This window comes from Dromaius novaehollandiae, chromosome 1 (genome assembly GCF_036370855.1).
Source record: "Dromaius novaehollandiae isolate bDroNov1 chromosome 1, bDroNov1.hap1, whole genome shotgun sequence".
Lineage (NCBI taxonomy): Eukaryota > Metazoa > Chordata > Aves > Casuariiformes > Dromaiidae > Dromaius > Dromaius novaehollandiae.
Window position 1 is genome coordinate 112,861,095 of NC_088098.1, and position 72,089 is coordinate 112,933,183.

Below are 72,089 nucleotides of genomic sequence, written 5' to 3' on the forward strand. Positions count from 1 at the left end.
GTAAGGAGATAAAAGATGTGACATTATAGTGGGCGCACACAGATTGTTAAAAGAGATCAGATAGCCCAGAGGACTGAGCTGTTGACACAGAGATTTTCATCGCTGTTTCTTAGTTCAGGGTCTCACACACCTTTGCATCATTTTTATCCGGCGGCGCTTTTACGGTATGGTGCAGAAAGCAAAAATACGAAGCGACTTGGACAACAGAGCAGAGAGCAATGCCCCACAGATGGCCCTGCGAGGAAAAGGCCCTTGACCCCTCTGCATGCAGACAGTGCAATGCTTTTGGGGAGAGGAGGGCGACACAGAGGTCTGGCTTCAGGGCAGTCTGGGTTCAGCACAGTAGGAAAAGGTTTCAGATGTCCGTTGTTCACCGATTCTGCCGAGATTTCAATCAGCTCCCACTCTCCCAGAGACCCCTGCCCTCAGCACGGCTTATCGGCAGGGCACAGAAACAGCAGCTCCCACCGGAGCACTGTAGTCCGAAAATGAAGCTCTTCTGCTTGATGATCAACGGGGAGCGGAGCAGAAATGAAGTGGTGCAGCCTGGGTTTTGGGCAGCACACCCGCGTCCCCCCACTGCTTCGCGGGCCGGTCCTGGCTGAAGGATGTCTGGAGCAGCAGCTACCTCAGTACTGCCCCTCTGGGTACTTCTCTCCCTGCTAGGCCAGCTCTGTGGCCTCCCCGCGGCAGCGCAGGCCCCTGCGCACGTCCGTGACCCCCCCTATGCACCCCCCCTTCCAGAAAGTTCTTCCTCCGTCTCCAATCATTCCCTCATGCTCTGAGATCATCTTCACAGAAAAGCTACCTACCCAACAACTTAAAAAATAACTAAAAGACTGTAAACTGAAGGTAGGAAGCATTAATTTCCATAACCAAATACACAGATACATGAAATTATACAATAGGCAGTAAAAATAATGGGGAAATCAACTGGGGAAAATATTATAACCTATGGAAACCATGAAACATCAAGAATAACCTGTTCCGATATTATCGAAACAATTCTATGCAAACAGCATTTGCTGCAAAATGCTTAACATCGTTTTTTAAAGTTAATTTTGGATGAGCAGCTTTCCGAGATAGATGAGTCTGTATTCTTAAACCGTGAAATCACCTGTACCTTCTGTGGAGTACTTATGTCTGAGGCAGGTAGGGTTAGGGAAGTGTCTTCTCCTATTAGCTGTAAAATTACTCTTCCATCCACTAGATTTGGGTGGCTCAATTCTAATTCCTTTTCAATGCATGTCTGAATTATCCTTTGTTCTTACTCATAAATCATCACTGTTTATTTTATATCTCCTGTACAGTTCTCCCTCAGGCCAATCACCTGTCCCAACTCGCAGGGACTTTCATCAGCTTCTAGAATATTTAGCTCTTCACAGAGCTAAAAATCACATGTACAAAACCTTTTGCTGAAGAAATCGAACAAAAGAACCCAGAACTGGTGAAATGGTGAAATTCATGGGTGTAAGTAGCACTATAACATTTTTAATATGAACTTTGCTTGGTGTCTGCACGCTAAACTCTCAGTTAACTTGTATATTTTGTAATTAACCAAAATGCTCTCGTTCAAGGACTTTGCTTCATCTTTTATAGCTCTGCTGCTACAATATGCATGGGTTAATGAAAAGGAGGTAGCATTCTCCTTACCACTGATTATGGATGATTATTGGGAGTAAAATGCTAACAATTTAACTATCTATAAAAAAGAGAATCAATTAAATTTTCCAGAAGAAAAGTGATATGTTCTATGTTTCTCTCTTTTTCTATGTATATATGGATATATATGGATATAAATATATATCTGTATGATTTATGTATGTATGTAATTTATGTATATGGTCAATTCATTCAGTTTTAAAGTTGTCCTCAAAAGCATGTGGCAACCATTTTATTAAGGAACAGACCTAACAGTCGCCACTATCCATCCAATAGCTATTTCACCGGTAATTTGCCTGAAGAGAAACGAAGGGCACATTTATTAATTAATTAAATAAATAAAACACCAGCAAACCTCCTAAAGAGTATTCAAGGTCCCCACTTACGAGCTTTAAAACTTTTACCTTGCAAAATCAAGGAGGTCACCTGTTGTGGATTAATCCTCATGGAAATGGCTGACAAGCCAGAGGCCTGATTTTAGTACATAAACTACATGAACATGACAGCTTAAATATAGTGTTAGAACATCATATATTTAAATTTGTAGTAAGTACATTTAACTGCCAAGCTTCAGCTAAATGTTTTCAGTAATTTCTATGTTCCAAGAAATATTTGCATATGCTTTTGAAAGCAGCTATACCAAAGGAAATGTAGACTTCGTACTTTCAAGGCATTTTTTCCGGATTCATCAGCTTTTATACATTTCTTTCATCAGGGAATTTCCTGGGCCCGTTAGACAACAGCTAATGACAATTTGTGTTTTGAGGTCATCATAGCAGATGGTAAAGGGTGTCACTTCTAGCCCTCATTGTGAGCTGCACTGATGAAATTTATAGAAATGATGAAGAGGAGCAAAATCATAAGAAATGCTGTACTAGCTCAAACACTGGTCTTTCTAGCCCATACTCTGTCTCCAGATGTCACAACATTCCCACTGTACAGGGGATAGCTATTTATGGAGGGCATGTCAGCCTTACTACTTTAAGTAGTTCATGCCCACATACTCTCCAGAACCCACAACTGCTAGTAATGGCCAGCAGGGAGAGGAGTGGTTCACCACTTTCTCTGAGTCTTATGCAGTCCTCACTAAGCACAGTAGCAGCAGTAGCTGCAGCTCCTGCAGAGGCTGTTCCCCTGTACCACCTTTCCCAGGGCCAAAACGAAGAATCAAACACCTCTGCTGGAACCTTCCTCCGTCAAGACTACAGCCACCATTATTATTTCTATAGTTACCTCCACAGCCTTGAACACTTGGACTGAACCATAGTACCTTCAGCAGTATCCAAAGACTCCAGGGTCTGCAGCTGCAACTTACATCGCTTCAATGCACATGACCCACACTTTGCTGAGAGATAGCACCTGACTCTCCCCTACATGCTTTTCACAGAAGGACTTTGGGAGGAGGGGCAGTGTAACACCCCAAACCTTGATATGAGCAAAGAGGAACACATCATTTATATAGAGCCAAGAATTTATAGACAGTCCAAATAATGTTTTAGCATTCTAATAGTCCAAATTATCAAATACAGAAAAGCTTCAATAATAATAATGCAGGTAAAATTGTTACTTAAAAAACCTGCCTAATATCTACCCCGTTTCTCTGGTGTTATGCTTACCCCTCCAGTGTCCCTCAGGGTCCTATACGTGACAGTTTCAGCCTTCCTCAAGAAGAATGGGGCACCATTGCAATGAGTTATCAGCAACCTGAGGTCTTCATTAGGAAGACTATGAGACTCATGGCAGGTGTCTCTTCTTCATCAGTTTTGGCATCTGCCTGGGGCTGTTTTTATGTATCTTTATCCCAGCCTACTTCCTTCTCACTGTTCCCAGCTAAGGCATGAAAACTGCCTCATGGCATCCCACAGCAGCCCCCCTCTGTGTCCCTGAGGGGGTGTTTGCAGGGCCAGGGCTGCCTGGGGCTGTCACTTGGAGGCACTCACCAAGCTGCAGCTCAGACAGGCTGGGCAATGGGCACTCGACCACAAGGCACCTGGTCAGCCCAGCTCAGCCCAGCTCAGGACATGGCAAGCCCAGCCACTGCCAGAGACCATGTGCAGGCAGGGCACATTGATGGCAAAAATCATTTTTTATGGACAGCAGAAGACTAACACACTACCCCTCCAACCCGCTGCTGTACAACCCCAAAAACTGCCACTGTATTCTCCCCTGCCTCAACCTTTTCCTCTCCTCCTGCTTGCTTACATAAGAAAAAAGGGACAAAGAAAGTTCCCTCCCCTTTTGGGGAATGTTTTCCTTTCACCCACCTTTGTACAAATCCCCTTCCAGTCTCTTCGTCATCCTCCCTCTATCTGTGTGCACCAGTTCTCTTTTCCTCTCTCTTTTTCTTCATTTGGTCCTGCTCTGCTGCTCAGTGCAGTACTTTCTTTCTCAGTCAGGTTGCTAACTTCCTCACCTCTGCTTGAATTTGTACCCACCTCCCCTACTGGCATACTTCCTCTGGGAGACTGCAGACTATCCATCCCTGAAAGACTTGTTGTATGTTACCTCCTTGGACAGCATTTCCTTCACATGTGTCTGGGTGGAAGAGCTCAGGCTGAGCCACTCCCAGTTGGATCACATCTACTTAATGGGACAGTCACATCTTGCAGACCCACTTCTTCAACATTGGGCTGACCCCTGCATAAACATCATTTGGTGTTCATGATGGTAGCTGTCAGTTCTCAACGGTTGGGGCTGGACTGGGCACTTCAATAACAGCCTGTTGGAAGATGTGGAATTTTTAGTGGCCTTGGGGAAGTTTGGGCTCATCTGGCAGGAGGAGAGGTATGTCTTTCCCTTGGCTGAAAAGTGATGAAACACAGGGAAAGGGCCAATGAGCTGCTTCTGCCACAACTACACAAGAGGCCATCTGGCAGAAAGATGCATCAATACAGCAGCTGAAACAGGAGGTCTGAGATCTCGAGAGACACTTGGTTGCCCGTCCTAGCAAATCATCCCTCTGCAGTCAATGGGAGAACTAGGAGGAGCGCCAGATCTGGTCACTCATCTACAACGTTCAGGAGAAGGAACACTGCATGCACTGCCACACCTGGAAAGGAAGAGAGATGCTGGGAAACACATCACCTGTCACTTGGCAGAGGATTGCACTGCTCTTATGGAATCTGTCAGAAGTGAGAAAATGCAAGAGCTTTCTATGTAGACCTCTTCTTTATGGGTGCCACTGATCCCAGTGTTTGCCAAGCCCCATGGAAGAGCCTCCCATCAGTCAGGGTAGACAACTGGGATGAGCTGGAGTTCCCTCTCTGATTGAAATCTCCTTATGCCACATACCCACTAATAAGTCTCTGAGATTGATAAACTGACTGAGGATTTTTAGGACGTGCCTGGGAAGCTGGTTTTTAGATTAATCTTCTTTCTCTGAAAGCTCCAAAGTGTTGTGGGATTTGGTGAATAACCTTTCTTCATTCACTTTATCACGATTCTATAAACCTGAGACATAGCCCCTCCCAGCCTTCTCTGCAAACTGAGACCTTTTTAGCCTCTCTTTGTAAGGTAGCTGCTCCATCCCATTGATCACAGTAATGCTCTTTTTATACTTTCCCGTACCTTCTCCGTACTTCCATAATATCATCTGTGAAACACAGAGACCAGAAATGCAAGCAGTTCTCAAGATGTGGGTCACTGTATAATCTGTTCTATCTGAGGTATCTAACATGTTCTTTGAACGATAAAACCAGTTTCTTCTCTTCTCCCCTATTTTTCCATCTTATGTAATAGTGAGCAAAAGATAGCAAACCTCTGTTTAATATTTCTTACCTTGATCCTCTCTTTTCCCTCCTTTCATATAGACTTGATTACTCTGCAACAGATATTAAGCTTCATCCTCTTCTCACAATAAAGCTGCAGGATTATTACTCCTGTTACAGGGAGAATCCTTAACTCATCTAAAGTAGCCTAAATATGTTGTCTTTGAGAAAGGAATTGTTGTGTTTTGTTTACAGTTATAACTCTGTAATCATCATGGTATTTTTTAGGCTTTAATCCTGCTGGGAAAACAGGCAAGCAAACAAAATGGTAACCTATTTTGGAAAGAATGAATGCCAACAAAAAGAGGCAGGTACTCTTTTTAGGAGCCCACTATTCCATTTTATTCCTGTGATTTCTGAAAAGCTTTTAATGGTTATTTTTGGTCTTCCCCACAGTTTTGAGACTCCTGTGAGACTGTTACCCCCTGCTATTCATGCAATAGCTACTTGCTGAAAAAAACAAATACCAGGACAAAAGTCTTGGTCAGTGCTTCTTTGAGTGCTCAGTGCATAAAACCACACAGCTGAATTCAGGGAAAACTTCACTTTTTTTTTCTTTTTTCTTTTCTCTTTTTTCTTTTTTTCTTTTTTCTTTCTTCTTTTTTTCTTTCTTTTTTCTTTATGCAAGCTATGAGCAAACAAACACTCCTGTGGCTAATTCAATTTGGAGCCAACCAAATATAGCACAAATCAGTGGGAAAAAAAGGCTCTAAATTACTCTGACCTAAGTCCAATTTGAAAAGTAGCTCCAAAGCAAGCATTCAACTGATACAGCTATAAACTTGTGTCAAGGTATGTGGATTCCCAGCAGAGTGGAATGACCCCATAAACACTGTGGTGACATATGGATAACTGGACAATACTGGCAACTGTAACCATACCCACATGTTTTCCTGGGCAGACAGATGGACGATCTGGGCTCTTGGGAAAGTGGTTTAACTACTTCCCAATTCAACTGGCATTTTCACAAATACCTGAACAACAGTCTCATTATGTAGAAAACTGGATACCCTTAGGGAAACATCTAGATTTATCACCACCTGTACACACTTCTAACTTGCAGAAGTGGTGCTCCTGCTCGATTTCACCCATAAGGAAGAACAGAATATTTGTCTTGCAAAATCTGTCCATACCGAAAACACAGCCAACCAACCAAGATCTCTGTCACAGAAATGAATTTCTCAGCCAGTGGTGTAAGCTCTGTACATGCTGTCATACTGCAGCTTCTACAGTAGCTTCTAAGCTGTTTCTGTTGAAGATTCACAGATGACCAGGAAACGCAAATGATGAGGCTTCTGTCTGTTTTTTGGGATAATTCCTCGAACTGTGAGGCTCTTCAGTTCCAGCTTGTGTTTCTTCCTTATCTAACTCTCTGCTCTCTTTCAGTGTAGCCTCCTCTGAATTTTCTGAAGAGTGCTTGCTGTCTTTGGAAAGTTTGTGTAACAACCCAAAGAGAATCATTCCATATAGACTTTTAAAAATGAAAGTCAATAACTAGTAAATCTCTTCTCAGTTTCACATATATTAAACTCACTAGCTGGCCAGCACAATCTTCTAGATCCACCCCCTTATTCCTCAAATACCCTAAGACTTCTTTTTCCTCACTGACATCTCCAATATTATTTACGTCCACAAAGGTAGCATTAAGACCAGGATCATAGCAGTCAAGTTCATTTTCAAAAATTGTTCATCTTCTTGTTTCTTTAAGCTCTCCTTCCCTATGGTTCTATAAATGGCTCATTCTCTTTCATGTGACTCTGAATTTAAATGCTTGCTTCAAGAATGCTTCTTTCAATAAATTGGCAAGTTTTCAGTGAGACCTCTGAAAGTATGGTGCAAGAACACAGCAAAAGAAACACATCTAATAAAACTAGGGATGTTCTTGCTTTCCTGGGTCTGAAAAGTCATTGTAAAACACCTGTTACAAGATAAGAAATAACTACAATAATCCTAGAATTGATATTTCTTTACTAGTTTCTTTCTTGGGATAGCACTTCAGCATCCTTGTAACTATATCAGCACTTGATTAGTTTCAAGTCTGTTTGTCATGAAGCAGTTGATGTTTGACAGCATAACTGGGTATTTATAGCTTTCTGATGTTTCAGTAATCTATTTTGCCATTAGATCACATTTTGCCTTTGGCAACATTCAATGAGAAAAATCTTTGAAGAATCTGTTGAATACACTTACTGAAAAATTTGCCTTTTTTATAGTTGCTATGTTATATAGACAGGAATATTGTGCTACTTTTGAATAACTGTTAAAATGTGACTAACTATTCTGTGAGCAATAAAAAATAAATCTATCTAAATAAATGCAAGTCTATGAGAGAGAGAAATACTCCTAAAGAGTTTTGCTCTAATGTACTCTCTTACATATTATTTCTCCTAGCTAATGGTTATATTGGTCAGAAGGAGAAGAATGGGCAGGCAAATAGAACAGGCTTAAATGGTGAAAGAGTTTACACAGACACTGAACAATACCAGGATCCTTATTTTCTTAGCTTGTATCAGATATCTTAGCAAGCTATTTCAAAATGGAATTGCAGCAGTTCTTCAGAAAAGGAAGAACATGATGAAATGTTTTCCTCCACACTGAGATGCATGCAATGGAACAGCATTTCTCCAAAGCAAACTAGCAAGTTATTCTCTGTTTAATTGCATCTTTTTCTTCATCTTGTGACAAAAACAGTTGATGATGAAATGAAAATGAGTTCCAAACATACCTCCAGTTCTTTGGCAGAATTACTATCACATTATTAAAGACTTTTAAAACTTTCAGACACTGTTCAGTGAAAGCTAAAGGTTCTAATACTCTCATAATAGGGCTGAGGAACCGGGACCCTGAAAGCTGGGGGTTCGTTGGACAGCTGGTAAATGGTTGGAGATAAATTGTTATTGAAATTTTTAATAAATTAATTGTCTCTCTCACAATGATTAGTTCTCAGAATCATCTCCACCCCAGTCCTTGAAAAGTTTTTTAGTTTTTTTTTCTTTCAATCTCTGTCCTTGCATAGATGTTACTTGACTTAACATCTGGAAACTTTCTTTGATAAAGCAGTCATTTGTGTTCCACAGATCTCTTCCCTTGTAAGTATTTGTATGATCAGTGATAAAGGTCCTCATTTGGTTTGATGCTGAACAAACACCAAGCAAAACAATCAACAATACAGAACAGAATAGTCCCTGAAAGAGTTAGAGTCTTAATCATTAGTTAAGGTGTAGCAGATGGATCCACCATACCAGTGAAGGATACAAGCAGACAGTAAAACAATAATCCTCCATCACTTTCATGGATTTGACCTTTTATTTCCCCTCCTGGTCTGCCAACACAGTGGCTACTCTTACAGATAATATCATGAGGTTTGACAGAGCACCCCTCCAAGAGTTTGTCAAGAAGCTTCTGCAATGTGACTCATCTATTTTTCAGCCCTTTCTCTTCTCTCCTCATCAAGCATTCATTTTTCACAGTAGTGATGACATGTAAAGAGGGAGAATGTATGGGGAATGTCATGTTGCTGTCACTAAGGATGGATATCATGTCATGCCTGAGAGAAGTATGTGATGCTACGTAGTGAGTAAAAGGCTCATGCTGTTTTTGAGTAGTTGTAAGTTTGTTTTTTTAAATAAAAATCATCAATTTATCTAAAATTTAAAGGAAATTATCGAATAGAAGCTATAAAACAAACACAAGCAGTTATTTTTCATGCAACATACTCCTAAACTGTGGAATTTGTTGCTGCAGACTTTTGCGAATGTGGTCAAAAAGCACTTTGCAAAAGTAAAAAGTAAATTAATGGAAGAAAAATCTATCAAATGCTTATTTCTACACACTTTTAACTTACCCAGGAGATAGCTAAGGAAAAAAATTAGATGAAGAGTGACAGAGGGACTGGCTTTCATTACTAATTTAGAATGCTGTCTCCTGCTTTTCTCAGTCTAATAGCTAGGAGAACAACAATGAAGTGTTAAGGATTTTAAAGAGGTGATTAACTTAGATTCACTGATGTGCTTACTGTAAATATTATTACAAGCATATCAAACAGCATATTGCAACCACACAAATACATTTCCAGTAGTTTGGATTTTTTTTGTTTGTTAATAAGATTAGTCATTATCATCTCAATTTCAAACAAAACATAACAAGAACTTTAATGTGGTTGCATATTATGTTGTGTTGCCACAATAATAAAGCAGTATACAGCTAAGAATAAGGCTAAAGTATTTTGTCAAATTATTCTACAGATAACACAAGCGCTGAGAAAAACTCGGAACACCAAAACAGTAGCTGTTCTTTTACTTTCTTCCTTGTCTTCTTGCCCCACGAAAGCATGTCTTGCCAGCCTTGGATGGGAGCTAGCTACTATTGCTTGCCTGGACATCCATGGGTTGCAGACGCTCTGGCTTACTTCTTCTCTCACATAGCAGGTGTGTGGTGAGAATTTATGTAGGAGCTGCATTTACAATTTGGAGAGCTGTATAAAGCTTGGGAGTAGTCAGCTCACTGTATACAGTATAAATACTAGTTAAAGCTTTGTAAGTTAGTATATAGATTGTGGCTTTTCAACTTTTGTCTATGATTAGGTTTAAGAAGATGCAAGCATCTTTTTACTTTTCTTTATTATTAGAAGAACAGAGGAAAACATTCTGAATGTTGTTTTAGTTGTAACATGAGGTTACATTATAGAGAAAACACAAAACAACCGAGAACAACTACCTCATAAGGACATCAGTCAGATTTTCAGCTCCTCCCGTGGAAGTTGTCAGAAATCATTATATGATTGCAACTTTCATATCTATTTAATGAAGATAAAATCTGATGTGCTAGCTCGAAATTCCTACCTTTCTGCTTGTCCATTGATCCATTCCTGAACAGCAAAAGAGGGTTGTACAAATGTTATATGTTATTCTGTGTACTGTTTTCTTCTTTCATTTTGGCAACATAGCTCCTGCTAACCTAAAATTGACTATGGTGATTATCAGTGGGCTACTGAATAATAATTACAATATCTTGATCTTCTTTGCCTCACTCTCTAACCCTTCTTTTATCTGTATGGTAATTTCAGGATAAAACTTTCCTAATGCCTCAATATAAAATGCAAATGAGGGCCAATCTACAATTAATTCTAGCATTTAGGAAGAGTTTTCACCACAGGTATGCAGCAAAGGGAAGATATTTCTACTTCTCTCGACTTTCCAAAGTAGTTGATAAGAACACTGTAACATCACCCAGTATACAAGACTTGTTAATTATATTCTTCAAAGAATACCTTTTTAATTGGCAAAGAGAAAATATATCTCACAGTTTACCCTGATAGTACTTTATGTTTTGAATTTAATTTTGGCCACTGGTAAAAGGAAGAGAAAAGCAAAATAATAAAGAAATATTAATTAGCAGTACTATACTGGAAAACCATTAGCTGTCTGTACATATGATCTGATTTCAGTCCAGTACTTTTACACCCATTTGCATTATTCTTTGGAAGAAAGCCAGTGACTATACATGTGAAAAACATGAACACTTGTTTGTAAGATTAAGGCCCATGAGTAAATATTTATTAAAACAGATATTTCATGATACAAACTTACTTCAGGCAGCAGTCAGTAGCTCTGTCATAAAAGAATCCTTCCCATTTCTTGTATTCCTATTCTCCACCATTGAAATACTGTTGCCTTGCATTACTGTAACTTAAAGGTAATAGATAACACAGTTCTCCTTTCCGTGTTCCCCACCTATACCTGACTGACTACGAACAGTAAGTACCTGTGTTTTTCTGTGGGTATGACACTATCCACAAAAGTCACACATGAAGACAGAAGCAGCTGCCAGTATTCTGCTCGTATCTTCTATACTGCTTGATGTGGAAAGCTGAGTGGAATTGGCCTTTGTTATATTGCTAGAGGTAGATGTTCCAGTTGTGTATTTGAATATGTGCCTTTTTCTTTATAGTTCTTAGATAAACTTGTCATAGAAATGTGCCATTTTCAAAGTGCACTAAGTAGATTGTCATCTTCCCAAATAATCATTTACATATTTCATTTCCTAAGACGGCTTCCGGAGGCAATAAAGGCAAGCATGATTTACTTTCAACACACCATACACAGATGTTGTATACCCAACATATACAATATTTTAGGTACTACCAAGCAATTTATCAGCAACATAATATTTCAATATTACTTTCCCTGGATTTCTTTAGTTCAATAATATTCTGTTACGTCATTTTGAAAAGCTAATTTAAAAGAAAATATATAATGGTGACAGGTATACTTGACATATCATACATTCTTTATAAAGCATCCACAGCAATTGCACAGTAACTGCATTATTTTGTCATGTCATTGTTTTATGCTTACAAAATACTGTTGCATTAGCAAAGAATTTAGAAGTATTCTTCCTGTTCAAAATATGTACCCCTAAGAATAAGATCTATGGAAGATGTTACTTACTCATTTATAACTTTCAGCTAATAGCTAGTTAGAAAGAATACTTTCACATTTATTTCTGCATGCTTACAGGTAATGACTTCTGAAACCTGAATTACTAATGCAAATTTTAAAATAGATGTTCTGCCCGTAAATTAAGGAACACCAGGAGAGTTTGTATTTAAATAAGTAGGTTTTTTAATATTTCTGTTTTCTGTACTTTCTATTCAAAATGCATGTAAAATACTGACTTGAAACTCAGCTCTAGCTGTCAAGTCAACAGGTAGTTGCAGGTCAGGAGAAATGCATGGATTTGTTGTGCATCTGTGATTATATACACTTGCATATACAAGTGGCTTTAACTAGTTTTGCTTTCATCTTCTCTTTAGCTAGTATACATTAGCCTGATCTCCTGACACAGCAAAGCAGCCTGAGAACAGAATTTAATTTTGTTCATTATCAGCTTGGGCTGACGACTAGTAAATTATGGTATACTGAGTTTAGATCCTTTAATCTATATCTCTCTCCTTCTTCACATAAACAAGTGCCACAGGAGTTGCCTCGGCAACTGTTTGCCACTAAGACATGCTGGCTGTGTTACTTTCAGGATAACTTTTGTTTTATGAATCACCCCACAAACATACATACACTATATTTTAAGAATCCATGGGGGGAAAAGTCTCAGAACTCGTTATCATGAAGTAAAAGCCAACAGAAGAAAGACTTTTGAAAAACTGTTTGTGAGGTGCCGCCCATTTTGATCGTTTAGTCTTTACTCCTTCACCCCTTAAAACTGAATGTAGCAGAGAGTCCTCCAGCAGCAGTGGCTCTCCTGCTGCTCTGCTCTTAGCACAGCACCAAATGACAGAGTCAGGAGACACACTGTTCATACTGGCCCCTAGGCAGATCATAGTTGTCATACTTCCTTTGAGAAAACCTTGTTCCTCTTACCTTCATCGGATGCTTTTTAATGGTCTAATGACACCCTGCTTTAAAGTATCTTTCATTCCAAATACCATCCACTAGTTCTCCAAATCTTAGCTTAACTTCTGTGGGCATTTTCGACTGAAACAAAATGTTGAAATATAGATGGCTGCAGCCACAGACTTTTAAATGTGCAAACACAGAAATGTCCTGTGATACACAGATTTTTATTTTCATTAACAGATCAGCTAAATGGGAGCCATTAATTACTTGTGTAGCCCTGTTTGCTTGCATTCTCTACTGCAGCACAGTGTGATCACTGATCATAGATGTTTTTTTTAATGTGTCATTTCTTTCTTACAGCACATATTCCTAGATTATTCAGAGGAAAAGGGAGAAGACGAACCAGTAAAGGATGGGATGGTAAGAGTTCAGTCCTCTGGACTGCAACTTTTGATTCTGAATATGATAAAGATAGCATTAAAAAGACAAATGTATGAGCTGTAGCAGCACCCTGGAAGAGGGACTGATAAGAACCTGACCCCTTTCTCTCCCAGATAATTTAAGGGAATAAAACCCCTTTAATTCTATAGCTATCTGAAAACTGATTCTAGTCAGTAGTAGGAAAAGAGCCTGAGAACAGACAAGAACAAATTTAAACATTTAGATTGAGTATACTACTATCGCACTAATTAAGAAGGGAGGTAACCAGTATGTAAGGAAATGGATAAGAAAAAGATGCCACTGCAAGTGACTAGAAAAACAGAGAAAGAAGAATTTTGAATTCTTCCTGACATGGTTTATTTCATATGCCATGTTGTTCTATAATGTAGAAAAGGTCATGTTATCAATAAATTAGAATGTAAATAATTAATCTGAATGCAGCTATAATCTATGTTCCCTAATTACTGAACAGAAGTAAAAGTTCTTGCTATGGGAAAAATATTACATTAACACCTATGATTCCACTTGAAAAAGAGATAGAGCACAGCTGTGCAGCTGGAGCAGAGGTGAAAAGAGAGAGCTATTCTGGAAGGTATTCCTGGATCCACATTCTGCATGTTACTTCTCATTTGCTCAAGTGGAGAAGCAGTATGTGCCAATTTGGCACATGCTTCTTCCTCTCTTCTTCTGGCTCTAGTGTTTTGGCTAGTCCAGTGGATTGACAGAGCCAAGATATCTACTCTCCATCTCTGCTGGTAATATTGTTCCTTTCAAATAGAATATTTATGCCTATATTTTGCTGGTTTATTATTGTTTTGAATAATTAATATATTAATTTAAATACATATATAATCATTTAAACAATAGATAAATAAATGTATTTATTTTCAATAAAATAATATATAATATAAACTTATTCTAATATTTAATAAATGTAAGTAAATAGATAATGAAAGTAAGAAATATATATAATAGGGTAAAAATAATAAAAGAACTTTAATAACATTATAACACAGATATCTTTTATTGTTGTTTTGGATTATTTACCCAAGTACACCTTTATACCTACACACACAGAAAGAACATCAGATAGGACTTTATTTTTTGGAAACAAAAGGAAATAAAATATTTCCACAAAGGTGACTAAATTCATAACTTCTGTTTAGAGAAACAAAAGGAAAATAAAAGGAAGGAAGGTTTTTCATATATTGTGTCACAGGCCAATTTTATTTGGTCATGAGATACCAGGCCATAGCATTATGGTTGAGATAGGCTACTAATGATACATTTCCTGGCATTTATAGGCTTCAAATAAAATTTTAACTCTTTTGTTGGTGTTGGTAGTGGTATTTAGTAAGCTATTTGATAAATACGATAAGATAAATAAATGTAATTTAGCACAATCAGGAAGCAAATTAAAAACATAGATGCCATATTAGACTGAAAATGAAATGTCATTGTCCAAGATATTGTAATTCTTATTGACAAATGTCATCAAAATCTGTAGTAACAATAGAATTGTAAAAGCCATATATCAGTAACCTAGTCATATATCTGACACAATGTACTTCGCACAATTAATTAGTGTGTCACTCAGGTTATTTTTCCCATTTAACTATTTGAATCATTTTTCTTGATTCTAATCATTCTTTAGACTTAGTTTTAGACTTCACTGTGAATTTATTTAAACTTTAGGTCAAGCTAAGGTCACCAGTGACTGCAAGCTAAAGTTAAAAGTGCATGAATTAGACAAACCCCAGGTTCAACTTACGATAATGGACAACAGTAAGTTAATGAATCTGGGATCCTGGAGGTCATTGCTATAGGAGCCGGAAAAAGCAACACATAATTAGCATGAGTTTTTATGAATGATTTCCTCAGATATCTTTTGCTTTATTTCCCATTTTGTCCTTCACCATTTAGATCAGAGATTTTTAAATTGTTTATATTCTGATAGGACTGTCATCTATATTTGCTTTCTCCAATATCTGAAATATATGCAATTGTTGTTTTTCTCCTTGTCCCATACTTTTATATTAAAAAAACATTTGAAGCAGGCATTCAGTAGTAATTCATGCAATCTGAAGAAAAAGAGATCAATGGAAGTATCATACAGACCTGCCTACAAATTGCTACTATAATTAAGCATTTATAGCAAACACTTGCTATTTGGCTGGAAAGCTAATGCTCTATCTCGTTGTGAATGAGTGAAAGGTAGAAAGTATCTATCACTGGAGCCAGTAATTCTTCTCCCTTTCACACAGTAAAAACCCTAATGCATAGATTTATGACTTCAAGGTAGAATAACTAATGGCTTTCAAAATGTTTACCTTCTCATACCAGTCAAAAGTGATACCTGTGTTACTTGCCTACGATATACACCTCCATACTAAAACATTTACTATATATTATTACTAGCTGTTGTTAACTTCTGTACCACTGGAAAATTGTAATAGAGCAATAAGAAATGAAAAAGTAGACTGTTTGCTTGTGAGCAGAAAGGAGCAATATTTTCCGAATGAAGATCCTGTCAAACTACATGCTTGTTCAGTGCAGTCTTTGAAGGATCTGGCCCATTAAGCTTAAAAAAATGACGCTTGGTGTAGATTTCATAACTGAATTACACAGGTTTAAAGATTGCCAGTCACTTCAAAACACTTGTCTGAAAAAAAAAGAGCTCTTTCTTGGTAACATTCAGGAAGACAGCACTGTATCACTCATATTGGAAATATCTTTGGAAGAATAACTGCATACATAAAGATTAGAATCATTTTTATCATAAAAGCTAAAAGCTATAACTAATTCATGGCAAAATGGCAGTGATTTAGCAAGGGGCAACAGCCACATATTGTGACTTGGTAGGTTCAGAGCGGACATCAGAAAAACATTTTTACTAGCAGTGTAGTGCAGCAGTAGAACAAGTTATGCAGAAGGGGTGAGGGATCTCCATCCTTGGAGGTTTTCAAGGCGCACTAGAAAAGGATATAGCTGATCTGATCTAATCTTGGCAATGGGCCTGATCTGAGCAGGATATTTGACTAAGTGACCTCAATAGATAGCTTCCAATCAAAATTTCTATGAACCTATGATTATTAAAATTATGATAATTTTAGGTACATCCTTCGCAACCATATACTTCTGAATAAGTCACTGTAGGATGCTTTTATAGTCAATGGGAAGAAGTGGCTCTTCAAGATACAGTCCATCAAACTTCTTTTAGATACCTACTTTAAGAAGGGATGAATTGTGGCCTAGACTATGTTGAGTATACATACAGCTTTGGCTGAGTACTTGAGATGTAGCTTTCTACTTTTAGTCAAATGAACCCCATCTCTCTGATTAGAAAGAAGACATAGTGCTGAGCGAGTTAGGAGCCGGTGGAGTGTTTATGAACTTATTCAGTGATTGTTTCAGGTAAACTTCATACAGCATGTGGAAGGGGATGTAGCTTTAAGAACATACAAAGTGTTGCTAATGAAACTCACTCTGATATTGTTTAATATGGATTTGACTAATAGTAATGGCAATTTTGATAATACAGGTCTCAAGAAGAAAATGAGAATCAGAACTCTTTTGGTCTTTTACAGCAGCCATATTTCCTGCAGATTTTCTGAGAAATTTCAGACTAAGAGATGAACTAAGAAATATCTCTTTATCGCATTCATCATTGGTTTTGGTTTTGGTAACCTTACCTATATGCATATCTCAGTTTACACCTGACCTCTGTCTTTGCTGACTCAAGCCTCTAACCCTCCAAATAATCAGATATTGAAAATTAAGAAATCAAAGTCGAGACTCAAACCCTGTAATTTGGATTCTATTCCATTCTCAAAGGTGAGAGAACACTGAATTTGTCCTCAGCAAGGATACTAAAAAAGCATTGATGACTGTTATTTTAAACATGTGAAAATATTAACAGAACTCAAGAAAGAACTTGTAAAATAAAAATCCACTCTAACTAAAATAGGCTTGCATGTTTCTTTTCCTGATAGACTGAAAATTGATTTTGAAAAAAACAAGTGTATGGTTTTCTCCCAAGAGGATGTTGTCAAATCTCATTGACCAGATGACTTCTGAAGCCCAAATGAAATAAGAAAAAGATAGATAAGGTATTTCAATGCTTTTCATGGGATTGAGCTTGCTTCTTGGAATTATTCTTCACTGCTTGAATTTGTAAGATTTTTTTCGCCCTCTCTCTGATAGTCATTTAATTTAGCTTTTCTCCAACGTACTTATTTTAGACTAGGTTGACTTAAATTGGATCGTTTTATGGCTTGATTTTCAGAAGTCTGCCACTTACACAGAAGCTTTAAAAGCATGATCATGACAATGGGCTGCAAGTTAGGCATATGAATGAGTTAACAACTCACATCACAGGTAGATTTTCCAGAATGCGCATATACAGCCATGGAACCAAAAGAAATGATTGCAAGTACAGCTGGTCACAAGGACACATATTGGGCTATTTACAGCTGCAAATAAATAGAGTACTCAAATATATAAATACTACCAAAAATGAACAAAAATCAGAATGGTTTGGATAAGTTCAGTGGAACAATGCTGTTGAAGGGAACGGATCCTGAACCGATGCAGCTTTCTTGTTTCCTTCAAAAAGTGTTTATCATCATTATCATTGTTATTATTAATATTACCAAAGGTGTGCTGGGTTCCTTTTGTCCATATCAGCAGTCTATGACTTAGTCACCTGGAACTATCGTCCCATTAGATGACATTAAAATACTTTTCAATTTTATTCATATCAGTGCAGTTTACTGAGCAAGCTGTGCTGGATTGTTTAAGCGGTAGTCACTTTAGGTACAGTGATACCTTCTGGTTATTGCTAATACTTAGGTTATTTTGTTTGGAATATCATACTCCTGGAATGGAGTGCTTCTGTTTCTCTATGTTCACATTCTTGTGTCCTCCTTTGTATGAATAATAACTAAATAATTACAGAAACCACATTAATTTATTTGTGAAAGATAATGTCTCTATTGCCTTCTCATCTGGATTTTAGACAGAGTTAATGAGACGTGCACTTCAGACTTGTTTTTCTCTTGTGTATCTAAATGGTAACCATTATAGATCTGTTTATTTCCTTTGTTTTTTAGCAATGGCTCACCTTTGACATATCTTTGAAGTTACTCCACTTCTCTTTAGAATCCTTCATATTGCTGTTCATTTGGAAACCTCGTTTATTTTTAGATCAGTAGTTTGACAGGTTTCTTGCTTTGAAAAGAATTACCTGTATGGGAAATTGATCCAACTATCACTCATTCTTGCACTCACTGAAACACTTTTGTGATTAACAGGTTACATTGCATAGCTGTGTTTTCTACTTGTTTTATGTTTCCTTTAGCTACATAAAGCCATTCCTCCTTCAGTCTAGAATAGCAAGTGCTTTGGTGGTTGTATTACTTACCTATGATGTGAGAGACTTTGGTTCAAGTTCTTGTTGTAACTGATCAGGTCGAAAACTCAAACTGGTATCTCATACAGGACAGAGAAATTCTTTGGCTGTAAATAACCAGTTTGGGTTGCAAAGTGTTTACTTTCTTTCCCAATGAATCTCCATTTCCTACCAAAATTCTGTTAACCGAAGAATGAGAAAATAAAAATATATAACACAGGCAAAAATATCTTGGAATGATTCATGCAAAAATCTTTCAAGATATAAGTACATATAGCTGTAGGAGGTGTTCTCAAGATGTCTTTCACAACTACCAGAATGCAAGATTTTAAAAGATTTCTTTGTCACTTAGTACTGCTCAGTTAAAGCTGTGTTCCTTTGAGAAAAATCTAACTATCCAGTTCCTGATTTTATCAGATTTCAGTACACATAATTATGATAATGATAATGTTTTCAGGTGGAAAAAAAAAGAAAAGAGAGATGAAGTGAAGAGTTACCCAGCTAACAGTGCTGCCGACTGAAATTGAACCTTATTTACATTAAAAAATGTCCTGGGATTGTTTTGTTTTGTTTGTTTTTACTATCCTTCAGCTTTGTGCACCTTTTCTATTCCTGATTTCTGGTGGGACCAGAAGTAGAATTGAAGCCTAGATTGTGCATACAAATTCAGTCATCTGAAATTAATTAACAATTCTCACAAGGAAATTAATCTCCCTATTCCACTACAAAGCTGAACTCCCATAAATACCTATATCTTTGACTCAAAAGTCAGTACTTACGTGAGTTTTGTTTAACTGTCTAGTAAGTACTGTCACAATCATGGCCCAGACATAAATGACTCAAACAGCTTATCAAGAGAGTTAGATTTTAGGTACTTCTTTAAATAGTTTTTATCATTTCCTCTGAGACCTTAAAATTTAGCAGTCTCTATTTTGAAGAAAGCTCATGTGTTTAGGTTGACAGTCTGTTAAACAGAACATATTGACAATCGGCAGCTGTAGAGATATACTGTGACACACACACAACAGAAAAATTTGTCCTTTTTTTCCCCCTTGTACTTTATACAGAGCCTGTATGGCTAATGTTACTAAGACCACCCAGAGTTATGCTAAGCAAGGGGGGAAAAAAACCCACAAAAAACAGCTCTTCTTTCTTCCACTGGCAGAATTGATTTCCCATTTATATTTTGGAAAACTGATTTTCTCCCACAAAGTGCCTTTCAGTGACTAGCTTGGCCCACTAGGATTTCTTCTATGGCCTGCTATTATATATTTCTTATTCTGTTCCCTGTGTTGTCAGTTTGGGATTTCTGGCATACTTCACAAGCACCAGTGGATCAGGGTTTCATAAATACGGAAAGCAAATACTTTGTGCAAGCACAGATATGTGGCTTATATACACTGACATATTCTTACAGTTCTGTCTTGTCATTTGGAAATCTTTGTCCTCTGCTCAGCTTCTGAGGAATACAGAAACTGGCAGCTAATTTGGGAATGTGTACTTGTGATGTTGTTAAAACAGCTTTCAGGAGGGCATTAGGGGCTGAAGTGCCAGTATCTGTTTCACCATAAAACTACAACACTTCACAGATGAAAGAGATTGTTCTAATACAGAATTAAAGACAGACAGGACCACTGTGAGTGTCTAACCTTGCTTTCTGGATTTCATCCAGTTATCTGGTGCACTGAGCTCGGTATATTTGTCTAAAAATTTTTTATTAGGTTAAAGCATTCTTGTAGGAAGGTATCGCATCTTGATCTGAGTATATGAAAAATGCACCATCTTTCTTCCTAGATTTTCCAATAGTTAATTTCTCCATTCCTTTTGATTTTAAAATTGCTACCTTTTTTCCATTTGAATGTATCTATCTGGAACTTCAGTGTTTGTTCTAATTACTCAGTTTGTTTCTCTTTGAAGATATTTTGGTACTCAAACCAAATCACTTCTCGATCTTCTTTTAGCTATTCTAAGCTAATTGAAAGATCTCTAGACATTTTTTTCCAGTCTTCAAATAAGTTTTGTGGTTCTTCTAGCAACCACCGTGATGTCCAGAACGTTCTCTAACATGCAGACACCAAACCTTCACATGTTATTCCAGTATCACCCATAAACTATTCTGAAGTAAACTGATTGGTATTGTCTAGTTTATTCTTCTTTTCTTTGCATAGTCCAGTCTCATACACAACCTTTCTTTAAAACAGCACCAGCAACTTATATTCAATAGTTGTTCACGGTACTCAGAAATCATTTCCAGAAGTGCTGATTTCTGAGGTGTGCTTCCATGGTTTGTATGTGTAGGCCTCATTTCTTGCTCACAGGTATGTAACTTTTTGTTTTATCTCTTGAAATATATTTTGTTTGAACTGAAACAGATTGCTGAGCAATCTAGATTGTCATAGTCCCCAACGACCCTGCAAATAACCATTGATCTGTACACAAGTGTTATCAGTGTATACTTGCTTTTAGATCATTGATAGAACAGTAATGAAATAATGTCAAGTCTATTGTGAATTTTGTAAAATCGTATGTCAGAAACTCTCATTTTTGGTTATGTTTCCACATGGAAAATTGCTTCATGAGATCTGTCAATTATTAGTACTTGATTTAGTAAATTTGGGCTCTACTGACATTCTTTTGTTTTTAAATCTGTATGTGGGATGCAATACAAATGCTCTATAGAAATCTATTACATCGGCTCAGGAACTTTCATCAGTCAGAGAATTAATTTGTTTGACAAAACCTAGTTTCCAGCTAGCCAAATACATTCCTTTTCTTTACTTCATTACAAACTGATTTCTACAACATAAGAAAAATAGTCATAAACAGGTCAACTCTTTGCTTGGACAGCCCTTTAGGACGCAACACAACGAAGTATTTGAGTTTCCTGATCTAAAAAAAAATGCTCCTACTTCAAGATGAGCCATGTTTTTAAAGGTTTTCAGGTTCTTACAGGTGAAATCAAGAATTTGGTTTTCCAGAGTTCTTTGATATCTTTGGTTCCTCTTCTTTTAATTCCTTACAAATCTAGATATTCTAAAAAAAACCCTGCATTTAAATGTTTTTATGTGTTTACATGGTTTGGAAAGTAGCTAATCTTCATTTGGCTGTGAGTCTAACTGGCTATCTTCCTGAATAGTTAGCAAATAATAGTTTACATGATTTGTCTATGAGTAGATCAGTTTTATACTTTGAACCCTAGACTCTGCATTCAGTAAAGGGAGGGCTCTTTTTGGAGAGCTAGAAAATATGGAGGAGCTCCTGAGTGGTCTAATTCACATTAGGCACTGAGCTATTCTCTGTAATATCCCAGAATTAGGGAAGCACAAAGATGAAATGCTTTTGCAGCTCAGTTGCTCATGCTGTCTCCTTGAGAGAAGCAGCTAAAAATCTTGCTCAAGAGTATGGGTGTTTCCTGAACAGAATAGAAAGTGCTATGGATAAAAAATGCTTGTGATAGAGATGGATTGAGTGTCTACCAGCATAAAAAGAACATTTGATCCATACATTTCATAAGGCAAAAACAGGGGTTGAAATCCTACCCTATTGAAATCAATGGCAAAACTCTCATTTTATTTTAATAGCCAGGTTTTAACCCGAAAGACATGGAATGAGAGAATGATGTGCTTAGATTCTTTTTTGGACACTGTAAACACACAGCCAGTGCTTTCCCAGGAACTTTTTTCATGTGAATCCTTGTTTCAGGGCTAGTATTTGTCTGAGTTTGAAAAGATAGTAGTTTGTTCAGCTTGCAGTTGAATGGGAGGTGCATAGACTCGTAGGTTTTAAAGACAGAAAGTGATCAGGCCCATTTTCTGGGGAATTCTAGGGAACTTCACCCACTTATTTGTGCATTAATCACCAGCTCTCTGAGGTAAAAAACCCTGTTTCTGACACATCTACCTACATCCCTAATCAAACAGTCTTTCTCTATTCTCACTTTAGATAAAGACTCTCTTGGTGCTCCATGCCTAAGAGCTCCATCTTTATCCACATGGTGGAAGCTGATGAGCATCTCTCTGTTCTGAGACCAAGAAAGATGTAAAAACACATCTTGAAGTCTTTTGCTTTCCTCGGCTGCTGTAGCCCTACGTTGTATGTTATCCATGAAGTTCTGTCATAGCTGCACAAATATGACTGATTCCAGGATGCTAGACCCTCCAAAAACACTAGCTAGGGAAGGCATAAGGCTGATCAGATGCTTCAGAACCATTGTATAATTCAAATAGCAGCTATAAAAATACTGAACCTGAATGACAAGCTGCTGGGAAAAGGGCATCTGTGAAAAAAATCTATTTGTTCAAAAAAGTTCTTTCAGCTTTGCAGCCACATTAGGACATTAAGCCATTTCCTCTAATCACTTTTCTATTCCTGGTGCACAGTCTGCAGAATAAAGCCAGGCCAGTTATCAGCATATTGTTATTTGGTATCCTGTTTTCTTAAAATCAGCTATCTAAATCATAGTATTGTAAGAAATAGACTAATTTAACTGGTCTGGAATTCTATCTCAGAATGGAAAGACTAGGCAGACACTGTTAAAAGGGAACATCTTCACTCAGTGAGGGTGTATGGGCACACACCGAGGGGGCTAAATGGGAACCGGCATCCTCTGTGTAAAATATTTTTCCTCTTCTGTTTCATAAGAGTTTCCTCCAAGCCTGCAACATACACAGAGACTCTTTTCAACCACTTTATTGTTTGTCCTTATTGCTCATCTTCACATTTCATGTTCTATACTTGATGTTTTATCTTTCTAATACTTTTCATTGAATGACATGGTAGTCTGATATCTTTTTTATTAGACTTATCTTTATCTGCTTCACTGAACTTTGCTATCTATTTACTGGCCATTTGACAGGCGCCATACAGGCAAGCATGGGACTCAGGACAGTGCAGCCCATAGAAGAGGGGTTTGCTCAGCGGTGCTCCCCAAGAGTTTAGCAACCCCAGGTGCATCACAGCTGGAGTCATCACACTGTGGGGTTGCTGTAGCCCTGCAATGACCTGACAAGTGCTGAGCAAACCTAGTCAGCAAACTTACACCATAAGCATCCCGGTACTGTGAAATTTTGCACTGGGTTATCTGTTGAACATCTGCACTGTTGTCTGTTGAACATCTGTACTATTTTCCGTTGGCATGCATACTGTTGTAGACTGAAGCCATCCATTCTATTCTGTAACTGTGGTCCGGCATTGTTCAACTTCTCATCCCGAGAAGGATAAAAGAAAGTAAACCACATACCTCTGTGTGGCCTCGGACTCACCATCAGCTGGCCTGTGAACCCGACAACCCTCTCGTCAGTGGGGACACCCGTGATGCCAGCTGCCAGGGAGAACCTGAATCATCTTGGCACAGCTCGAGCGTGGTGAGAACAGTCTGGGGAAAACTATACCAGAGGGGTGGCCCATAAGGACAAGGAAAGGGCAAGAACGGTCATTGTACCATACATACGAGAATGGTCATTGTACTGTTCACCTGTGGCTTAACTGTAGAGCTTTAATATATGAATATATGTATATTTTAGTTCTGTTATACTTCTAGCTTTACTATACTTTTTAGCTTTGTTTTATTTATAGGTTGTCTGGTGTTAATTGTTTAGTGTTGTCCAGCATCCATCATATGTGTAGAACGGCTTAGCTCTACTTGACAAATGATGATCTCTTGAGTTCAGTGCAACTAACCCCAGAATCTGAAAAAATCCTGGACACCCCTCTATTGGCATGTCACACCATTAGAAGATTTATATATTTGTTCATTTAATGAACAGAAATGACAAACAAAATTTTAAATTGCTGTGTTATTCATTGCATTTGAGAAGCAAAAATTAAGATTTTAACAAAAGAATAGCTTGACAATGGAATAAACAATTTATATTTTTGCCATTTCTGCTGTAACAATTTAAGTTAATTCACTTGCTCTTTTAATTGGATTAACTCAGGGTCCTTTTTTTTTTGTTTATGGAGAACAAAGCACATTTGTTGAGTGGTTATTTATTAATGCAATACACCATAAATGCACACATACTAAAAGGGAAAAAATCGCATTGAACTAGTATTATGTACTTCTTTATTAGTGAAATCCATCTGGATTAGATACATTTGAAAGTTCTGTTGTTAATACTTGTATATCATCATCTCTGCAGAAGTAATTGAGAAGTTAAAATAAAAATGTTCCAAGTTACTGAGATGCACTGTACAAAAAAACAAAACTAAGTAAAAAAGAGACCTAAAACCTATAGTATACTGGCATTTTTGTGAAATCAATAAGCTATTCTGATTACGCTCTTTTCTAGAGCATTGATATATGTTGTTATTGTACTTTCTAAATTTTCTCCATATTAAAAAAACTGCAGAAACATAACGAGAAATAGGACTGTGCTTCAACAGGTTGGTGTGACACCTTGAAGCCTAAAGCTAAGGCTAAATGGAATAATGTTTGCATTTAATCTTCAGAAATATTGTGACACCTTGTTTTCATGTGCAAAGCTGATTTTTGGTGGCATTCTGCAGTATACATCTTCACTGGACAATAAGTGGAAGGCTAGCTTTTATAGAAGAAGGAAAAAACCTGCCATTTTTGGTTTTTTACTTCTACTGGCAAAATTGGCAAAATGCACAGCTGAAAAACTGCTTTTTACTTGCAGATGAAAAATAAGAGAGATAAGGAAATATTTACATGAAGTATAGATGTACCCCACAGCGTATTAGTGGCACTGCTCTCAATCTCTTCCAAGTCTCCTTCTTGCCCATGGAAAGCAAAGGAATGGAGGTGATTGAGAACAATGTCATATGCAGCCAGCTGATATCCCATGGTCATTGGAGACTTGTAAAGGCTCCCAGGCCCCCTTCTCCCTCCTGGGCAAGGACAGGTTGACATAAATGAATGAATTTTGCATCAGGCCCAACCTCAGGAACAGATACCCAGACAAAGAAAACTTTATCTATAGAGAGCACATCAGGGAACTTGGACTACACACCCAGTTATTTGTAGTCGTGGACACCTCAGCTAAGACTTCAATGCCTCAACTAATTTACCTACAGAAGGAAAAAATCTTTCATATTTTCAGATTAATACATGGTGTTCATGTGACATGAGTACTGGAGTGCAACCATTCTCACATTTGAAGCATTGCCACTCAGGTAGGGCAATTTCTTTTAGTTTAACTCTGCACAACTGGAATATAGCTAATGGTGCTCAATATAATTAACCTTCCCTTCCTTGGATATTGTTGTTGGTCTTGTGGGGAAAAGGATTCTTAAAAGCTGAACTCCAAGGACTGCCATTCTGTTTTTCATTGCCTTTTTAATTAACCATTATTTCAGTTTCTAAATATTTTATTAGGGAAAAATGAAAAGAAAAGAGCCAAGCTTTATTTTCTAAACTACTTGCTAGAGATTAAAAACAAGATCACAGCTGACTATTAAGGTATGAGGTTATCTCCAGGCTATCAATATGAAAAAACATTTTTCAGTGATTTAAGTCCAGACTCATCTCCCCTGAATTAGTCAGCCAAAAGGCAGTTAGACGGTTCCCCAAATTAGCCAGCTGCCTTTCAGTTGCAAAGAAACTCCCTAAGGCCGCATAAATCATTTCGTCTTTATGTCCCATAGGCAGTACTTTGGATGGTAGGCGCTCATACTGAATGATCCATCTCCTTTTTATCTTGACCTGGGCAGCTGGATGGCCTGAAGCCTGCAAGATGCTCTTATGCCAGGCCCACAAGATGTCCTCTCCCTCTGCCCTCTATGATTCTGCACAGCACTTCAAACATTTATCACAACTATGACAGCTCCCTTTTGCAAAGAGATTGCTTGGTTGTTCTCTAGTACGAGGAACAGAAAACAATCGGTCATTTAAATAGAAATAGTACAGAAAAAAACACTGATAGGCTATTTCCCAGACTTAGGAGACCATGTTCCTAAACACCCTTCTTTCCTGATTACCCTTACCACTCCTGACTCTGCATCAAGAGGTCACAGTCCCACATGGGACAGTAGGAATATTACACAAGGTGGGTACCATACTGTTGTGTTTTCACCACCTGAGAAGCTAAATGAAGGGAGAGTTCTCCACAAAGAACAAAGCTGTAGAGGGCTAAGGATCAGAAGGACCCCCACATCTCCATGGGTCTTGAGGCAGCAGCCACATGCTGTTCTCCAAAATCTCAAGGTCTACAGCTTATCCCTGAGCCAGCAAAGAGCATAAGTCTTGGGAACTGCCTCAGCAGCATCCCAGTCAATATCATGCAATACACAGCAAAAGTACTCAAATCCATACTGGTCTGAAACTTCATTAGGTAGGATAACAAATACTTTCCTAACTTTGGGGAAAGCCATTTGTCCCTCATCCCTTCCAGCAAATGCCAACAGAGTGTGCCTGACAGAATAACATGGATGAGATCTTCAAGAATCCCAGCAGTCTGTATGGCCAAGTGCACCTACTGATTCACTTCACTTTGGGATGGACAAAGAACAGCTCTTCAATACTGATTAGTGTTTTCTCTCCTCCTCACACTTGCTTGCCTAGCCTCTCTGCAGCTGTGCTTCTTCCAATGAGGTGAAAATGAAAGAGGTTTGAGCATTTCTACCCCACCTTGTTATTCTTTCCATATCATCACCCACTTGCTGAACCAAAAAGAGATTCCTCTATAAATTTAGTAAAGGTAACTCCTCCAGTTATCTTTTCCACTTCCCTACACAGCATTTTTGAAAGTTTGTCTAAACCATATCAACTCCTGAAATCATCAATGGGACTCAGTTGAAACATCTGTATTACTGCTTGAAGCAGTCTTTGAAAGAAGTCCCCCCATTCTTTCCTTTAGCCCACTTGGTCTCTTTCTGTTCTACCACTCCTCATTTTAAATCTCTATGCTCTAAATCCATATGCTCTGAGAGACTTGCTAGTCAGTTAGCAAAGTAGAAAAGTTATGGAAATTCAGATTTGGAAGGCTTCTGTACATCTATGAAAAGACCAACATACACAAAGGTTCTTCCAGTGGTTACAGAGTCATGTTATATAATGTGGGAGTTCTAAGAGTGGAATGCTTAGAGTATTTATTTTTTCAAAGTTGTATTGAAAATTTTGGGTATACTGAAAGAAAACAAGAATCATGCAAGAGAGAAATACCAAGCTGAAAAATATCAAATGCAAGTAATATGTGACTAGCTTTTAAAAAGTCTGCTAGGATTGTAAGATAAGGCCATTGAAATACTAGTTGACCTTAAGAATGAATGCATAATGGCTTGACTATTGAGAAAATGTTTCAGGGAAACCTCCAACTTCAAAAAAAAACATGTTATGACATGAAACGATTGTACTTCATGGTGAATATTTACACATGCACTTCCTATAATGGTGGACATTCTCTCACTGCTGCCATGTTGCTCATTGTAAACAATATGGATTCTTCATTAGCTTTCATGTAAACAGAGTTGTGTAGGTTTAAAAAGATTTTCTGAATGGCCAAAAACCCTTTTAAATCTCAGTATGTACCTAGGAATATAAGGAGGCAATCAAAAAGAAATGTGCTCAGGAAGAGGTTAATGAGCTGCAGCAAGTGTAGTGCTTTCTTTGAACATTGCTCAAAGTTTAACTAGGAATGATGATGATGAAGAAGAACATGAACATGAAGAACATGAACATGAAGAACAATAACAAGTAATACAATCATTAGCTTAAAGTGAAGCCTCATGAGCCTTCAGATATGAAAAGAGATGTATATCTCTGTCGCAGTAAAAGTGAAAAGCAGTAAAATAGACATCCTGTTTTCCTAAAGAAGCACATAAATTATCTTGAGAGCCTTATTTCAGTCTTCTTTTACATATGATTCATGAAGAATAGGTTAAGCCTGTTTTTACAAGTTTCCATCGTGTTGCTGGGAAGAAGCGCTGCCAGATGGCTCTTGAGGAGAGAACACTCAATGCTCTTGAAAAGAAAGGGTGTGAAAAGAAGGACCTGCCTAAGCACATTTCAGAAAATTCAAAAGGTCAGGAGGTGACAAAAAAGCACGTGTTATTTCTCCAGATAATCTGAAATTTAGGGCCTGCCAACCCTGTCCACTCACTAGCTTTAATATACCTATTCAAAACCACATGGCATAATCATGATTGCCAGGGACAGGCATGATTGCTATTTCTGTGCTATCATATCCAGAAATCACTTTTGAGAGCAGAACTGTCAGTAACAAAGGACACCTGCTGCCTGAAAAAGATAGGGATTGATTTCTTTCATGAGTCATTGGCCACAGAAATATGAGCTTGCCCACCTTCTCCTATTTTTTACTGTGATTGAATGTTGCAGCAGGACTGTCATCCTGTTGAAGGTTAAAATGGGATTAAGACACTATTGTTCTCCACTCAGATAAAGGAGTTGAGAATACAGTGAATGTTAGATGAGCACTACTTATAGTTAATGCCTGCACCACACACCTGGAGATCAGCTAAGTGGAAAAAGTTGAAACTGAACTTCAGAAAAAAAGATATTGCTTACTTATGATGAGACTGATGAAAGTGACAAATGGACAGAAAAGAATACCGGTAAAAAAATCACAAATCTTGCATCACAGGTCACAATACTGTCACCAAAATTATATTTTTTTCATAGTGCTGAAGTCTGAACAGCAAAACACACCATGACACAGCACAATTTTGGAGACTATATAAAGGTTAAATAAAATTTGAGGCTAAACTAACTAACTAAATAAAATAAAATTGATTTTCCTCTTTTGCAGCTGAAAGCAATAAAAGCAGCTTAGGTGATATTTTTGAAAAATAATACAATTAGGTATCATACTTTCAAATGATTGAAAGCAGAAAGAACTACTGGAACTATTTATAATCTTAATTTTATAAAAAACAAAGTTTGTTATTAATTATTGTGTTCTGTTTATGTATGGTAGATTTTAAAACTGCATTTTCAGTGTGTCTGTGTTCCTTATGCAGAAAAAAAAATCATCATTACAATGACTTCTCTAGGTAACATGCTCAGAATAGAGCATATGTTAATAACCATATACTTGTTGGACCTGAGTCCAATTACCTCAGTCCTGAAGCCACCCTCTACTGAGGAACTGTTCTTTAGGAAATGACTGGAAGCGGAATCTGTAAAAGCAGCCCCTCAAGTAGATTTTAAAAACTGTTATTAACCCATTATATTTTTAAAGAGTCCTGTTTCTGTTTTTCTTGTAGGTATACACGGCAGTATTTGTGGAGAGCTGAATGCTGCAGGACAAACTGCTTTCCAGTTTTATGGCGCGTTGGTCCCCTTCTGATTTTCTGCCAACAGTGTTTCCCATTAAAATGCTCTGTCTCCAGTGGAAAATTTAGAAGGCAAATGCCCATTCCAATTTTGCTGCCTGCTGTATCAAGCAGAGTAATTTAACTGCATTAAGTAACTATTTAACAGATGCACCAGAATAATGCAGCTACAGTATATCTTTCATACACAAATTCACTTTATACAAATGTGCCTATTATATTATCATACATCCATATGTAAAAGACTGGCTATATATTTCAGAATTCTTGTATGTGTATAATATTCAATATTAAATCAAGAATTTCTACATAATAAACAAGTAGGCTAATATTTCCTCACTTTTAACTTGTAATTCACATGTATTGTATATCTTATGTTAACAGTCATTTAATTTGACACTGACAGCTATCACTATAGCATGAGGGGCTATACTCCATTTATGTTCTATATAGAACCATATTAATTGCCTGAGGTCAAAAAGGCAGTGTGTTTTGTCATGCTTACATCTTTCCAGTAATGAAGATGTAGCTGAGTCTGATTCTTGTGAACAGTTAGTGCCTGAATTCCACCTTAACTGGTAGTGCAAGAGCTGAGCTATGTGCCTACAGGAAATAAGAAGCATATGGCTCAAAATCTTCCACATAAAATAGATGGCAATTATAAAGTTCTAGTCAGTGGATATTAGTATCATTACAATGGTTAAAATACCACTTCTTTACAAGATAGTTTTCAAAATATGCACTTCTTGTTGGTAGTTATGATCTAATCTGAGTAGTGTTTGTATCAACATAATGAGTCCTAGAAAACATTCTTTATTTAAAAATGCAGAAATGAGGAAGATATACAGAGTAAAATCTCCCCAATGCAAAAATTCAGTGGAAGTCAATGCACCTACAACAATTTTTATCAATGGAAATTTGACCCTATGTTACCATTAAGGTACTATTATTTATCCAGTGCTTAGTAGGACTCTGCCTTTCACACCTCCAAACAGAAATATCTATTCAGCTTGTATCACCATATGAATGGAGCTGTGAAAAGATTGCCACATAATTAAAATGATGATTTTAGCCTTCTGACAGCTTTCTAGGAAGCCAAACAAAGTAATGTAGGCCAGTGCAATTTTGTTCATTTTCAAAACAAAGCCATTGTTTATGTAACAAAGCAAAGTTTGTGTGCATGACAGCATTGGAGAGGAGCAATTGCCAAAGGGTACATTTTCCCATGACAAAATATTTCCTAGGCGATCTACAGTGCTTTACTTAAAAACAAACAAACAAAAAAATGCCAAAGGATTGATTAGAGATTTCCAAAGCAAGCCTCTGGAAAATAGCTAAAATCAGATTTCATAATAAAATTACAGGGATACATTAAAAAAATCGGAAGCAAGGGCCACAGTAGCAATTCCAAACTTCACTTTCTTTTCCAGTGTTAGATTTGAGAGCAGGAAGAAGAACGGTAGTTATCGCTATCCCCAGCTACAGCAATCATGGTCTAAAATATTCAGCTCTCATAGAAATACTTAGCTTCTACTCACTCCACATCGGGAAGCATCTGTTATTCATGATTTAGTCTCTAGAAGTCAAACAGTTAGCGGATGATTTTTCTTATCTAGAGCCACTTGTACCTGGCTGACTAACTCCTAAAATCACTCCTTTTGAAATTATACATCTTTATTTTGAAACCATACCTGTTGTCAGTCACTGATGATCACAGTCTTCTTTTCTTCAGAAAGTCTGAGTGACATGCAAAATCCACTTTTGCAGAAGACGGTATATTAGTTAAAACAGTATAAGATTTATTTTTTTCTGAACAAAGCAAACTTTGAATAGTTCGAAATACATATAGTTCAGCATTGCCAGGGCTATGGATACACCATCAGGCTCTGACTGCTCTCATCAACCTGTAGCCATCTTCCTCTGCAAACCTCCTGTGCAACCTCTCCCCACCTCTCTCTCATCCTCAGGCTGCCCTGGCTGCAGGAGCGCAACCTGGTCTTTAAGTGGCAGCGGGAAACTTCATGTTTCCTTACGGGAAGGGGGGACCCAAAGCCTGAGGGCATGGACTTGCTCTGGGATTTCTCTGGGATGCTTCTTCCACCACAGCCATCTAGCTGCTTTGGCACCAATATTCCTGCACAACACAGGAGACGCTGCCTGGCCACAGGACTGCCGTGGCCTTGTTTGCTGCAGAGAGCCCTGCAGGGCCCTAAGGCCTATGACCGAGGATAATAATCCTACCATGGCTGCACCAAGCCTGATGTCCCCAAACTATGGCCCTATCCTCACTGCAGCAACTCGGCGCTAAGCTCTCTGCTCCCCCCATGGCTCAGCCCTCTCCTGCAGCCCTGGAGCATGCCTCTGCCCTGGCCACTCCACCCCCGCCAGCAGCATCCCCAGTTGAATACAGTGACTTTTCCAACACCTTTGAGAAGAAAGGGTGGGAAATATCCCCACCCATAGGACCACCCTATCGACTTGCTCTCAGGAAAAGAGGTGCCCTTCGGCAGTATCAATGCTTTGTCACGCTCTGAATTAGCGGTGTACCTCAGGGAGCACCCGGCACATGGGTTCATCTACCCGACTACTGTCCCTGCAAATATTTTTTGGATATTTTTAGGGGTATTTTTTGTTAAAAAGAAGGATAAGAGGTTGCGGAAGAATATTACACAGAAAGACAGTTTGGTCAGAGCAATTAGAGCCTGTTAGTGCACACAGGGCCTTGACAAGAACATCTGTATAAAACAACGCTTAATAATTCAGCACTAACATCTTTTAGTAGAGTGGTTGCGCATGCCTGTTTTTCTCCATGGAAATCCATGTTGCATGCCAGGTACAGAGTTTGTACTTTTTTATTGTGCAACTATAGATTTTTTCTCTAGTATTTTGCCTGAAGAGAGATGGAAAGCTAAGATTATTTTATTATATGCAAAAGTATTGTAGCTGATATTTACTTTCACTCTGCTTATGTTTCTCCCTTTTGCTGACTTTTGCAGTTAGAATGCAAATCCTCCAGCTGAAGGATCATCTTTTCTTCTTCCTTGTTTGTACGTTGTCTACAGAGCTATGCTTTGATAGCAGAGGCTCTGTTGTATTTTTCTGAAAGAAATATCCCAGAAAGGATGAAAGATGAGAGCTCAAAATTATTGTGTGATGCACTAATGAAAGATACCACCTCCATTTTATGCTAAGCAGAGAAATGAAGTCAGAATCAGGCTTTTTAGGAAGGGCAGGCCAGGAAGGAGAAGAAGGGAAGTTACCCTTCATGTGAGAGAGCATTGGGAGAGTATGAAACTGCACTTAGAGGTGAACGGTGGGCTGGCTGAGCACTTATGGGTGAGCATTAAGGTGCAGACTAACATGGGTGGCCCTGTGGTGAGTGTTTGCTACAGGCCACCTGGAATAGGAAGAAGAAGTAGATGAGGCCTTCTAGAGATAGCTGGAGGTAGCCTTACATTCACCAGCCCTGGTCCTCATGAGGGACTTGAACTACCCTAATACCTGATGAGGGAGGGACAACACAGCAGGGAACAAGCAATGCAGGAGGTGCTTAGAGAGCATTGATGACACCTTCCTGACACAGATGGTGGAGTAGCCAATGAGGAGAGGTGCTCTGATGGACCTGGTACTTACAAACAAGGAAGGGCTGGTGGGAGATGTGAAGGTTGGGGGCAACCTTGGCTGCAGTGACCATGAGATGGTAGAGCTCAGGATCCTGTAAGGAGGGAGCAGGGCAAAGAGCAGGATCACAACCCTGGACTTCAGGTGAACGAACTTTGGCCTCTTCAGGGACCTGCTTGGAAGAGTCCCATGGGATAGGATCCTAAAGAAGGAAGAAGAGTCCAAGAAAGGTGGTTGATTTTCCAGGATCACCTCCTCCAAGATCAGGAATGCTGTATCCCCATGTGCAGAAAGCCAAGAAAAGGCAGCAAGAGGCCTGCATGGATGAAAAAGCAGCTCCTGACAAAACTCAAACATCAAAAGGAGCTGTACAAGAGGCAGAAGCAGGGACAGGTGACCAAGGAGGAATATAGAGAAGCTGTCCAAGGATGCATGGATCTGGTGAGGGCAACAAGAAGGGCTTTTACAGAACCATCAGCAGCAAAAGGAAGACTAGGGAAGATGTGGCCCTACTGCTGAATGGGGTGGGTGACCTGGTGGTGAAGGATACAGAAAAGGCAGAGATACTGAATGCCTTCTTTGCCTCAGTCTTCACTGGTAATACTGGCACTCAGGAATCCCAGGTGCTGGACACCACGGAAGAAGCTGGGAGAAAGGAAGAATTTCCCTTGCTGGAGGAGTATTGGGTTAGGGATCACTTAAGCAAACTGTATGTACACAAGTCCATGGACCCTGATGGGATGCACCCACGAGTGCTGAGGGAGCTGGCTGATGTCACTGAAAGGCCACTCTCCATCATCTTTGAAAGGTCATGGTGATCAGGAGAGGTTCCTAAGGACTGAAAGAAAACAAATGTCATTTCCATCTTCAAAAAGGGCAAGAAGGAGGACCCAGGGAACTACAGACCAGTCAGCCTCCCCTCAGTTCCTGGAAAGGTGATGGAACAGCTCATCCTGGATACCATTTCCATACACATGAAGGATGAGAAGATGATGGGGAGTAATCAGCCTGGATGCACAAAGAAGAAATCATGCTTAACCAACCTGATAGCCTTCTACAATGGGATGACTTGCTGGGTAGATGAGGGGAGAGCAGTGGATGTTGTCTGCCTTGACTTCAGTAAACCTTTGAACACTTTGCTGTGTCCTGTTCTGGGCTCCCCCATATATGAGAGATATGGAGCTACTGGAGTGAGTCCAGCAAAGGGCTGCTAAGACAATTAAGGGACTAGAACACATCTCATATGAGGAAAGGAAGAGAGAGCTGGGACTGCTTAGCCTGGAGAAGAGAAGACTGAGGGGACTTCTTATCAGTGTGTATAAATACCTGAAGGAAGGGTATGAAAAGGATGGAGCCAAACTTTTCTCAGTTGTGCTCAGCAATAGGACAAGAAGCAACAGGCACAAACTGAAACAGAGGAAGCTCCATCCGAACATAAGGAAAAACTTATTTACTGTGAGGGTGACCAAGCAATGGAAGAGGTTGCCCAGAAAGGTTGTGGAGTCTCCATCCTTGGTGATACTCAAAAGCCATCTGGACAGGGTCCTGGGCAATGTGTTCTAGGTGACCCTGCTTGAGCAAGGGGGCTGAACTAGATGATCTCCAGAGGTCCTTTCCCATCTCAGCCATTCTGTGATTGTCTTTGAAGCTATGTACTGAAGCAGTGGAATATGGCTACAAGTTTATTCTAAGAGACAGACTGTCATGAATTATTGTACAAGTAAGCCATCATGAAGTTAACTTCAGGTACTAAAAACTCAAATACATTTTTGCTGGTTTATGCAATAAACCAAATGTATTTGGACTACTTGAATAAAAACAGCAGCACAAGGAACCTAAGCTGTCTCACTGCTCTAGTTCACCAAACTCATATTTTATCCACTCAGTCCAAAGTACTCAAGATGCACTTCCACTGTGACTGCAATGTGACAACCATATGGGCTGCCACGGAAAGAGCGACTGCCGCTCTCCTGCTTCTTCACCTTTCCTGCATCAGCAGGGACTCTTGTGTGGCTATGTAGTGAGCTGAGCTGGGATGGATGCTGCTGAAAACTGTCCCTCAAAACAAACAAACAAGCAAATCTACATGGTCACAAGAATGCTAGCACTAGAACAGGAGAGGCACTAGGAGTAAGCAATGGAGGGTGAGACCTCCCCTTTTGGTGGAAGTTTGCTCTTGCTTCAGATCCATACTCTCACTGTGACAAGAGGGAAAACAAGAGAACAAGTTGTTGTGGTGAGGAAAGATCTTAATTATATATAAATAGGAGTGAGCCTCTCCAGTGATTTGTACCAAAAGGAGGACCAGATGCTCAAGTGATGTAAATCAACGTAGCTCTTTCTGCAAATGAGTGAAGTGCTTTATACTAATTAGAGGCTGAGGTTAAATTCTCACTGCTCAGATCCACTAGTCTAATCCAGATTAGGGGTAAATTTCAGAAGTGGTTATTAGTAAATTGAAATAAATCACTGGTTATCAATGCATGTGTAGTTAGCAAATGGCTGTATAACATAAGTGTCAGTGTATCTAAATTTCTTTAGTATGAAGATAATGATTGCTTTGTCTGCTAAAATAAAGTATTTAGAGCAAGGATTTTCTTATAATCTGAATATGCAGAGAGCTACACATAGTTTGGTATTCAAAGCATTTTTAAATCAGCAGCTCTGATATTGAAAATAGAAGTGCATTAGAATATATCAAAAGAGGCTCTGCCTTCTTCTGCATGCAATCTCAGTGTAAACAACCTCTTCTGAATACTTAGTGTCTCCCAACTGTATATAACATTGCTGGGTTCAGACTCCGCAAGACTGAGAGAGTTATATAGGACGTCAAATGTTGTTGTTTTCTAAGTCCTGTAATTCAACAATACCTTGTCCTCAAAGGAACTGATCAAAATAGAAAATTACCAAATCAGAGATAATGGCCTTCTGACAATATGAGATGAAGTAATAATGTAAATGTTGTATCAAATGTCTGTGAGATGGTCTGATTTTATACCAACACCTCTTAAGACTGCTTTGAATAAGTAAACACTAGAGAAGATTAATATACAAGATAAAATAAAAATATTAATTAAAAACATATGATAAAACATTATTTATTAACTTTCCTAAACTTAAATTAACATTAATTATGAGCATCCAACATAAAGTATGCATGCCACATCATACAGGAAAGTCAGTCTGAAACTGTAATAAGTAAAAGTGCATCTAGAAATAACTTGAAAGAGTCTCTCTGAGGGAACAAACTGTGTACATCAGCATGTCTTCTGGTAAGGAGCCAAAAATCATATGTTGGAAGAATAATTCAAGTTCAATGTCTAAGAACTGGTGCTACTTAGTCAAGTTTTTGTGATTAGGTAAAAGAGAAGGCCTGACAGATTATAACCTTTAGATTCAGTAATAATGAATATAAATTGAATCTCTGCTAAGCGTTTAGTTTAGTAGCTAAAATAGAAGAGTGGAATAGAGGAACCTTCTGGAGTAGGGAAACTGGGAGATAAAAACAATTAGGTTTATTTTTGTTTGTTTTTTTCTTTTGTTCACACTTATCATTAAGGAAAGAGAATTCAATAGAATTAAAGTTCAGAAAATTTGTGGAAGAGAATACTTTTCCATAAGCAGAATAAGCTGCACAACTGAACACCACGAGATATTATGGAAGACAAGAGCTCAGTAGCATTCAGAAAAGGCTGCAACAATGAGAACAGGATATTCTCATTGCTCTCTAGTGCAATGAGTACTAGATATCCTCAAAGACTGATCTTATAAGGCTAACTCCCACAATCTGCCTGTGCTGCAGAAAATCCCTGAAGAATTAGAGAGAGGTTGATAGTCTCTCAACTGAATTTCCATGATGACAATAGAATTTGAATTCATTCTTAAAAAAGAGAATTCAGTTAAGTGCTATGCAGAAATGGATTGAAATATGTACTTATGAATTTGCTTTGAATGATGACCATGCAATGAGTTATACACAAGAGAAAGCTTCTTAATATTCTCTCTGAATCATACAGAACAACTTTTATTTTTAGTCACAGCTAAGTGGATAGTGTTTTGAGATGCCTTTTTGACCTTTCATTATGAAGTACAATAAGCTTTCTGGACAGAAAAGAAATACAAAACTCATTGAACATTAAACACCAAATATCATATAAATCTTGGGGGAAAAAAAGGACATATATATGTTAATTCAGGGCAGAGTAGCATTGTAATTCAAGGGACAATAGCAGAGCTTTGGAGAGAGCTACACAAATGTTACAGGAAGACAGAATCTATGAAAAGAGAGATGTGTAAACAGTGAATTAAATTAAAGCATGTTTATGGAAAATGAAACGTGATGTGAAACAGAAAATCAATCAAAATATGACAAACCGATGAGGAAGATAAAGATGGATAAAGAATAATGAGGAAAACAATCTGAAAAGAAATACTTAGAAAATATGGAAGTGCTAAAAGGTAAAAGATTTGAAAAATGAAATATTCCTATAAACTGTAGTATGTCTGTACAGTGTGACGCGGAAAAAGGATTTACCTTTCTTTTCCCTAATGCAGGGCAAAAAAATTAGAATTAAGTTAGTACGTAAAGGACAGATATTGAACCAGGGAAAATACTGCAGTTTGAAACTTCTGTGAACATGGGAGTTATGAAGATTCTTTGAAAGATATTCCTAGAAGTCAAAGTTCCGCCTGATGAAAGAGCAGCCCAGCATGTCTATCACCTATCTGAATTGTAGGTGGCAGTGCTAAAAGAAAACGGACTTCACAAGACTTCATGGAAGGCAAGGAGCAGAGCAAGATAAGACCTTTACAAAGACAGTTTCTATATCTCGTCAATGACCAAGTGGCATTCCTCTCGTGAGTGTACTCTAATTCCTGAGATTGTACTGGGGAAATCACTATCTTTTCCACCACATTTCCATAATTATCTTTAATTAAGATTTTTTTTTCGGTGATATACTTGCCCCTCTGTGTCTGTTGCTTATCGCAGACCACAGAAATTAGACAGTATGTTTTATCTTGTTCACCTGATAGCTTTTTAAACAAGACACAGGAGGCCAAGAGTGATGTTGAGTAAGGCCACACAGCTTTGCAAGTTTGGACATGTTAGGTTAGAAGGCAGTATTTCATGCCCACACGCAGACAAAAGTTGGCTCATGCAGTAGTCACAAGTAGCTAGCTACTTAGGAACCACCTTTGTCTCAAAACATGTTCCCTCAATAGGAAATTAAAAATCATGGAAATAAAAATGCTATTTATGAGAAATTTCTCAAACATAACTTCAATATATGCTTAATCAAACGTCATCTTTATTTTCAGGTATCTGAGATATTGAAGTTAGGTATTTTAATAGTTGCAAAAATGCATTTATCATTCTCTTTGGGATCACATAATCATTGTACAGTTATTCATTAAGTCAACCATTCACCTTACATGCACCATATCTATATATATGTATATTTTTAAATTTCTTTACAGAAGAAAGGATTGAAGCTTCAGCAAGACAACCCTTGCTGTAAATGGTTAAATATACATAAATCTTATTAGCTGAGAGCACAGTATAACTTGATTGGTTGTGGCAAACATGAATTACTGCTACTCTTGGTGCCCCGTCCCCATCCCCCTGACAAATTTCTAGTGTATAGTTAATCTATTTAAAAATTGTTGAATGATGCAATGGAAAAATTAATAGGTTTGTAAGTAGTCAAAATAATTATAAATTCAGCTCCTGCAAGTCATAGAGATCCCAAAACACATGCTACAAATAGTATTTGTGATTCAATTCACACTGCTTTTCACTGAAGTATGAATACTCTGATAGTTAAGGTCTGTTCATAAGTGAACACCATGTCCCAGACACTCAACATACATCTGTGTATTCTGCATGTGTATACTGTGCACACCAACTCATTCTTTTTCCTAATTAATTTCACGGAGATGTGTAACATAAAGAAAAATTAAAAGGACAGTTCTAGCCCCTTTCCTATTCTGCTTCATAAGGGTTGTGATTATTCTGAGATTCCCTTGTAACTGTCTGCAAGGAAAAAAGGCAAATATATCCACTGGACTGTACATATGTTAACTAGGAAAACACAAAGGGATACACTTTATCTGCCCACTGAAGGAAGAGTCTGAGGCAACTCTAAGTAGGAAGTAAATAACAACCGCCATTATTACTGTGAAACACTAACAGCTTCCTCCAAATAAACAGTTGTTTGAAAAAAGGTGACTGCTACAGGAAAAAACATAAATACTTGAAAAGGCAGGCTGCTGATGACAGTGACCACATTATTCAACTTTACGCAATGCCGAAGCAAGCTTAAGCTATTCACAGCTGATGAATGGGATCTATTTTTTAACATTTAGGTGAAATAGTAATCACACATAAAATTAATACCTAATGGGAAACCTCTTTTTCAAGACTGGTAGAATATAATGTTAGCATTCCTATTTCAGTACATGAAAAGGTCATTTATTTTCATGTATTTAATCTGGAATGCTTTGAAAATGACAATGAATGAGATGAGAGAAAAACCACTCCCAGCTGAGGGTTACAAACATAGCCAGTTTTGAATAGAACTCATTTGTTTACTTACTAGTATAAAACACTGGGTAAAGAGCGCTCAGAGGTTGCTTGTTTTCCAAGACATTGGCTAAAAGATCTCAAAGTCCTGCAGTGACTAAGGGTTGTGCTCAATAAAGGTCATAAGTGCATAAAACAGGGAGAAATCCAAACTGAGGAGCCTAAATTCAAAATATAAATCCTCAAACTCCTTGCTTGTCTGTTTTCTAAATCTGCAGAAGCCTAAACTAATTCAATTCAAATAGGTCACTGAGGAACGTTCCCCAGATACCTGTATTTCAGTCCCTCTGTTTGCCCTGCTTGAGCACCCCACCTGTCACTGGTCTAAGCCTGGTTAGGCATCTAGGAAGTAGATGTGAGGTGAACAATCCAGAAAGTATATTTTTGTGTTGCCTATGTTATACTCAAAATCTTGTTATGGGCAAAAAGACTATATGTGGAGCCAAGTATTTTTGCTAGCATAATTAAAATCTCAATAATCTAATCAAAACACAACACTTTCTATTAGTCCAATTATGACAATACTAACACTCATATATCAAGTTAATAGAGAAAAGCCTCATTAATAATATCCTTAAAATAATTACAGAAGAAAAAATAGAAGCACCAACTCCTTTCCTCTGGTGTGACCCTTGCCCTCCCAAAGTCCCTTGGGGTCTGATTGTCGGTAGTTTCACCCTTCCCCAAGCAGATGGGGAGCACCGAGGCCATGCCTCAGCATCCCCAGGTCTCCATATGAGGACTGTGATTCTTGTGGTGGGGGCCCTCACCTTCAGTCCTGGGGTCCACTTGGCTTTTCCTTGATAAACTGCATTTTGGAAAGCAGCCTAGGAGGCCTAAGAAGCCCGGAGGACAGAGTAAGCACCCCAATAACGGCGCCGGGAAGGAGTGGATGCACCGGCCTGTGAGGTGCTCAGGCTCTTTCACAAGGTTTCCCAGGTGGTGCTGGAGAAATCTCAGAGTGTTCCTGCCTGACTTAGGGGATCAAAACCAGAAAGCTGGTTCAGTTTGCATCTACTCAGGCCTACAGTCACACCTCTCATTTCAGCACAGCTCTAGCTTATATTTCACTAAAAGTTTGCATGACTCAAGATCCTATATACCTGCAGCACTTTATATGGGATTGCAGCTGCTAAGTCACTTCGAACTTTGGAAATCCTTCCCTATCCCTTTCTAAAGGATAGGTGGAGTACAATCAACAGTATTTGCAATAACAAATCACTCAAACAGCATATCATTGTGTTTTACTGTAATTCCCAGCTTCAGCCTCATTCTTTGTGAGACTGAGTGGTCATACAGCTTTTCTGTTATCTCAGAAGCGAACCTTTTCTCACCAACGTGATAGATTTCATAACTCATTTTCTACCCCAGTGGTAGTGTTCACTGGGTGCTAAGATAAGAAATATGTTCAAATTCAATTATTTGATTGTGATCTAATTACACAGAAATCAAAATACAAACAAGATCTAAATATAATTTTGCAAAACAATCATAATACAATTGGATTGTTTCCATTTGCATCAACTAAATAAAAATAAAAGCAGCTAAATCTGCAGCATTTTTGCTGTTTATTTTTTAAAGGCTTTTGAATTATACAAAGTCAATGAACCCACCTCCTCTAAATTCTTCACTGATTAAGGTAAATATCAGGTAAATACCAGGACTCGCTCCTAAAATTTGCTGAATACATGCAACTATATTAGTTGATTCTGCAAGAACACAGAACCTATGAACTGTTGTGAACCCCAGGAACTGTACCAAAATACAAGTTCGAACATCGTGTGAAGCTGATTATTCATCTCAAAGAGAACAGGAACAAATCCAGCTTGCTAATGAAATATTAAAAAGCTCTGACTCATCATACTAACAGAGAACATCTGATTTTGTCCCTTACAGGCCATATCATAAAAGCTCATTGCTAAAAATTGCCAGGTTAACTTTGATTATGTACCTGCTCTCTCCACTTCTACTTCATATCTGTGTAAAGCACAAACTAGAGGAGAAGAGATATGTGATGTGCTCCCTGAAGCATAACTTTAATCTAAGCAGAAATGTCTATACAAAGCCAAACAATCTTATATGTATAGCTTTTGTTCTCCAAAACAACACTCTCGCCCAAGATCACAGCTCCCCAAATTCAGCAAGAGAAATTAAACATCCTAGAAAAACTAAAATGTCATCACTATGGAAAGTACAAGTTGTCTATCAAGTTTTGTTTTCGCATGCTTGTAATTGTGTTCCTAGGAAGTGTTCTTTAGTAGATCTAGTTCTGTGCATTTTGCAGAGAGTTCCTAAAAATGTATCTTGTGATTAGATCATCATTTTTGGCAAATGAATACAAATTCAGCATTGAAATATGTCTGAACCTCTCAATACTTTAGTAGCTGCACATTCTTCTCATACGGTGTGATAGGATGCTCAAGTGGCTTATCATCCCATATTATTTCATACAGGTGCTTGATTTATTAAAAACAAGGATTCTTCTCAGCTAGGTATAAGAGACTGTATTCAATAAATCCATTTACTACTGGAAGGCAAAGTCTTGGATCCTGAGCAGTCACTTTAAATATGTGTGAGTAGGATCAAGTGAATGTTTTGGGAATGATATCTTTTTTTCTATTATGTCAATGGAAATTCTACTGCTAAGATATACGAGGAGCTCCTTTTTTCCCCCTCAGATTAGTTTTGTATAAGTTAATGGAAGAATGTTCACATCAGCCTATATAGCTGTAAGAATCACTACTTTGAAGAGAAATAGCCTAGGCTTGTAATGGTAGATGCAGGAGGGGGCTACAAGTCCGTCTACTCCAGCTGGAAAGTTGGAGTCCGCTTCGCAGGTGGCTTATATATGGAGCGCCTGTGATTTGTAGCTAAAACAGTGGCTGTTTCTAGGCTATGGTCACACTGAAGGGAAATATTTCACAGTGACCTCAGGCTGGATGAGTGTCCTCTGTGAGGATTAAACCTATTACTGCTTCTAGAGTACTGAATCACTGAACTGGCCTAAAGCTATGAAGTTTGTCCCTGAAATAGAGTCAGCATAAGTCCTCTATAAAGGTCATCAGTGTTCATAAAAGTGCCATTTGAATCTACCAGCAGCATCTGAAACGAAATGCCTCTTCCTGCTTTCCTTGTCAGAGCAATCAGCCTTTGCATTGACAGTGCCAGTTCGAGTGGGACCAGAGCTTGGGTCCACTCTTGTGTTGCCTGGGAACTATAGCCACAGGGGTCAAAGTTCCTGAAATACAAAGCAACAGATGCTTAAACCTTCTACTCTTTTGGTTTTGGAGACATTACCTACTACAGTGTGATATCAGCATTCAAGTTCATTTATTTTTAAAAAAAATGGTTTCATAAAGATTTTGCTACATCCCAAGTTCAAAAAGCATGCCATAATTTAAGAAGTACCTCAACCTTTAAAGAGATGATAGTCAGAGTTACCATTGGAAGACATGAAACTGAATCGAAAGTTAGCACTGTTTTAAAACCACTTAGTCAAATTAAGATTAGAGAGGGAGGTATAAAATAAAAATGGATAGAGTTGGCTAAGGAATAAAGTGTACTGAGGTGTAATAATAGTAACATTTTAGTTAAACAAAACAATTGGAAGTCTCTGAACTTGCTTACTTCCTTAAAATACATTCATTTTAAAGTTCTCTAGACTGTCTCTTTGTCACTTTGATCTCAAAATGGATGACACGCACCCTGTGCTAGGAACACTGCCTAGTACTGAATAGGCTACTCTCACCAGTGAGGTGTAAAGCAAAACAGTTTCTTCCTTTAGTCTCTTGATGTGGGATAAATCCAAATACTTTCTAGCTTTAACTGCGTGAAACCCACCTGAAATGAACCTCCTATACTGGCATGATGTTCCAATAAGCCGATTATATCATACACACATAGCTCAGTAATATTCTAATCCAGCTTCAGTTTTTACCTTGATTTGGCCATCATATTGTTTTATTCTACATATTCCTGTGATGATACAGTAGTTTTAACTTCAGCAGCATATTCCTTTTATCTGATTTTATTTTTACTTATTCTTCTTTAAATAAAGCACATAAACCAATCAAAATTTCTGATTTCCAAAGTGGGACCACAGTTCTGAGGCATAAGGTGAGCTCTCTGATTGCTACTTTGCCTTCTTCCTAAATTAAAACTACTATCCCTCGCAGCTGAGTTTTAGGTGATTACATATTCAGACTGTTACCCAGCTGAGCTCTAAACATTGCAATGTGATGAATGCCCTCAGTTTCCACCTCCCACTTCTTCTGCTGCAAAATGCTGGCTAGAAAGCATCAACTCTGTTTTCCAGAAAAGAAAATTGAGGAAGATTTGTTTATATTTGGAAAGGAGTGGGAGGAGAAGGAGGTGAGAGTCTCATTCCAGCCTAATTGGTATCACAGTGAAGGGCACTCTCACAGTGTGCTGAAGACCAAGCCTCAAGACCCTTATCCACCTTAAGCAGAGCTATAGCCTCCCTCAGACTCTCACTTACAATGCATATATTAAATATCTCAAGTAGGCCAGACTAAGGGGAAGGGGGGAGAGAGACAAACAGGCAGATGGATGGATTAAGAGGGCACACAATAGTTTTCGATCAATTCCATTGCAAAGACTCCTGATTTCAAGAACACTTTCGTGCTTCAGTGAAGGGACAGTGCCAGCTGCCAGTGTCCCACATTTGGGTGGCTGAAGAGGCACGAGGTATGCTATCAGACCTGAAGAGCCTGGCTTTTCTACATGGACTATTACCCTTGTGGCAGTGTTAGACTATTAACTTTATGCAGCGTTACTGATTTTAAGTGTTTGTTGCGTGTCTGATGTATGGGTCACGGCACAGCCTGAAAAGGAGATAGGTCAGATTGTAGCTACCTGCACCCCAGTGCTGCACGTAATGCCCAGTAGAGCCTGGTCCCTGCTCCCATGTGTGCAGCCCACAGAGGGGGACAACAGGAGGCACATGCAGGCTCTGGGGCAGAGAGGTGGGGCAGTATAGCTCCTTCTCATATTATCTCATAATATCTTTAAGAGGGGAAGAGTTAGGCAATGAGTGCAGAAGGCCTGTAGCTACACTAGCAAGATAACAACATGAGGAATTACAAGGCATTACAGAGAGCAAAGGGAGCAATGCGTGTGCAGCAGCTGGCCAGCCTTTACCAGTGACTGCACTAGCAAGGCAGTAGCACGAGAAATGGTAGAAATGGGAAATATTATAGATAATGAAGTGGGGTGGTAGATTCACAGAATTGCTGACCCAAGGTAGTAATTATTGGGGCAACCATGTCAAAAAAACTGAATAACAGTGTAAAAACAGAGTAAACAGGGGTGAGCTGTTTATTTGAGGGCGGATGACGATGCTAAAGAGGAACAAATGGGAAGAGAAAAAGGGGAAAAGGGAGTACAAGGGGTAGCAAATCATGCTATTTAGGTTGTTCAGGGGCTGTCAGGCAGTCTGGTGCCTAGTCAGCACAGTGAAATAGGAGAATAAACCCCTTGCTCTGACCATAGGAGTGTTTGATGTACACCCACGGGTGGTGGAGGGGGTTGTCATCCAAGGGAATGCATGGAGGGGATGGACCGGACTCCTTAACCTCCTTCTCCTTGAGTGATGACAGCTAACAGTGCAGGGGAAATAATTTTCACATCCACTAAACTTTTACTGGTGAGTTAAGGAAATAAAATCCAAATGTGAAGAAAAGAGAAAGTGGGGTTGTGGAAGACAGAGGGTTTTAAGACTTATACACATCTCTCCAAAAGGGTATTGATCTAGGCATAATCCTCAGTTATAACTACAGAAACTTAAGGGAAGAAAGCTAAGAGAGTTTATGTTAACAAATAAATAACAAAGATTAATTCTTAACAGGATCCCAATATTTCCCATTCTTCACAGTCATCTCTGAAATCCCAGGATGATTCAAAAATCACTACAGAAGATTAATATAGAATTGTATAATCAATCATACGCTGTCCATAATTGTCACTGAACTGCCTTAAGCTTCTAAAATGTAGTGTTAGCTCCAGGAATGACAATCTTTCTTGAAGAATCAGTGGTAGAAGACAGCCTCTCTCTAAGCTAAAAAGCAGTTGTCTGTCTTTCCCATTGTCTATGCATTAGTTTTTGAGTGGACACATTCTAAGGGCAGTCCTCATGAATGGCTAAGCAACAAAGAAGGAAATATATTTGAGTTGCCTATTTACTTTCTGATCTTTGGTTAAAAAAGACACAGTCAAAATATCTAGATAAAAAACAAGGAAAGAGATATATGAGGGCAGGCCAACAACAATAACAACAGCAAAAAACAGTTTTTAATTTAAAAATAATCCCAAGCACCAAGGAATTGCATTTTTACCAAGCTGTTCTGTAAAATAGAGCATTACTTTTTAATTTTATCTATTAAAATCTGAAAGGCATGTTAGACTGAAGTCTGAGGATTTTAGGCATTTGCTAGGATTTCCAAAATTCTATTATATCTTTAGTTTACATTATTTAACTTTCCTTGCAAACAGATATTCGTGATGCTTTAGGAACACAGTTCTAGCTCTAAAGACTTCACTTTCCTTTGGCAAAATGGAGTCTGCACAGAGTAGTTGCAGATTAAAACCTAGTGCATATTGAACTAAAAGTAATTTCCAAAGGCAAGTGTTAAAAGAAAGGAAGGACTGAAGTACTCACAATGTAAATTTGCGTTATTACCTGATGTGCTACATATGACGCAGTTTAAAAAAATACGATGAACTTAATCTTTAGTGCCTCAAGAACATACCTTACCCAGAAAGGAAGACAAAAAATGGAAGGGAAGATGATAAAAGAGCTGGTGGAGCCTGTGGGAGGGAACCGGTGAAACGTCTGGCTGAAGTAATAGGTAAGGGTTAGGGAAGGAGCTGGAAGACAAAGTCAGGCTGCCTGGTAAGACAAGGTTAAATCGACTGGCAGCAGTGAGTAAATCAAAAGACAAAAGTTAAATTAAATGGCAGAGTGAGTTAATGAAATGGCAGCGATGAATTAAAAACAGGCCAAAACCCAAAAGGCGGCAATGGAAAAGTTAAACAAATGGCAACAGTGAGGTGAAAAGTGGCAGAGTTAATTAATGGCAGCACAACTCAGACAGATAGTCAAATGGCAGGAAAAGATTAAAAACTGGCAATGTTTATCAGCAGCAGATGACATGTAGGCTGTGCGGAGGATCCAGGAGATGGCAGCTGTGCAAGTGCCGCGATATCCGGTTGCAGGAGGCTGGAAAGGGTCTTTCTTCCCTGGAGCTTAGCACAGTCTGGAGCTGGTGGAGCCAGCCACAGCAACAGCCCTGCACCGACCATGGGAGCACATCACAGTCTGGTCAGGAAACACTTCAGAGGCAGAGCTGTGCCATGGGGACTTGCGATTTGTTTCACCTGAGGACAGGAGGGGTAACATGGGGAACTCGCTCTCCTGGAAGCCATCTGAGATGGGACCACAGCACTGAGGCATGACCCATCTAGGCTTCACCTCACCAAGCTGGGCTGGAGCTGCGACTACTTCACTCTATTATATTTGCCTTAGCTTGATTTGTATCGGTGGCAAACCACACAAACTGCTGTTATTATATACACATAGCAACAAAGGGAAGCTTATTTAATTATTTATTCAGTCATTCATTCTGCAGCCTACATAGGACTAAACAGCACCTCAGGGTGGCCCCTTCCACATTTTAGCTGCAGTCAGCTGTGTTCACAAAATATCCAAGCAACTCAATAGGGAGGAAATAGAAAGCACACAAATAGCATTTCTGATTTGGAAGCAATTTCTGTGAAAAACAATCATGTATTTCTACTTTTTTTCCCCTCTACTTTTTTGTACTGTTTAGTAATTTATAGCCATCCCATTTAGCTTGTGAGAACTTAATTTCTATACGAGCCATAGCTGAAAATTTTTGAAAGCTTTTTGAAAGGCCAAGTACACTAAAGCTACTGGATCATCCCTATCGGCATGCTTTTGACTGCAATAAAAACCATTAAGTGACTGGTGAGGAAAGACTTACTTTACAAATAGCACATTTGTTGTTCCCAGTCCATTGCATTATTTATATTTCTATTCATTGTTTTTTCATTTTTTCATCGTTTCCACCAACCTTCTTGAAGCCATGACAGTTGCAAAGCAAAGCCAACAAAGCTACAGTGCACTAGTGGTGGGTTGCAGTCAAGGAAGACATTATTACTCACATCACGTGCTCCAACCTTTGTACCAAAAAGTGAGATAAAATATAGGATGATTTTTTTGAAGAAGAAAAATCGATGTAATGTATCATCAAAGTGCATTAGCTGTCATCCTCTGTGACTAACTATGGACTTATTACACATCAAGAATTGCAGGAAGCCAAGACATTTAAGACTGAACACCTGACAAAGAGACCTGTGGACTTTCTGCCTGGTGAGGTCCCGTGATGAATGGCTTGTTCCATTGCTAATGGAAATTAGCAGCTCCTCTTTTAGAGAAACAAACCTGCCAAAACCAGAAGCAAAAATAGACACCGTCTAAAGCTAAACATAAAGGCCAGCATACCTAATAAAATGAACTACCAAGATCAACATTTTTGTTGTAGATTGTACCCTTCAGTAGTTTCTATTCAAGGGTGTGAACCTCATCTGTAAAACCATCAGTCAATCAGTACTTCAATACATTCACTGCAGTGACCTTGCATTTATCAAAAAAGAACATAGTCATCTACCAAAAAGAAGCTTACTAAAATCTAGCCTAATTATAATGGACATAGATGCAAAGTATTCTCATTCAAGGTGACCCATTTGTAAAATGAGAGATCAGAGGAGGTTGGAACAGACAAGGGCTTAAAAGGCCTGTTTAGGGCATGTCTAATTTGCCTTTTCCAGAATCTGGGATATTTTCCAACCACTGCAGCATCAACAGGAATCTCTATATTAAATCTTGTTCCACGATTCAAGGATGACAGACATTGCTCGAAAGGTAAAAGTTCATATAGACAATTACATTTGTACAGCAGCTCAGCTGAGCTCTCCATCTTATCTTTTACATTTTCTAAAATGTCTGCAACTTTAAAAAGAAAGCTGTAAATTATAAAAGTTCAGGGTGTAGAAGATGGTACTTCTCTGGTTACATGAGTAATTTCAGCTATATTTTTAAGAGTTCTTCTAATAAAACATGTCAGAGCAATTCTTCTTATGCGTTTGTTTACGCATAAGAAGACAAACAAATAAGCAGCGTTTTGACTAAGTCAAATAGCTGTAGAAAGATCTGTATAATTAAAGTATCTATTATTTTTTAAAACACCATGTAAGTGCCTGCTGCATAACTAATTACTATTTGCTGAACAAAAGGGAAAAACTCTTAGACATTCCTGACATCTATTCTCAAACTGTTATGGTAATCAAAATAAGACCTACACCTACAAGACGCAATTACATTGCTTCTTGTTTTGTGCAAATGAAAGTGAACTTTAAGCTAATGCCTCAACATTTAGAAGCTTCAGTTAAGACAGGGGCACTTGATAACTGAGGTGGAGATTCTCTGGTGGAGTAAATTGCTATAGCTACACAATGCCATGAGACCAATTTAAGCAGCTTGAGGCCATGTCCTTTGGAAGTAAAAGAAATACTAAGACGATTTGAAAGACATACCTTTCACATGACATTTAACCATATTTGGATTAAGACAATGCTTCAAAGGCTAGCAATGCTTATTTTCAAAATAACTGCCATATACAATGGCCACATGTAAATGAAAACATTTTCTGTACAGTTGGCCGAGACTTCAAATGCATCACCTCCAGCTGAAAGCTGTTCTGTATAAACTTACCTGTTAGTGTATTATCCAGAACCCTTCAGTTTTCTGCAGAGCATTCACCACCATTTTTGTCCAAATTTGTACTAAACAATAGATTGCATCGGAACTTCTGGGGAGTCTTTATCCAGGGTGCCTGTAATTTGTGGATATGAAGGAGAAAATGGGATTACATTCCTGGTGAATTTTGAAGGATCAAAGGAAGCAATAAGTAGGACGGAAGATGGCAAGCAACACAGTTTAGCCAAGACCTACTATTTTAGTAAGTCCATTTAAACGTTGATGGAAGTGGTTGGAAGTGATCACAGAAGCCATGGGCAGACTTGAGAGTAACAGACAGGAAAGCAATGATAGCGAGTTAAGACTGGTCTGATAATGGTAATCTCTATCAGCAGGAAAGTTGCAAGGTAATCCACATCACGAAGCTGATGAAAACAAACACGATGAGTGTGCACAGTTTTTAGTCTGTCAGCAGAGTCTCACCTCACATTTATGAATATAATGTAAAATGTTCAAGAGCTCCACGAGAATGCTATTTTAGTTTTGCTTTCTTGATACTACTCCAAGTAATAAAAATATTACTGCATCTATAATTCAACATATGATAGCAGCAGGGTGATCTTTTTTAAAAGCTGGTGTTTAGATTCAGGATTCTTTTATGTCCCATATGCCTCTAAACAATAAACAAATAAACCTTTTGCTCAAGCTCAAAGCAGCCTGATTAGCTCTAGGGGAAAATAATGAGGTATGCCAGCTCAGGTTCCCTAAAGTCAAAATTAGATACAATGCAGGCATCGTCTTTATTTTGAAATCTAAAATATTAACTACACTGAGGAGAAAGTCAGACATGGACATGTGTCAAAAAATGAAGGTTCTCCAACCTGTTAATTATGGCTTGTAACTTCTAGTATTCATTTTCATGACAGTAAAGTGTTTTTAGCTGAATGTTTAGTTAGTCTGGATTCTTTGGGGATTTGGGGGAGGGGGTATGTTTTGTCCTATTCTTCCCTTTGACACACAACCTTGAAAATTTGTTACCTCATTGTTTCTCATACAAAGTCATGAAGTGAAGTCTACAATACAGTGAAATCAGCCTAACTTATAATGATAGCACTGGAACCGCAGTCTTGAATAGACAAATTTGCCACTTGCCCACACTTCCTGACAAGCCTGAGGCTATAATACAGCGACTTCAGTCTTGTCATTACCTGTAACAGCTTGGTTCCATTTGCACTGACAAGAGCTGGATGTGACCATTATATTATTATTTATAGAGATTTTTCAATAAATTTTTCCTGAATATTATTTTTTCATATACAAAAGAAGTAGGTCTAGAGTGTAATAGGAACACATAATAAAACACTTTATTTTTCTGATTTTGCCTCTTCTAAAGTTCTTAGAAAAGGAAAAAAATACAAAAAAGAAAAAGAAAAGCCTATGCAACAGTACCTTGAAATGAAATGTTGTTTAGTGACAGTAAATAAAAAATACATAAACCCTTCATAACTCTGTTACCCAGATAAGCTGGAATCTTTAGTACCATGCATTTTAAAGGAACAATATATATTACTTGACTGAATACTATTCTTCCATTAATATATGTGACTACTTTTCCCTTTTCTCCTTCAAAACAAACCTAAAACCTCTCAACCACAAATCAACAAAAAATAAACAAGGAGAGAATATGTCTAAGAAAGATTGATGGTTGAAAGTTTCTAGCATCACCTTCCACAAAGAAACATGGGATTTGTAGGAAGTGTGGATTCAAGCTGGTTACAGAAAACCTCTGCAGAAGCAATCGATACATGGTAGTTGGGCCAGAAAAACTTCTGCATTTAATGCTATTAGTTGGCAGCCTATGGTTGATGCAGCTGTATCTCTTTCTGTTGTTATTCTACTGTAGATAAATAAATTATCATTGCAGCAGAGTCATATACCCTAAACAGTAGTTATAGAGTCTGTCTTTTTCAGTTCAATGAATATTTATTTATACATAAAACACGAGTAGAATTATAGGAGAGAAAAACACACAGCCATTCATAGTAAGAAACTGCACAAGAATGCAAATCTGGCCAAAGGAGTACTGTAAATGCCTACACCCTTCTTGTGCATCATACGAGAGAACAGAGCAGCTAACAGAGGCATCCAACAAATGCAGCTGCTTGTGCAGCAGTTTCTGGGCCCTGCTTCTAGATCTTCTAGATCTTCTAGGAACTTCTGGGATCACTGAAGGACTCCTGGGGACTCCACAAGGAGCTTCAGGGTGCCTGCTGCTGCTGGGAAAGGACAGGGGGCTGGGACTGCTAGCCAGCTCCAGCAGCAGATGGGACTGCTGAGAGCATCATGCTTGTGCTCAACACTGATGCCAATACACTCCAGAACCCACTGGAGCAGAAACTGTCATCATGTCAGAGGCCTCAGCTCAGACCAAGCTCCCATGGGAGGATGCAGCTCTCCAGGTCTGGGGCTGCAGGAAACAGGGCTGGAGCAAAGAGGATGAACACAGGTCTGTGGGCAGTTGCAGGGCTGTGATCATATCGGGATCACGGAGACATGGTGGGATAGCTCACACTACTGCAGCGCTGCCATAGATAGATAGAGACTCTTTAGAAAAGACAGGTTGAGAAGGCGAGGAGGAAGAGTTGCCCTTTATGTGAGAGAGCAGTAGAAATGCATGGAGCTCTGCCTAGGGATGGGTGATGTGTCAGCTGAGAGGTTATGGGTCAGGATTAGAGGGCAGCCCAATGTGGGAGATGTTGTGGTGGGTGTCTGCTACAGGTTAGGAGGAAGTAGATGAGGCTTTCTTCAGACAACTGGAAGAAGTCTCACATTTATAAGCTCTGGTGCTCGCGAGGGTCTTGGAGGGACAACACAGCAGGGCCCAAGCAATCCAGGAGATTTCTGGTGTGCAGTGATGAAAACTTCCTGACACAGGTGATTCAGGAGCTTATGTGCTCTGCTGAACCTCATACTTACAAGCAAGGAAGAACTGGTTGGGGAAGTGAAGGTCAGGGGCAGCAGCCTTTGCTGCAGTGAGCATGAAAAGGTGCAGTTCAGGATCCTGAGAGGAGGGAAAAAAGCAAAAAGCAGGATCACAACCCCAGACTTCAGGAGAACGGACTTTGGCCAGTTGAGGGTCAATGTGATATAGTGCTGGAGAGAAGAGGGGTTGAGGAGAGCTGGTTGATTTTCCAGGATCACCTCCTCCAAGATCAGGAATGCTGTATCCCCATGTGCAGAAAGCCAAGAAAAGGCAGCAAGAGGCCTGCATGGATGAAAAAGCAGCTCCTGACAAAACTCAAACATCAAAAGGAGCTGTACAAGAGGCAGAAGCAGGGACAGGTGACCAAGGAGGAATATAGAGAAGCTGTCCAAGGATGCATGGATCTGGTGAGGGCAACAAGAAGGGCTTTTACAGGACCATCAGCAGCAAAAGGAAGACTAGGGAAGATGTGGCCCTACTGCTGAATGGGGCGGGCAACCTGGTGAAAAAGGACATAGAAAAGGCGAAGGGACTTGATGGCTTCTTCAACTTCGTCTTTATTGGTATGATTTGCCCTCAGGAATCCCAGGCCCCTGATACCCATAGGAAAGTCTGGAGAAGGAAGACTTCTCCTCAGTGGAGGAGGATTAGGTTAGGGAACATTTAAACAAACTGTATGTACACAAGTCCCTGGGTCCTGACAGAATACATCCACAAGTTCTGAGGGAGCTGGCTCATGGCATTGCAAAGCCACTTTCAATCATCTTTGAAAGGTCATGGTGATCAGGAGAGGTTCCTGAGGACTGAAAGAAAGCAAATGTCACTCCTATCTTCAAGAAGGGCCAGAAGGACAACCTGGTGAACTACAGGCCAGTCAGCCTCACCTTGATCCCTGTGAAGGCAATGGAGAAAATAACCCTGGAAACCACTTCCAAGCACACAAAGGACAAGAAGGTGATTGGCAGTAGCCAGCGTGGATTTCTAAAGGTGAAATGATGCCAGACCAATTTGATAGCCTCCTAATGATGACATGACTATGTTGGTGGCCAAGGGGAGAGCAGTGGTTCTTGTTTATTTTGACTTTAGCAAGGCTTTGAACACTGTGTCGCATTACATTGTCATTTACAAACTGATGAAGTACAGGCTAGATAAATGGACAGTGATGTAGACTGAATGCTGGCTGAACTGCCAAGCTCAAAGGATCAGCAGCACGAAGACCAGCTGGAGGCCAGTCCCTAATGATGTACCCCAGGGACCAGTACCAGAGCCAATACTGTTCATCTTCATTAATGACCTAGATGCTGGGCAGAGCAAGTTTTCAGATGAAACAAAACTGGGAAGAGTGGTTGATAGACCAGATGGTTGTGCTGCCCTTAGAGGGAGCTTGACAGGCTGGAGAAATGGGTAGAGAGGAATCTCATGACGTTCAACAAAGGGAAATGCCAAGTCCTGCACCTGGAGAGGAACAACTCTATGCACCAAAACAGGCTGGGGGCTGAACAGCTGGAGCTTTGCAGAAAAGACCTGGGGGTCCTCGTGGAGGAAGCTAACCATGGGGCAGCAGTGTGTCCTTATGGCAGAAAAGGCCAACACTGTCCTGGCCTGCATTAGGCAGAGTGTTGCCAGCAGGTAGAGGGAGGTGATCCTTCTACTCTCTTCAGCCCTGGTGAGAGCAGATCTGGAGTAGTGTGTGCAGTCCAGGGTTCCCCAGTACAAGAGAGACGGGGACATACTGGAGTGAGTCCAGCGAAGGGCCACAAAGGCAATGAGGGGACTGGAGCTTCTCTCATATGAGGAGAGACTGAAAGAGCTGGGACCGTTTAACCTCAAGCAGAGAAGGCTCAGGGAGGATCTTATATATGTATGCATATATATGTGTATATATACATGTATGCATGAATATGTATTTATGTGTATAAATGCCTGATTGTAGGGGAGTAAAGAAGATGGAGCCAGACTTTTATCAGAAGTATCCAGTGATAAGACAAGAGGCAAGGGGCATTAATTCAAATACAGGAAATTGAACTTAAACATAAGAAAAAATTTTTTATGGTGAGGGTGGTCAAATGCCGTACCAGGTTGCCCAAAGAGGTTGTGGACTCTCCATCTTGGAGCTATTCAAAACCTGTCTGGACATGGCCCTCAGCAACCAGCCCTAGGTGATCCTGTTTGGAGCAGGAGGTTGCACTAGATGGTCTCCAGTGGTGCCTCCCAGCCTCAGCTGGTATATGATTCTAAGAAACTCTGACTACAGACCAGTTGCTGCAGGCTGGTCCAGTTCCAATTGCATCAAACTTTGTTTGGCCTTCTCTAGCACTTATGTAAAGAAATTGGTTTGTGAAAGTGTGGCTGATCAGGGGAACAAGACCCTTGACCGAAACGTGAAGCAAGGCAAATTAACAGTATGGACATACCCTTTCATAGAAAGTAGATTGCTAAGTGGCTGCACAGAGAAAGCTAAGCCACTTAGGGTTCATAAGGTCCAAAATGACTTACATACACCAGAGGACTTCAGACAGTTCAAGCTACTGTGCAGAAGAAGACTTGGGGAATGAAGGTCTCCATCACTTGCAGCATAACTAAACGCCTGTTAATATCAGGGGTAACTCCTTTGTGACTGACAGATTAGAAACAAAGCACAGCAACCTAAAGGCATGTCAGAAAGGAAGTACTCTTACTGCACAAGACATGCTGTCACAATTAACACAAAGGCAGTGCTCAAGTGGAGAGCTCTGACGTATAGATCTCTTGACAACAAGTGAACAGTGTGATCCATCAGAGGCACAGAAGCAGAACACAACACAACCTAACTTGTGCTTTTGGGGAAAGCTAGTTGCCTAAGTTGTCAAGGCAAACAGTTCAAGCCAGAGAAGACAAGAAGCAAGGTATAAAAATGAAGAGACGGTTTGTTAGTGCCGTTTTAACAGCCGTGAATCCAAATCTTTCTTCCACTATTTTAATATAGTCTAATATATCACTTTCTACATTAGGTAGATCCTCCCATTACCACATTTTGAAAACTTTAACCATAGTTTTGTATGCTAATCTGGTATCACAGATCACAATGTAATTTTAATAGTTTTGCTAGAGACAGAATTCCTCTTCTTCCCTCATTTTCCTTATTCTTCATTTTAGGGTTTTTTTTTCTGAAATAAATAATCTTCTGGCACTTTAATCTGTTTAATTTTGTTTTTACTTTCACTGCCTATCATTAAGTTAGCTTCCCAGTTCGCTTTCTTCTTATGTCTGTCTAGATCACTTCCCTTATTATTGTTCATTCCTTTTGCTTTTTGCCACATTTGTGTCTGATCTTATTTCTCCATCACCTTTTAGTTTCTATCCAAATTATATTTTTTTATTTTTGGCAAAAAAGCAGTTTTAACTTTCAGTTGCCTATTTTCACTGAAGCTTTGCTTTTAGTCTATTATAATGAATTTCATTCTTTTCTACCCAATGTCAGTGGACAATTAAATGGTACAGTATATAACATAGGATATTGCAGAGAAACACACCATTAGCTATGTTCATCACTTAAGTGCCCAAATGCCAGGTCTTTCATAAGCTCATTCAGTGAAAACTGGAACAATCTGGACTTTCAAATCTATTCGAATAATCCACAATGGATTTACATTAGTAGCTCAAATTGCTAGTAAGTAAAATCTTGAGAGATTTCCTTCAAGAAAGCAGACATGTGCAGGCACAATGCCTTAGTAATTAGTTGTCTGCCATCATTTCTATTATAAATCCAGATTCTAGGCAACATATTCTACTCACTTAAAATTAGATCAAGAAGTTTGCACACTTTAGATTACTTTTAATACACAGAATTCAGCCCTCTCTGAGCTTGAGTAGAAATCTTTATATATGTTTTTGTCCTTTTCCAAAGATGTTACATTTGCTATAGAATTTAGAATACAGAAAAATGCATATTATGAAAAAGAACACTTAAATTTAGCAAGAATTTGTTTTTCATCATAAGATAAAATGAACAGTTATAAATTAGCTACACATTTTATTATTCTCTATCTTCAGTAAACAGTTTTGCCAATGAAAATGAAAATAGATTTTCACGAGTAGGACTAACATAAGGTACAATAGCTTTACCATATGTGTATTGATATTTGTATACTAAGCTGATGAAATCAATGACACTATTTGATAGACACTAGGAGAATTTGAACTGGGGTTCAAATGAATCTGGCAAAATTAACCCCTGAAGGGGAAAAAAATGAAATGATCTAATTTGATTGTGCCCATAGCCCTATTAAATAGCAAGAACTGTGAATGCAGCGAGGTTCACATGCATGGAGGAAAGCTCACTCTTAATTCTAGATGTTTATCAAAAGACTCAATATAATACTACTGATCTGGTTAGTAGCAGACTATTCACTGTAGTGAAGCCTTCATGATCAGTTACTGTTTCTCTGTTAGAAACAGTGACTATAATTGACAGTCCTATTCTATTAGCCATGTCTATTCATAGTTAATTTATGATAGAGTTGTGTGGTGATCTGGCTTCTCCTGGTCAGATATTAAGACCAATTCCTGAAGCTTAGGTGGCAAAATACATTCCTTTAAGATACACTGAAAACTTAAAGAAGAATTTCAAGATTGTGTAAAAATATGTCTGTCTCAGATACTAGCAAAGTCACCATATAACTCATCCCAGGGTTCCTATCTTAGTTAATGCCACTCTGTATAACTCACTATATTTCTGATTGTCTTCGTTCATTCTTACATGTGTTAATTTATCCAAGCCCTTCAGAAGACTGTGAGTGATTATGAGGGCAGCACTGAAACAATCATACAATATTGCAGTACTTTTGAATTCATATTTGGTCAAATACATCGCCATCCTTATCATTATCATTTTCCCTTATCTTTGCCGTTCTATGTGTGCAGTCCATTTCTTTAATTATTTGCATCACATACTGATTATCATACAATCTTTGACATTTTTGCTACATGGAACTGGGTAACAACCATATTTTTTCAGATTTGTCCTTTTCCCTTTCTGAAATTCTTGAATCACAGATACATTAACAATGTAATTAAGTAACATGTCAACATGTTGGCCCTTAGGCATTATTCATCATTTGTCAAGCTATGATCCATCATAATGGCCTAGTGGGAGCTTTCAAACCACCTCATTTCATCAGCTTAATCAATTTGCTTCTGTAGATTAATGTCGCTGTGCTAGTGACAGGCATACAATAGTAAGGTATATCTAGTTTTACTCTAGATTCTCCGCTATTCTACATTTGCATATGGACTAACGTACTTATGTGTGTACATGTGTATGCGTATCTACATAGCCACAGAGAGACAAACAGGACTTCTGAAAATTTAGCAGTACTGGTTTGAGAGGGAAAGGAGAAACATCTGAGCATGTCCTAATTTCACACTGTTTTCCTTTCACCTAACATGGCAGAATATCCCTTCTCAAGTGTTACTACCATACACCAACCTATTCTGGCATATTTTGACTATCATTTGTGTGTGCCCAGTGCTCATGTACCATACAGTCCAGACATATAACTGACACATTGACATAGACAAGACAAAGATACAGCGTGGCTAACACAGGGACCAGGACATTGACATTACTATATGGCTAATCGTAATGAAACAGTTTAAAGAGTTGTTTAAAGATTGTTCTATAACAATCCAATATCAGCAAAATGCAGTCACCAGTTGTATGAGTTCCCTCTATATAATCTGAAACCATAAAGGCCCCTTTAAGAGAATCTAAACCATGTTTTTGGATTATTTCTTGCTCCTAATCTTTAGCACTCTAATTTTTGTCCTCCTTGTAGGGTAAATGCATTTTCACAGAATTACATCTTTTGTTTCTGGTATGTGGTATGACATGTTTAAAACTGACAGTGTGGTGCAGGCTGTGATAAAGACATGCATTTGATAGGTCAGAGCTTATGAGGGTCTCTGGAATCTGGATTCACATATTACTGAGGCTTTACACTCGCTAAGTATTTGTTCTGAAGAGTGTTCATCCTGATCTGCTCACAGACAGGATAAAAGGAATTAATTAACAAATTACGTTTTAAAGGGGAGGAAAGTAACTTTGTGAGATCACATAGCATCATACACAGGAATAGAAATAAACTCCTATTCTGCCACGCTAATGCTATATCTAGAGTGCTACTTGGGTAGAGGTAGGATAAGTGGGTACTTCTCTGTATGTAGTAGTGTAAAAAGAGGACTCTTCATTAGTATGAAAATATTAAAAATAGCTACCTCCTTGAAATAACACCTACAGTTTTCTGACACATTGAGCAACATGTTCCCCCCTCCCCCCAAAAAAGAAGAAAATCCTTCATTCACAACATGCCCTACAGTATCTTTGTGTGTGAGAGACTGAACATGATAGCTATCTTAAGTACAAATTGGTCTCAACACACACCTGATGGTGCTGGTAATAGGCAGCTTGCCTAGCAAAGAAAGATGATCAGCAAAAATGTCTCCAGAGAACTTGAAAGATATCATTCTAACCTCTTTGAACAATGCAAGGTCTGTGTCATTAAAAGTGCACAAGCAAAGCATTATGATTGCCTAGTGTGAACCAGATGTATGTGAGTAAAACTAATTAAATCATAATTTACAGAAGATAAGAGCCAGGGAAAATTTTTTCTTTGTAACTAAGTGGAGAACTCAGAAGACTGGGGCAATCCTCTGGATGTCTGTGTGCTTAACTGGAAAAGAGGAAGGCATATAGCCAGGGTTTACGATACATTTGAAAAACATACAGCACATCTGATGGTAGACTTCTGGAGACTTGAAGAACTAGGATATTCTTGGCTAGAATAGTTTATCCTCAATTATTGTCCATTTTGATCCAAAAGTCCTATCAAGAGTTCTCTTAAGACCTGAGCTGTGGAAAGAGAGAGAAAAAAGGAGGAAAATTAATAGCTCAGTAGAGTCTTCTTGAAGCATGCATGAAACTGAATTACAGATACATTGTACAGATGTGTGGTAGATATGCACCCAATGAGCAGATCCCAATTAGTGAAAAAAGCAATTGCAACTGATCGTCGTTCAAGAGTTCTGATTGCGCTTGCACTCTCTTTTATGCCCAGGCACTAGTTTTCACTGATCGTTCAACCAATTGCTACTTCTCATTAGCACCTCTTCTAGCTATTGGTATTACTTTACAATGGTAAATTACAATGTATTTTGCAAACTAATATACAACGGTATTACATGACAATGGCAGCATTACATCAAGCTGTAGATTCATTTTTAAAAACATAAATGTTACATAGACAGAAAATGGCACATACCTACTCACACACAAGCTTGTAACAGAAGCAAGCCAAGGTCACATTATTTCCTCTCTCTTCCTTTGCAATGTGCAATGGAGGGGTTTGAATCACAGTTATCTGAATGACCTTAATTCTACAATTTTCTAGCTTTTAAGTGCTTGATCTCCCAACTTAGAGGCTCTATTAAACATATATCTAAATATACATATATATGTACATACACTTGTATATATGACATCATATATGTATATATGACATCAGAATGTTTTGTAAGATATAATAACGTATTAATTGGCCTATAATCATTCCCTCCTCTTAGTGTTTGAAATAATTAGAGATTTCATGTTCTGATCACCGTGAGGTGCTAATGATGTTTTTTTAAAGAACGGTTGTAACCAACAGATATAATCATACGGTGCAGTCTGGTTTTATAAAATTAGGACAAAATGTTGAATATACCTATATATTTAATACCATATCCCCCTCAAACCTTGGGGACCCAGAGAAAATATAATTCATGTAAGGAGAGGAAAAGGGAGAAGGCTAAGAAAGGCCAGCAGAGCAGAACTATAACTAGATACTCACAAAAAGTATCATGGAGTTATGCCATGGCCCCACATATCATGGCTCAAATAACATTTGTGCTATGTATGATGTACAATTAGTCTATAATGAGTGTGAAATCAATCACAGATAAAATGGCTGACTTTAACTGATTAACAACTCTGTGTTTTGTTTTTTACTGTAAGCTTTGTATTGCTTTATATAATCATCTCTACTAGTAATTAATGTTCTTGACCATGCTGTTTCTAAAATATGATTTTAAACTCCTTGGGGAGAGATCACAACCTTGATTTTTCTGTTTAAAGCATCTAGCAATCTTCTGTCCCCTATAAATTAGTGGATAAAGTAAGTGGTTAACAACTGTTTCTCTAAACATCCTTATTCCACAGATCAGACACTTCTTAATTCATCACACGTTGAATCAAATTAATTTCGAAATGAAACATCAACCCCTCAAAAGTCCTCTTCACACACACATTTCTAGTAGCTGAATGCAATTTACTGTAAAATGTTCTTAAAAGAGAGATTTGGAAAGCCTCGGGATATTTGAGTGCCATTCACTCCTAGTGAATATGCACACAGGTTACTAACATCACTGTACATTCAGCCTACCTGGCATCACTGCTGGAAAGCCAAGGAATTAAATGCCTTACTCAGCAGTTCAAGGTAGCCATACAGGCCTGAGTTAAGCTCACTGCACTATCTTCTTATTTCTTCCTACCCCTGCATAATTTTCTTCTTATTTTAATCTTCTCATTCTCTCATTAGCCCTTGATGTGTGATACTTTCCAAAATGTCCAAAAAAAGTATTCCCTTCCTGTTTTTCGTATTTTGCATCAAATGCTCATTCTGTATATTTGCTCCTCTCCTGTACTGACTAAAAAACTCTCCCTACTTTCCCTCATCAAAATTATTATCCTGGAGCAACTGTTTAGCTTAGATTATGAGCTCTTTGAACCAGAAAGAAACTCAGTCTTATAAGTGTTATGGTGACTACAGTAGCAGCAGTACAATATCCACTGACAGTCTTGATATTAGAGAAGGAAGATAGAGAAAGGTAGAAAGATGCCCTGTGATCATTGACAGTTCATTTCTGCCAGCCTAACTCTAACAGCATAGTACTAACCTTCCAGGTATTTGCAATGGGAAAGTTAGAAACTATTCTCTCTACACCATACACACAGAACTGCTGTCTTAGTGGAATGCTACAAACATCAGTATCTGAGGGATAAATAGTGTAACGACATTTAGTAACTGGGAATAATTTTTCATGTATTCAGTTTCATAATACAATATTTTAAAACATGCCTGAATTTTTCAAAATGACATGTTGCTGTACCATTTGAATATTTTCAAATTCTGTATGACACTGATGCAAGTATTCAAATAGTTTAAATGAGAGACTTTCAACATGGTCCCCAAAGGAGACTTCAAACTTGGGGAATGTCTATTCTAGTTTAAATGGAAAAATTTTTCTGTGTGCCTTCTATTTATCTACCTACCTGAATGTGCAGTAAAGCATAAGGAATAAATATTAGTTAACCATATTCTACTTTTACAGCATTATTTCTCCGAAGCATTCAAAGTATTCTCTTAATCATTCAACACAAAACAGAATTGCGTAATGATTAAAAATAAGTACACAAATGAAATCTTGCACGCATCATCTGGCATATTTATACCTTTTCTAGTTTCTAAACAGCAATGTGACAGTTAAAGGATACAAGATGTTTTTTACAGAGAGATAATATTTAATATTAACCTAAACCAAAAAAAAATGCTTCATTTTTCCTATTAGACCAGCAATAAATCTTTCTTGTAAATCCTATATAATTACTTTGACAAACATTTACAGAAAATGAAAACATTAATCTCTTGCAACAATTCTGATATGGAAAATACATAATGTACATTTCATGTAAATATGTGAATAGTTTAATATAGAGCACTGGTATACACATTAACTGTTGTCATTATCTGTTGTTTGCATGAAAGAAATTTGATTATGTGCATATAATGATTGTGAGCACACAGTAGAAGAAGGCAGAAAAAATCAGTGCTGCTCGATGTTCCATGAGTCAAAAATCGAAACATTACGTATATTTTAATGGAGAAGTGCACACTGCAACATTTTCCTGAACAACAAACATTTAAATAGTGTGGAAGATGAAATGACATATAACATTTGTACAGTTGCACTCCTAAAACCTTTATTTTTCAACAGGTAGGAAGGCTTGTGTAACAGAATCTCCACTGTTTACTGACACAGAATGGCACGCTTGGTAGTATATACATTTCTTATTTGCCCTTCGTACTAAGAGCTGACCATTTTTTCACCTAATTTGTCATCTACTTGGTATAATACATTGTCACTTGTGTTGATCAATGCTTTTCAAATTTTAAAGACAGCCTGTCTAGGAAGCCCCAGAGATGTGGCAAAGTCAAAAAAGGGAAGAGAGCGAGATAAATTACTTTTGTTTCTTTCCTCCTAGATGATTTACAATCAGGTTTTCATATTTTGTTGAGGCCATACAGACTCAAAGGAAAGCTCAAAGATATTTTCAAGCCTTGTGAGAGAGTTTTCAAGGGAATCCGGAAAACCTTGGGATGGAAAAGGGTATAATTCTGGACAGATTTCCAAGCATGCCATTTTGCCATTATGTAACTTCTTCGGAATTTGAAAGCAGTGCATGATTTAGGATGTTCTTACAGCAGATAAAGGAATTCAGTAGTCACTGAGAGGCTAACAAACTTTTATACCATCACTCCAGTTACTGTCAGTCTTCACATGTTAGAAGAGTGAACACTAAATCGCTTGATGTGGAAAGCATTCAAAATACCGTTACATACAATGAGGTAACATTTTGCAGACTGGACTGCATCATGTCACGAGCTGTTTCAGCAGTAGGTGAACAAATACATTCTGTATTTGTCACCAGGTACAGTGGAGAAGCAATGATCACTTTTTAAAGTTCTATTGACATAAAAACTATTTCCACTTTTAAAGGGAGTAGGATTTGAACATACTTTAAAAATGCTTTCTTAGACTTCAAAGTTCCTTTGAAAACTGAAACTCTGCATATTCACAAGGTTCTTCTTTAATGTTTATTTAATATAAATGTTTCCTTCGGAAATGAATAGTGCAATAAAAGCTCATCTTCCACAACTACCAAATCAGAAAGGGCCCATCACAACCCGACAGCCCTGGCACTGCGCTCCTCCTGGTCCTGGTACCGGCCTGACAGAAGGACCAGTGGATGGTCACTTCTGTTGCTCAGTTAAAGTAATACCTGTTCTCAAAAGATGTCACCTCTCTCTGTCCTGGGAGGTTGTTCTGCCGTCAGGGAGATGAGGAGGAAGCATCGCTGCTGCTGCGACACCAGGGCACCACCTCCTTGTGTGATGCACCTTGTGTACAGATGGCTGTACTCTGTCTGTATACAAAATGGCAAAAATTGTTGTTTTGTGGCTTCTCTGCCCCAGGAGATGTTTTCTCTTGTCCTCTACTCCTTTATGTACAATTTATCCAGTCTAGCTCTACATCATAAAATTTTAAAGAAAGGGTTGAAAAATAGGCATCTTGGTAACTGTCTTCCATTAAGGAAAAGTCAATTTCTCTAACTAAAAATCTAACTTAGAGTATGGGAGAACTCTGAAATTACAAGCAGGCAATATCACTGTCTTTAAGAAGATGCAAGTCACATACACATTTAAATTAATGATGAACTAAAACTGCCATCACTAGCATTGACAGAACAGCACATCTGCACATACACCTTAATATGCACATCAGCTCTACAGATATATATTTAGCCACAGAGCCCATATTACTGCACACTTAGTTCTACTAAGTCTGTGAAATTTTCTTCCTCCTCTGTCAAATAGACATGTATCTGAACTAGCGAATGTTTCATTCATACAGAATACACACCTGTTTTTTCAGCCACAGACAAATCTATCCCTAATCATAGGTTTCTGCCATGTGCATCCGAACTGAGTAGAGTCCAATTCTAATGGAAACACTTAAGTTACTATTCACCATAAGCAACTGGATATATCACTATTTTGTAAGTGAACTTGTCAATTAAGTTCATTTAAGTGCATCTGATTATTTCAATTAAACTATTTTGGGTATTTCTGAATAAGTTTTCACTGTGTTTATATTTTTGCCTCTTTCTTTCCTGGATAGAAAGTGAAAACAAACAAACAAACAAAAACAAAAAAAAAAAAAACCAACAAAGAACTCACTAAAACAAGAGTTTTGACTTTCCCTAAAGAGAAATGGAGAAAGCACGTAAATATTTCACTTTTACGCTGTTGTCAAGGCAAACACAGTGTCTTATGTGCATGGTGGTAGCCCCTAGGTGTCTTTCTCATGAACCAGGCTCTTGTAGCCTATTGACTGTACAAATGTAAAGCAGAAATACACCCTTGCTCAAAGGTGCTCACAATCTAAATAGAACAAGTGCTACCAGATGTTACAGATGGCAATAGTGTGAGACAGTTCTGCTCCAGAGGATAAGCACTGATCTCTTAGAACACTATCTACCTACATGATGTCACGGCATATGTCAAAAAGGAATCTAAAAAAGAAACAAAGGATTGATTTTCTAAGTGGTAGGGGCAGCACAGGAGAAATTAGAAAGGTATTTATTTGAAAATGTAACACCTCAGAGGATTCTTCTTTCTCCCTTCACATTAGCTACTGACATCTCTAGTCACAAATAGTCCTTGTTTCTTAGCCTTCTTCTTTGCCTACCACAGAATATTCTCTGTATCAGATAATGTAGACCATTACCTAGAAAACATGGTCATTAACAACAAGATAACATTATGCATTTATAAATAAAGGTCAGAACAATGAAAAAAACCCCTGTATCATGTTAAAAAAATGGCAAACTAATACACCTCTTCCATAAAACATTTTTCTGCCCTTTTCTGTCTAAACAGTATATTGGATGAATGTTTATGGTTGCGATGATTTTGATACTGCAGCTCATTGAAGGAAGAAATTTTTGAAATAGAGAATAAACACTTTTTTTTTTTCCAGAATGTGAGAGATTCCCTTAAGAGGCATTGGAGTTATAAAAGGTTTAAGAAACTGATCTAAAGTGTTCAAAAATCATGAGATGATCGATGCAGTCCTCACCAACACCATAATGGTCTACCACCACAGAAACGCTGGTGTGCAAGAAAAATATTGGCATTTTACTATAATACTCTGTGTGTATTACCAAAACCAAGTCCTGGTTCCCTGAACTGATCTACAAAAAAAACAGCCTTCCATTTTCTGCTTATCTATCTCATGAATTACTATATTGGTCCTTCCAACTCAGTTTCATGAAACATGCAAACATAGCTACATTACAATACTGCTGTCAGGATGGACTTCAAATTTGGGCTTATGTACAAGTCATAGAAGTCATGAAACCTTTGAGAGGAAAGGGTCTTGTCTTTGTCGCACGTTCTGAGTGCAGTCTTTCCAATTACTGTGCCTGGGCTTCCCAATTATTATTGCAGACATTAGTCCTGGAGACTATAGAAACTGAGAGTACGTTCTGTGTCATAAAGTGGACAACCAGTGAGATCTCTGAGCTAGTGCCAAACAAAGTAGTAATGGCAATAAGTACAGCAGAGTCATATCAGTGTGAAGCTAATTATCTCTGCTGGGACACCAGGCTAATTAGCATGACTGTCATGCTGCGCTACTGCACGTCTATAGCTTTTGCAAATTGAGCTAGTGTGCCTGCCCAGGACAGCACCGCTCTGCATAGCTCGCTTGGACCGCAGTGGGAGGACCGCAGAGCCTCACACCGCACAGTGCAAACATGCATCTGAGCTCCCTAATGGTTCAGAAACGCTTTGAGGAACTCTGAAGGAAGGTGCCTTAATACCACAAACAATTATTACAGCTTCTTTCTGAGCATAGGAAGGAGTTCTCCACACCATATTCTTGTAGTGCTGCTGTCCTGAGTTTTCTGTTTCAATCAGCTCAGATTATATCTTTATTAACAAAAGGTCTGGGCTTTTCTTTCTTGCTTAGCATGCCCTGACTGAGTGCTTAAGCTTTAGAAATCAACTTTCATATATTTTTGCCAAGAAAATTTCATCCAATTCCACCTATCCATGTAATGTCTGAGCTTAAAAATATGAGAATGAAATTTCCCTAGTGCGATTTGCCTCAAATTTGGAAAAAAAAATCAGTACAGATTGCAGCTTTATTGGTCTGTGCTAAGGGTTTGATATTATGAAGCCAAATAAATGGTTGGGCAGCAGTAGCTGGAATCAGAGCAAATCCTGTCCGACTTTAAGACCTTTGAGATTCATGTTTGGACAAGGAATTCACTGCTACAAAATATATGCAAAAATATACCATGCACAAAATGAAACACTAAATATTATTAAGCTAGTTAAGGTTAGTAGTCTTGTCCTTGAAACAGAAACAAGCATAACAAATCTGAGAAGCATAATTGTTACATGTCAACCACTTGACATTTCTTTGACCTTGGCTTTCTTTCCTTTTCATTGCAAGTATATACCTCTATAAGTTGCCTTACCTGACTGTACCAATGACTTCAATTCTCTGTCTTTGTTGCAATTTTTAAGTAACCACTATGCTTGAACTCAATCTTTCCCATATGTTCTTTCCTCTCAGCCAGCTCATGCAGAAGAGAAAAGACAGTCATTCAAGGAGTTTAACTTCTTTGTAAGTAAAATATTATTTAGTTTGGGTTATCACTTTCATTTTTATCTAAATCTTGTAATTTGGTGCATCTATTACAGCAACAACACAAATCCATGAGATTGATTTGTTTTCATTGAGAGTTCATTTTAAAATGTGATTTGCACTAGGCTTGTCATTTGTAGTGACTGTAATGATTTGTGACTCAATGAGGGTAACTCCAGAAGGTGAGGCAAATAGTGTGATAGTTTATTATGTTAACATCTTACCACTGAAGGAGAACTCATAGACATGTTGCCCAGTTTCATGTTACATGGAGTGAGTTACTCAAGAGAGTCAGATTTTTCACTCTTACCAGGTTAAATGTCCAATATTTTTCATCTCATATGTGTTTAGGTACTTACAACATTTGCAGATGATATTTCAAAAGAAAAAAAATGTAAGTGGCTAATCCATGGTGTGGCATTTTTCAAAGTTCTGTCCCCAAATAATTTCATAATAATAACTCTACTGACAAGATTGCTCTCCCATTTTTTAGGCTAATTGGCCTAATCATTTTTACATAAAATATTTTAAAATATTTCAGACACATACCAGGCCATTAAAAATCAACTTTAAAGTAAGAGAAACATATTTATATCAGAAAAGGGCTTTCAAAGCCCTTGCATGTTAAGTACAAACTACTCCTCTTATACTTGCCATCACATTTATGCTACTATTCAAAAGGCTAATGCCTTTTAACAGCAGTCATATTTATCTGGAAAGCTTCAGCCTTCCAGTTGGACAGCTTTTTCTGCTTCTATCATGTCTAGTATAGTATCCCGATATGTGCAAAATAAAACCTTGACATGGGTTTTATTGTTTCTCATACTTCACCTTCCTAATCCCAGCAACATGTTAATTATAAACTGAGAGAACTCATCTAAGCTAAACCAGGTGTTAGGAGCTCATTCTGTTTCTTTCATTTACTTTAAATGAGTCTTAGTCTTAAAAGACATTTTAGGCTGACATCCCTTCTTTATTATTTATTACCTAATGAGCATTGAACTGGAGGCTCAGTACTTTACTATGTAAAGAGAAGCCAAGGCTCACTCTATCTAAATTTAATGGAACAGGTAAGAGCCTTAAGACATTGCATATTATTGCCTAATTGCCTGACTGATTAACTGCTCGTTATTTGCCTAAATGTTTATTTTCCATATTGCTCATTAATTGCATAATTGCTAACTTGCCATATGGCTTATACTTTGCTCAGCTACTGCCCTTTCATCGTAACCTGCACACTCCTACTTCAGTAATGAATTTTTGGTAGCTTTCATTGTTTCTCCCACTTCAGAACACTTCTTAATTTCAATATTTTGTTATTTCTTTTGCTTCTCTCCAAACATTGCTTCCCCTTTTCTTGTCCTTTTTCTGTATTGCTATTCCATTAAACAGAATTTGCAATTATCAGTCTTTCTGTACTACCTTTTCTTTCCCCTGCATTCTACTTTCTGCTGTGTTGAACAATAGGCCCGAAATGAGCTGCCCAAAATAACAAATGACTTAAAAATACAGTGATTTAAGAACTGTTTTTTAAAGAGTCCTCAGCTAGTGTCAAATAAACTAGTGTAAACCACATAACTTATACCAAAAATAGTGTAAGGTGTCTTTAAGGCTCAAGCTGAAGTTATGATTTACCTGACAGGAAGCTGGGAGATTTTAGAAATTAGGTTAATACCAACCTGTCCAAACTGTTACAATAGTGTTTTCTGTTCTTCATAGTTCTAGAGATCAATTTTAAGACAGGTAAAGTCATGTACTGATTTTAACGGGTATAGGCAACCTGCTGTATTTTATATCTTTCAGATAAAACCTGCCAACTTCAAATAGGTAACAACGTAAATAAAATACTTCTAGCATGTTCTGGAAGATGAGCAGTCACTTTAAAGTAGTTTATGCTTACAAAATTGTCTACAGAGTGTCAGAAAACCTCCCATGAAACAGTTAAACTGAGGTTTAGAAGTAGAAGTTGTTCAGTTTTGAGCAACTATTTTATTCCATATAGATTATGCCTCCCAATTCAATATGCCTGCTACCTCTTCTGTCGTTGTAGATGTGTGTGACAAATTTCATCATGTCTTTTCTTTGTACAAGCAAGTAGGCAAACATAAATCAATTTAACATAAAGTCCGCTTCAGTCTTGTTCTATGAATTTTTTCTACTAAATTCTTTTTAAAGAAACCATTACACTTCAAAAGTCCAAAATACATTACCAACTCAGCATTGCAAAAGCAGTATCAAGTTAAAGAGATGGCATATAATCACCCCCAATTTTTTTGTTTACAAAATCCCATTAACCATCATTTCATCTCCCCAATCTTTTATTACATAAATAGATGTCTGACAGCCAATCTAGCTAGTTTATAAAATCTCTGTACTCTCATAACTCAATGGAGTGCATTCTAAATCTCATCAATACAAAATACTTGTTTACTGACTTGAACTGAGCAAATATTCTTTTTTTTCCCCTTTCTTCTCCTTTGGGATATATGCTGTAGTCACAGACAATTTTAAAAGAAAAAAGGTATATGCAAAACTTTTGCTGTCCACACATAGCTGGCCTACTAACCACAAGGGAAATTAATTCATCCGCTGAAAATATTGTTCTAGTCTGTCTACCTGAGCTTGTTGTATGAACTGATAGAGACAGTCGTTGTTGAGAACTGGTATACACCACTAGGAATTTTATTTGCAGAAAGCAGGCATTTTATCAGTCAGAGAACACTGTTGAATTCACAAGCTCGAACAATGTTAGCCTGTAATGAATTGAAAATTGTGCAGACCTAAAATACTTCTGGTTGAAATGCCTACATACTTCTTACCACTGACCACAGTAAAATGAAATAGTGACAATGTGGAACACAAATAGATGCTTATGCCACAGAAAGAAGAGTTTTTCAGCACCTGGGCCACTTGGAAGTCCCAGGGGAAGGGTTTAGGTTTGTATGCTTCATAAAATATTTTAAAATCTATTTCGCAAAGCATTATGTGGATACTGCTCAATGTGACTGCAGCTACACTCCCTTGTTGCATCCTCAGCAATGCCATGGAGTTGAAATTCCTCCAAGCTTGATAATCCTCAGAGCATCCATAGGCATCAAGACAGTCTCCAGCGAATTTCCTTAGACAGTGCAGATGACTTGCAGCCTCAGGCTATCAAATCCCCCAAAGTAGTATGGCCCATCTGTCACACCACTACTCTTTCATACCATGCCTCACAACCCTGTTTTCTTCTGCATATGGTGTGCCTTTTTATGAACAATGCATCACAGGCAGGGCATGAAGCCCATTCATGTGGTGGTGTCTCCGGACTGCCACATTGATAGGGTATCTTCTAGATGGGTATCTTCTCCCCACCCCAGAGCAAACTTCTGTGAGATAGCTATTAGGCGATGCCTGGAGTTAAAGATTCCCTTACTCTCACAAGGACAAGCACACGGTTGCTTCGGGAGGATAGTAGTGATACTCTCCTCAACCTTTGGTTTTCAGACACAGCATGCTTCCCTGCCTGAGGCTGCTGACTGAGGTGGCTGTTAAAACACTATGAACCAGGCAACTAGCTAGGTCAAATTAACTAATTTCAGTACACCTTGCAGCACTGCACACGCTGTAGTCCTTAGCAACTACTACAGAGAGGTGTGACTGGCATCTGTTCTGTCCTGCACTCACATACTATGAGCTGTGAGGAGTTGGCTTGGCCAGACGTACCATTTTCTAAAATATACCAGTGCTATCCAGTTTGCCACTGCTCTCCAAGAGCAGTTGGAGAAACCTGGCTGCAAGGTCTCAGAAGAACATTCAGACAGCTTCAACCTCATGGCCTCCATGAGAACACTTAGAGACAGTTACTCGTTTGGTCATAAACAGGTGGCCAATCCCACAGATGATTTGGAGAATCTAATAGCCAAAGCTCAGGTCCTGCTAAGACAGCACCTCATTTGTCATGATGCGCTTGTACATATCTTTGAGTATTTTGAGGTCCTTTATGAAAAGTGATGTATATGAGTCATGAAGACATGTAGTGCAGCCAAGTGCAGGCAAGTGTTAGATGTCAGAAAGCAAACATCTCCAGAACAGGGAGAAAAGGCAGTAAGGTAATACAGATTCCTATCGTGGTCAGGGTACAGTACCTAGGCTTTCTGTCCATGGAAGAGTCTCAGGAAAACTGTGTCAAAGCATGCAACTAAGTTAATGAACTTTGAACCTAAGTTGTGTTGAAAGCTGTTAAGAGTTAATGGAGAATGTGTATAGGTTTAAGCTAAAAATAGTTATTCCATAGGTCTTGAGAGTGTTTGTAGCACAGGAATGACATTTTGGCTCCCCATGCTGACACATTTTGCTAAAATGCCATAAATTGCCACACTGGCAACAATCTAGGAGATGGATTGTGGAGGGAAACATGACGTTAGACTATTTCAGTGCCTACATGCTCCTATTTGAGTCTAGTCAATTGATTTAAAAGTCAATTCAACTGCAGGGTACTATGAAGAGATGAGACTAATTTATTCCCAAAAGCATCATCTCATATGGACTGGAGTAGGCTGGTAAAAAAGAAATCATAGTCATTAATGTTTGTACACTTCACCTTGACAAACTTTTATTTAGGCATAGAAGAGAGATTTTGAAATGCAGTCTCTGCCAAGTTTGGGACAC

The 72,089-nt window shown here is 38.4% G+C and overlaps 1 long non-coding RNA gene across 1 annotated transcript; it reads left to right on the forward strand.

Annotated features, from left to right (window-relative positions):
* Window positions 1-1,418: 1,418 nt before the first annotated feature.
* On the forward strand, window positions 1,419-24,810 carry LOC112980970 (uncharacterized). Its single transcript, XR_010390730.1, has 4 exons — window positions 1,419-1,470; window positions 13,142-13,201; window positions 17,215-17,331; window positions 23,488-24,810. It is a non-coding gene; the product is annotated as an uncharacterized LOC112980970 (long non-coding RNA).
* Window positions 24,811-72,089: the final 47,279 nt, after the last annotated feature.